The sequence below is a fragment of the Rattus norvegicus genome, chromosome 18, assembly GCF_036323735.1.
Source record: "Rattus norvegicus strain BN/NHsdMcwi chromosome 18, GRCr8, whole genome shotgun sequence".
NCBI lineage: Eukaryota > Metazoa > Chordata > Mammalia > Rodentia > Muridae > Rattus > Rattus norvegicus.
In genome coordinates this window covers 41,490,360-41,562,448 of record NC_086036.1, presented here as the reverse complement: position 1 = coordinate 41,562,448, position 72,089 = coordinate 41,490,360, and the positions used below count along the sequence as shown (strand labels likewise).

At 41.0% G+C, this 72,089-nt stretch overlaps 3 protein-coding genes across 5 annotated transcripts in view; 2 read left to right on the top strand and 1 right to left on the bottom strand.

Annotated features, from left to right (window-relative positions):
- Window positions 1-37,803: 37,803 nt before the first annotated feature.
- Window positions 37,804-50,151, bottom strand: Eif1a (eukaryotic translation initiation factor 1A). 3 transcript variants are annotated; one of them, NM_001008773.3, is made up of 3 exons: window positions 49,964-50,151; window positions 49,069-49,115; window positions 37,804-40,386 (listed from the first exon to the last, which is right to left on the bottom strand). In NM_001008773.3, exon 3 carries the CDS (start codon window positions 40,203-40,205, stop codon window positions 39,771-39,773), a length of 435 nt encoding a protein of 144 aa, NP_001008773.3. In that variant the 5' UTR covers window positions 40,206-40,386; window positions 49,069-49,115; window positions 49,964-50,151; the 3' UTR covers window positions 37,804-39,770. The 3 variants fall into 3 exon arrangements, with proteins under 3 accessions (NP_001008773.3, NP_001381920.1, NP_001381919.1); NM_001394991.1 differs by lacking the exon at window positions 49,964-50,151 and adding an exon at window positions 49,624-49,797; NM_001394990.1 differs by lacking the exon at window positions 49,069-49,115.
- A 54-nt stretch (window positions 50,152-50,205) lies between these two features.
- Tmed7 (transmembrane p24 trafficking protein 7) lies at window positions 50,206-57,282 on the top strand. Its single transcript, NM_001105758.1, has 3 exons — window positions 50,206-50,642; window positions 52,305-52,550; window positions 54,531-57,282. The coding sequence occupies exons 1-3, from the start codon at window positions 50,445-50,447 to the stop codon at window positions 54,765-54,767; spliced, it is 681 nt and encodes a 226-aa protein (NP_001099228.1). The 5' UTR covers window positions 50,206-50,444; the 3' UTR covers window positions 54,768-57,282.
- Window positions 57,283-64,383: 7,101 nt separating this feature from the next.
- Ticam2 (TIR domain containing adaptor molecule 2) overlaps window positions 64,384-72,089 on the top strand; it is a 17,009-nt gene continuing 9,303 nt past the window's right edge. Inside the window, exons 1-2 of the mRNA NM_001108890.1 lie at window positions 64,384-64,696; window positions 66,855-66,957. The gene's annotated coding sequence lies outside the window, so the exon portion shown is untranslated. The remainder of the gene's footprint in view (window positions 64,697-66,854; window positions 66,958-72,089) is intronic.

Here is a 72,089-nt window from a genome sequence, read left to right as displayed (position 1 = left end):
GATAAGAGGAGCAAGAGAAGCTCTTCCCGTGATGGTGAGGCAGCTGGTCACAGTTTATCTGCAGTCAGGAAGCAAAGAGATAGATGCTGGTCCTCATGTGGCTTCTTCCTTTCTTTCTTTAATTTAGCTCAAATCCTAGCCTAGAAGATGATACTCTCCACATTCAGGGTGGGTCTTTCCTCCTTCATTGACTCTCTCTAGAAGCACCTCACTAGACATACCAGAAGTATGTCTTCTAGGTGATTCCAACTCTAGTCATCTTAACATTAAACATTAATCGTCACAGCATTTTGGTCTTTTCTGTGTTGTTAAAGACCAAGTTATTTATAAATAAATTTTATTTTTTCACAGTTCTAGGGACTGATAAGTTCAATACCTAGGGATCCGGTGAGAACTTTTGTGTTACGCTATCACATGGTAGCAGGTAGAAGGGCAGAGAGCTTTACAGCAAAAGAGAGGCATAGGGTTAGGCTCATCCCTCAGAAAACCACTCCTGTGACAACTAGCCTACTCTTGTGATAACAATCTGTGAAGAAATACAGAGCACTCATGACCTAATTACCTCTTTAAAAAGCCCCTCCCCTACAGCATGGTGGCATTAGGGGTTTAAACTTCGATCTGGCTGTCCTAGAAGGAATTAAATTTGAATTTGAAATGAATTTGAAAGATTCACTAAAACTACACCAGGGATCCTTCCTAGATGAGAAGGGAGAAGGATGCATCTAGAGAGGAAACAGCAGAGCTTCAGGCAACACACACACACACACACACACACACACACACACACACACACACACACAGGACTTTATGAATTCAACTGAAGTAGGAGGAGATCTCAAAATTCCAAGGTATGAAGTGGTGTAGAATAGAGAAACTTGTGCTTGCTAGCAAAATCTAGACATCCATAAATGTTTTGTGGATGGTTGGCTCTAGAAACAGCAAAGGGAGAGAAGCTGTGAGGAATGTTTGGTGACTGTTGTTCTCCTAATACTAGAGATGTCATGGAACTCTTCAGACTTCATAGGTAGCTGTCAGCTCGGAGTTTCCTAAGTGCTTGCTTATACGGGAGGTAGTATGTCCACGGAAAGCAGGGGCTAGTTGGATTTTGGACCTGTTGTGGGGTATTCACAGAGAAGACTACTCGGACATAGGTTTATGCCAACAGAAAGTCTTTATTAGCCAGACAGAATCTTGATGTTCAGGATCTCAGTATACCCCAGAGCCTTTCTCAAAGTAATCATAGCCTGAGTTGACACACCTCAGTTAATAAGAACAGCTAGACAGAGCAGAACCACAGAAGCGAAAGTAACAATGTTAGTTCATTTAGAGACTTTCCCAGAACTTTCCCAGACTTTGATTTGCTTGATCAAATCTTTGTTTTCATTTTGGCAGGTGGTGCTGTCTGTGTGCTGGGAGTTGGTGTTGTTTTGGTTTAGGTTTTTGTTTTGGGTTGTGTTTTTATATTTTTGGTTGCTTTTTGTTTGTTTTTGAGGCAGTTCCTCTGTAAGTGCCCTGGCTGTCCTAGAACTCACTCTGTAAACTGACCTCAAACTCAGAGGTCCATCTGCCTCTGCCTCCTGAGTACTGGAACTAAAGGCATGTGCCATCACTGTCCACCCTATGTGCTGACTTTCATAGCCTGAATGGTATTTCCATCATGGAGTCTGCTGTGCTAAGATCTGGAAGCCTTGTTACAGAACCTGTCACAGTTCTGTTTTTTTTTTTGTTTTTGTTTTTGTTTTTTTGTTTTTTTTGTTTTTGTTTTTTTGACAGCTTTTCTTGACAGTCTTTAAAAGATTGCAATGACATTTCTGGAAAATCACCTGGGACTGTTGCCAACATTAACAAACTCAGACAAACAGAGATTGGCTGTAAGAGACACTCCTACCAAACTCTTAAAAGGCCCAAACCTTGAGCGCTGGCAAGATGGCTCAGCAGTTAAGGTCACTTGTAGCTAAGCAGCCAAGCCTGTCAACCTGAGATCTATTTCTGAAACCAAAGATGAGAACCAATTCCTACAAGTTGTTCTCTGACATACACACACACACACACTACATAACTACAACTCTAAAAAGATTTAAGTCTCATACCTTAAAATTATTGTAGCACAGAGTTCCTTTTTAAGATGAACCAGTAACACTGACATCAAGCCAGCAGATTTTGCTGTAGAAAAGTCTCAGTGATCTTAAGGAATTTGTCAATCTCCAGGGAGGTCAGGCATCTGCCTGTTTTGTTTAATTTTTCATTTTCTTAACTGAGAATGATGGTCCATAGTCTATCTCACTGTGGGTTTATTGGTTAAGTCTGACTTACTAAAACAATAGTTTCCATAGTTCCCCACCCATGTAGACTTATGTTCCAACATACTAGGTGGAAAGAAACTATGGGCATTGTAGACCCTGGTGTATACTGTGTGCTCTTCTTCTATGTACAGACAAGTGCTTAGGCCGTGAGGCTGTACCTTTGGTGGTTTGTAGTGTAACAGCCAGATTCGTTCTTATGGCAGACCCAGTCTCACATTAGGCCTTTGTCCTTTCCTCATTAAGAGAACAGAACTCACATTTTGCTCACAGGAAATACTTTATGCCTTCCATTTGTCACACCCAAGCTTTCAGTATCACCACTCTCACACTTCAGAGCCACTAAGTAAACCAAAGTTTGTCTAAACACGAGCACTGTGAAGGACAGTCCAAGTGATCTGCAGGCCAGGCTGGCTGCCCAGTGAGCCAGGCCTTGGGTACAACTGAGATCCTGGAGAGAAGACAGTGCAAGACTTAGCTCACTATGCAGCTTAATATACAGGTTAAAATGTGTGTTCTGTGCTTCACTTTTCTTTAAAAGGGGAACAAGAATACCCTTGGCAGGGAATAGAAAGGCAAAGATTAAAACAGAGACAGAAGGAACACCCATTCTGAGCCTGCCCCACATGTGGCCCATACATATACAGCCACCCAATTAGACAAGATGGATGAAGCAAAGAAGTGCAGGCAGACAGGAGCTGAATGTAGATCTCTCCTGAGAGACACAGCCAGAATACATCAAATACAGAGGTGAATGCCAGCAGCAAACCACTGAACTGAGAACAGGAGCCCCGTTGAAGGAATCAGAGAAATAACTGGAAGAGCTTGAAGGGGCTCGAGACCCCATATGTACAACAATGCCAAGCAACCAGAGCTTCCAGGGACTAAGCCACTACCTAAAGACTATACATGGACTGACCCTGGACTCTGACCTCATAGGTAGCAATGAATATACTAGTAAGAGCACCAGTGGAAGGGGAAGCCCTGGGTCCTGCTAAGACTGAACCCCCAGTGAACGTGATTGTTGGGGGGAGGGCGGCAATGGGGGGAGGGCGGCAATGGGGGGAGGGTGGCAATGGGGGGAGGGTGGCAATGGGGGGAGGATGGGGAGGGGAACATCCATAAAGAAGGGGAGGGGGAGGGGTTAGGGGGATGTTGGCCCGGAAACCGGGAAAGGGAATAACACTCGAAATGTAAATAAGAAATACTCAAGTTAATAAAAAAATAATAATAAAAAATGTGTGTTCTGTTTCCTTCTAGAACCTTTGATTTAATATTTTCTGGCTACTATAGACTATGCATAAACAAAACCATAGAAAGTAAACAAGAATTGAGACGTGACTATTGCATTCATATAAATCATATACCACCGAACTCTAAGCCAGTGCTATCCCTTCTTCCCATAGCTCAGGTATTCTTTCTGTCTTTCTGTCTTCCTGTCTGTCTTTCTGTCTTTCTTTCCTTCCTTCCTTCCTTCCTTCCTTCCTCCCTTCCTCCCTTCCTTCCTTCCTTTCTTTCTTTCTTCCTTTCTCTCTCTCTCTTTCTTTCTTTCTTCCTTTCTTTCTTTCTTTCTTTCTTTCTTTCTTTCTTTCTTTCTTTCTTTCTTTCTTCTGTAATCAGACCCATTATCCATTTTATTACTGACCTGTCCATCTTTCTTCCTTTTATAAAATTAAGCTTTATTTTAAGCTCTTATTTGCACGAGTATTCTGCCTGTAAGTATGTTAAGTTCCCTCATGTACATACTGCCCATAGTAACCAGAAGGAGGCATCAGATTCCCCTGGAACTGGGATAATAGATGGTTGTGAGGTACCATGTGGATGGTGGGAACAGAACCTAGATCCTCTACAAGAGTAGCAAGTGCTTGAAACCACTGGCCATTTCTCCAGCCCCTCCAGTGTTTTCTCTTAAGAGATCCCTTCAGTCACTCACAAAGCTGCTGCGGCATGATGAACAAGAGATGCTGTCTAATAGTTACAGATTCTCTGTGGCCATAAATGCTGGCAGGTGAACCCTGGCTTTGAAAATACCTAGTTTGGAGAGATCAAATAACACACAGAGATCACAGTGTCTCTATTACAGTGTATCCCACAGGCTTACTTGAAAATCAGATGAAATAGGATCAAGTTTCCTCAAATTATAATAGCTTGCAACTTGTGAGAACAGTGTTTGTCACATCCAAATGCCACCTAGCTTCTAGAATGGTAAGAAGAGAATGCATTTCTGCTATTAACTCACAGAGTCTGTGGTTCTCTTTACAGAACTCCTGGCAAGTTAATATAGAGTCAGCAAGCCCTAAATGAATAAAAGTAATGAAAGGAAGAACATTCACTTTCCATCTACAATGCCACTTAGAGTCACTTACAATTTAGTGTGTTTGAGAAAGCCAGTGTTGTCTAATTTCATAAAGATGGTGTCTACTCTCACATAAAGTCATAGAATCTTCATGTTCTTATGTTCTTGCCTATTTACTATCCCCAACCTTCTTTGTTATCCTCATGAAGGGGTTAAAAGATCCCACCTAAAATCTGCTCTTGTTAAAACACACACACACACACACACACACACACACACACACACACACACACTTCACCTTTCCTACCACTCTATACATTTCTAAGCACACTTCGAAGATCTGGGCTTCCACTCTCATCCATAGATATCCATGCATGTCTACTAAGTTCACAGTGTATCTTTTCTTCTGGTGATACAGCCAAAGAACTCAGCATAGCTGGAATCTGGGCTTCTCTATCGGGGAAGAGGGGAGACCACTCGTGTCTTCTCAACAGTTCTAGGCATTCTGACTCTCAATGACATGGTCTGTAATATATGTATTCATACACATGTGTTCATATATGTGTGTGTATATTCAAATACCTATTCTAAAATATTCATAATTTACATATATTGACCAGATATGGCAGATATGACCATATTATGTTCTGATGCATACATTCTGGTTAAACCTCAGCCTATACATGGCTCGTTTCTTTACATTGATGTTTGTGTGATAGAAGTTTGGAAAGTCTATTGAAGAGAGGACCAGAGACTCTTAAGTTCTGGCTTCTATTGTCCTCTTGGAGTACTGTGGTGGTAAGCTCAGTTTCTCTTTCTCATTAATGTGTTTCTTACAATAACACAGTTTATAGGAAGGAAATGTAGGCAAGTGACCCTTGAACATGGTTGGATTAACAACCAACATTTTCATTGCCAGACGTGCTGGTCACGTAGGTGTTTTATGCTCACGCAGTGTGCTGTTTCTCCTTGTTTTTAAGTCGATGACAAACTCATATTCTGAGACTCTCCTGTGCTCAAGTCCTTACGTACTTGATATTACCTGGTCCTATCCCATGGATCCAGGGTGGGGACAGTCACGTACACGGGACCCTGAGCAACATCTCCCTGTAGTGTTTGCGTGGCTCTTAATTCATTCTTTTGAAATGTTTATTTTATGTGTATAGGTGTTTAGCTTCCGTGTGTATCTGTGTACCACGTTTATGTCTGGTGTTGACACAGGCCAGAAGAGGATGTCAGATAACCCCTGGGACTGGAGGTTCACACAGTTGTGAGCCACTGTGAAGGTGCTGGGCATTGAACCTGAGTCATCTGGAAGGAAGCTGCTCTTGACAGCCGAGTCCTCTCTCCAGACTCTTTCTTGGCTCTTAGCAGTGGCTTCAGCATTGACATTCTTCCTTTCACCTTGCAACCTTTCTCCATTTGTTTTCTGTGTCTAGAGGTACCTCCTAGAGATCGAGATGATCCGAAGGCTTTATCTAAGGGAGGTCTACAAATTAGAAAGTACTATGAGAAAGAAAGGCACACACTCTCTTGTACACATCCTCACTGCTTTTCCAATGTCTCCGACTGAAGAACAGTTTTGCTGGGTGCCATGCACCTTCCCAGGAATGGAATAGGTTATCTGCTAGAAACGGGGCTCCAGAGAGAGTCCCTTTCCTTCTTTGTTTTCTGAACAAATTTGCTTTTGTTTCCTTTTCTTTGTTGTTGTAGCTATTTGGTTTTGTAAAGACAGGGTCTCACTATGTAGCCCTGCTTGGCCTGAAACTTACTGTAAACCAGGCTGGCCTCATACAAAGATTTTCCTGCCCCTGCCCCTCTCTCTAGTGTTGAGATTAGAGGTAGACACCACCATGCTTGCTCGCCTGAACAAATCTTCAAAACAACTTATTTGCTGATGAAAAAAAATTAGTCACCCAGGGATAAATAGTTGTAAAGAATCAATCTTCATGTATGAAAGTAATGGGAAGTTGGTTTTCCCAGCCCTGTTCCTGCCCATCTTTTATATTTACTACAAACATGAACAGAGAGTCACTTAACTCCTTCCTGGCAGACATTTCTGGAGGAGTCATTCTTTTAGGCAGGAATATCTCTACAAACAAGTCACCCACAGGAGTCAACATTCCTGTCTGCATGTCTAACTTGCTGGTGCTCCCTTTGAAGGGGTCCTGAGAGTCTCTAATACAGCCTCTGGTAATGTCATCTTCTGGCATGCGTTTCTTCCTCCTGAGGGTAGGCATGGGTGGTGGCTTACCCTAGCAGTGAAATTCAGTCAAGGTGATGGATTGCCACCTCTGTGATCATATTGCTGTTTGGATCCATCTTGTTGTTTGAGCCACTCTGGATCTATAGTTGACTGTGAACTAGCAAGTATCCATATAAGGTGCCCATGTGGCAAGCATCTAAGGGCAGGGGCTCTCAGTCCTACAATAACCTCTGTGAACCTGGATGCTGCCCCAGTTTAGCCTCTAGGTGGGAGTACAGTTTGGCTGGTATTTGGTTCAGAGTGATATGCTGATTTTATGGATATTCTTGGGGTAGAGAATGGATGCAGAGATTCTCTGGGCAAGGACAGTAGCTAGGCAGTATTCTGCAGGCTCTGCAGTTGGTTAGGCCCCCTGCCACCACCTAATAACCCCAACATACCACTTAGGATCCTTCCATGTGAAGCTCTAAGTTCTGTGCAGAACTCCCATTACCTGGGTGCCTTGGGGTTTCTATTACTGCACCAACATCATGACCAAGAAGCAAGTTGGGAGGAACAGGTTTATTCAGTTTACACTTCCACATTGCTATTCATCACCAAAGAAGTCAGGATTGGAACTCAAGCAGATTAGGAAGCAGGAGCTGATGCAGAGGCCATGGAGGGATGTTTCTTACTGGTTTGCTTCCCCTGGCTTGCTCAGCTTGCTCTCTTATAGAACCCAAGACTACCAAACCAGGGATGACTCTACCCACAAGGGGTCCTCCTCCCTTGATCACTAATTGAGGAAATGCCTTAGAGCTGGATCTCATGGAGGCATTTCCTCAACTGAGGCTCCTTTCTGTGATAACTCCAGCTTGTGTCTAGTCGACACACAAAGTGAACCTGTACACTGTGCTTGTACATTCAGCCTCTGTAACTCCTGGCACTCTGTAAGATCACAACAATATAGACAATTGTCAGAAACAAGGCCCAAACAAGGAGAGGTCCCTGAAGTGCTGTGCAAGTTCATCCAGCATGTGTCACTGGAGGGGCTGCAAAGACTTGTCTTCTCCTATTCCAATCCCATCCCATTTCCAAGAAACTTTCCCTTAGACTATCTACAGATTACAAGTTCTATTGTAGGACTTCTCTGATGTGAGGTATAGGTTCCCGCAGTCCACATAAATCATACTGTAGTTTCACATCCTCACATCTAGATTCCCCTATCTATGAAATTATAATGCCTATCTTATAGTATACATGAAATGAGTTAATGTATGTAGACTATGTAAATAGAATTTGCATATCAGTGTATGCAATTATCGTTGACTTTGGGCTTTGTAGTCTTATTTATTATTATGGCATAGACAATGAGCTGGCCTTCAGAAATACAGAGATGGCTATATAAAGATCCTTGGTCCACTTCTACTTACCTGGAAGTTACATTCCAAATGGAGAAATTAGGCCAGGAAGTGTGATTCGGGGCTAGCGAGCAGACATTCGAGAGCCACATGGAGAATGAAAAAGTATATTTTAGGTAAAGGCTAAAGGGGTGGGGATGTGGGGTCACAAAGAGAATGGGCCTGATAGCAGCCTCTGTCTCAGGAAGCCAACTGGCTTGAAAGAGAAGGGACACTCTACCTGTCACATGACAGTTAAAGGATTCTGCCAGCTACTGAAATGAAAGTAAACTGTATTTACAGTCACCAGAAGCAGCAAATGCATTCATAATGTTTATTTATGGCTTCAGGCAGACTGCAACTCATTGAGAAGTCAGCTCTGACGGCTCTTCTTTCAGGAGGCTGGTGGGAACTCTAAGGGACAAACGATCCTCCATGCTGGGTAGGAGCAGAGTGCTGTAAATACAGTCTGGTCCCTGCTCTCCTGGAACAGTGTTCCTTTTTGTGAACAGGACAGAGCAAAGATTTCTGGGAGCAAAACAAGAAATAGGATTTTCCTGCCCTGTATGGAGCAGTTGTTTAAAATTCTTGGAGAGCGGCCTAGACTTCCAAACAAAGATGCCATTCAGAATTAAAGTCTGGGAGTTTCTTCATTAAGATCTTGTTCAAGATAAAGGTGACATGAGCTTGGGGCTTCGCTTGTCTTGTGGTAGGGTGGGTGGTGATGTGTTTTATATGTGGTTCAACTCACAATTCCTTCTCACCTCTGAGAATGACGTCAGCAAATGACAAACTAGTCACCATGCCTTTGCTAATAATAAATCATTGAACAATAGTTCACAAAGTGAGGCAAGGAGTGGATAATTGTTCAGAGAGACAGCAGAATTCATCACACAGTGGCTTGTGTGGAAGGGACATCTGGATATCTGAAATAATGTGCTACCGACAGAATTCCAACTAAAAAGACCAAGAAATGCTCAAACACTGTGCCTAAAGCAATGACTAATTTATCCTCCAAGCCCTTTTTCTAGCTAATCTTATTTTTTGTTTCTCTGGCTTGAAAGGACACAGAATTCTCTCCCCTGCTTCAGCCGAGCTCCTTCTTCTGCTGAGTCTTATCAGCAAATGTTTTCCAAGTGATTGTGGAAGTGTTAAATTCCTGCCTAGGCCTAATCCAGTCTTTCTGTCATTGGTTGGTATTGTCCTTTAAGGTTTGAGACCTCTATGTGTGATGCATAAGCCTGAGTCAAGTTTCTCTTCAGTTCTTGGAATCATTTCTGAGGCATCACCATGGAGTAGGCAAGCCTTGTGGAAGCTGAGTCTCAGCATTTATTACTCTGAATAGGTTTGACTTTCCTCGAATTTAAATACTTAAAAGAACAATATCTCTTACCTCTAAAATAATACAAATATTTAATTAAGATAATGTGATTGCCTCATGTTGGTTTCTGTTCAGTTTGTAGTAAAGTATCCCATAGTTGTCAACTATTCATATCCTGATTTGATTGGAAGGCAGGCAAAGGGAGGGGCCGTTTCTACAAGAGGTGATAGCAGAGGGATGCAGACTGGTTTCTTTAACTCACACTCTCTCAAAGACTTAATATTGGCTGTTGACCAGTTATGCTAATGGCTTTTACAGAAACAATATATCTGTTCCTCCCTTCGATGTCTAGTATTCAGTGTTTCTAGGACACATTATAGAAGGCAGAACAGTGGCTCATCAATGAGGCAACTGCCCAAGTCTGCATAGCGTGTGAATATCTACTTTATGTGGAAAAAGGGACTTCAAAAATCTAAATATGATTCACTTTCCCTGGATTATTTGGCAAATCCCTGTTTAGCAGAATGGACCTTTAGTAGTGGAAGAAAGAGTCAGGGCAAGATAGGAAAGAGGAAAGATTCAGTATTCTAAAGAAACTGGGATTGACCATGAAGGCAGAGGGAAGTGGCCGTGAGCCAAAAAATGCTGGCAGCCTCTGTGGTCTGTGTAAGGCCCTCAGCCAGTAACTGACAGGGAACTGGGAACCTCAGCCTAACAGCTGCACGGATCTGGAACCTACCAACAAGCTGTGTGAGCAAGGACCGTGCTCCAGAATATGATCCACAGAAAACAAAGCCTTAATTTCATTCACTCACTTTCCAAATGTTCACGAAGCAACTATAATTAGGAAGGTTCCAATCCAAGGTCACGGACAACACCCACTTTGAGCTCTCAAAGTATTTATAGAAAGATGATGGGAGAATCGGGAAAAGGGTTCAGACTCTCAAAACAACGTGTTCTTCCTTAATTCTCTGAACTACTCAACCTCTCCTCTTGCCTACTATTTCAAAACAGTTAGTCACAGTGGAGGTGTGTAATGTTTTGCCAACTCATTGGCATGGATCTAGTGCAAGCAAACTAGAGAAAGACTGTTTTCCCATTCTTGGTCTCTGTGTAGAGAGAGCTCATGGCTCTGACTCCCTTCCTGTGGGGCTTTAGTCATTTCATAAGCAACCCCCCAATTGAGTCTGCTGCTCCCCAGTAACATAGTGACATCATTTTCCCTCAGAGGTGTGCCTCAGAATTTTCTGGAAGGCTTATTTAAAAACAGACTACTGGACTAATCTCAGAAGGTCTGATTTAGTCGATGTGGGTTGTAGACTGAGAGGGCATTTCTTACAAAATCCCAGATAATGCCTGCAGTCCACAGCATGCACTCTGAATGTATTTGGCATATTGTTTCTGAGTTATTGATAAATAAGGCTGGTGAAGCCACGACAGTTAGAAGGAGACAGAGCTCAGAGAAAATATGTCACATGCTTAAATAATTGGTATTACACTTTTGGATGTCTGAGCTCTGAGAGTCCTATCCTCAGATCCTGTCTATATTTAAAAAAATATTTTGGGGCTGGAGAGATGGCTCAGCAGTTAAGAGCACCGACTGCTCTTCCTGAGGTCCTGAGTTCAAATCCCAGCAACCACATGGTGGCTCACAACCATCTGTAATGAGATCTGATGCCCTCTTCTGGTGTGTCTGAAGACAGCTACAGTGTACTCATATAATAAATAAATAAATAAATAAATAAATAAATAAATAAATAAATAAATATTTTATGTGTTTAATTCTTTTTAATGTATGTATGTGTGTGTACCTTCATGAGTATTGGCACCAAGTGCATGTAGGAGCCCATTGAGGTCTGAAGAGGCCATCAGATCTCTTGGAACTAGTGTTACAAGTAGTTCCAAACTGTCGTGTGGGTCCTAGGAACTCTTAACCGATGAACCATCTCTCCAGCCACCACCTATGCCCGCCCCTAATGTCTTCCTTATATTCCTATGACAACCCTGAATGCCCTGCAACTTGCTACAAACGCAGGCCAGTGAGAAAGATGATATATATGGGGATTGAAAAGATGGCTCTATGATTAGAGCATTGGGTTCTCTTCCAGAAGACTTGAGTGGATTCCTAGCATCCACTTGGTGGTTCACAAATCACCTATACTCAAGCTCTAGGAGAATCAACACTCTCCTTTGGCCTCCTAAGCTCTAGACAGACACATGGTTCACAGGCAAGATACCTATATACATTAAAATAAATTTAAGAAAGAAGGAGAGAGAGGGAGAAACAGATAGACAGACAGGCAGGCAGGCAGGCAGGCAGACAGACAGACAGGATTTTGGGGCATAAGCGGTGCTTTCTCAGACTCGAAGTCCAGACAGAGTGGCCTGATGTCTTTGCCATAGCGTCCTCATAGCCAAAGCACATTTTCAAAGCACTGAAATTTCTCCTTATGCAACTTGGCAGGAGCACAGAGCATGTGTCCAGCTGAGGGACAAGCAAAGGCATTACACAATGTGCTCTAGGGACACTGGGAACCTCACATGATTTTACAGCCTCTCCCCACGCCCGGCCTCGGTCAATCTCCCTTCACCAAATTCTGTTGTCCTTTATTTCCCAGCTGCCATCCTGCTGAGGATTTAAGGTCACAAAGCGTTCTGGGATTTATTAACAGACAACTGCTAAGGACTCAGTGCCCAGTCTCCAGGCACTGTCCTTTCAAGGATCTCTGATTTGAGTGACAAAAGCCAGAATTCCACACGAGTAACCTTGAACTTCTACGCCGAGTCCTTGTGAATGTTTCGTCTGTGTGACTGACTATATTGACTTAAGTTTATAAGATTCAGAGAGGTAAAAATGTAATTTTGTCTATTGTTTGGAAAACTCCAGCTGAAATTCTAATGTGTTTTTCCTCCTCTGTCAGAGCTAAGGGTCCTAAGTGAAAACCCTGCTTACATCTACTTGCCAGCACATCTGTTAGAACCTACTTCTATAGAAGACCAGCTTAAACGACTTACATGTTCTGAGATTCAGTCCATTATCATCAAGACAGGAAGCATGGCAGCATCCAGGCAGGCATGGCACAGAGGGAGATGAGAGTTCTACATCTTGTTTCAAAGGCAAACAGGAAAAGACTGACTTCCAGGAAGCCTTCTTTTGAGGAAGGTCTCAAAGCCCACCCTAACAGTAACACATTTCCCGCAACAAGGCCACACCTATTCCAAGGCCACACCTCCTAATAGGGCCACTCCCTGTGACCATCATTCAAACACATGAGTCTATGAAGGTCATTCTTTTTCAAACCATCAAACTATGATTAATAAATATCTGAAAATAAGAACAGAAATATGTTAATAATATTTAATGTAATTAATTGAAAAGCAGACGTATCATTTTTATTCCCATGCTGCAAAATTGGCAATAAAATAACTCATCTGTTTAGTTGAGTTGCTAATTAAACTATGTATGTATGAATATACATACTCTGTTTTGACATATCATTTTAGCATCATTCCTTTTATAGAGCCTGTAGCAAATCTTTAGCATATTAGGGAAGCTTCCTGTGGAGCTCCACAAAGCAACATCATAATGATTTTATTATATAGTATTTGAAGCCTAGAGCTGAAAAAAAGAAGAGTCAAAAAGATAATTGACAAAGCTGTTTAGTAGCAATAATATTTAAATGTAAAACATTTATGTGTATAGACACAAAAGCAACTCAAGCCTCAACTATAAATAAATAACTATTATTTAAGTCCAGTAACAATAATTTACGAAGTTTGAATCTTCCAGAATTAAAATATTTTGCTCAAGAAAGAATGAAGAAATCAAGACAAAACTAGTGCAGGGGTCTCTGTAACCTTCAGAGGGATGATTTCCCAGGAGACAAGAAGGAAGTTCAGCTCAACACAGCTCAGGAGCCATCATGTTGGTTCAAACTTCTGGACTCTAACTCTGAGTGGTTTATTTTAGGCAGATTTAAGCACAGTACAATTTGCCAAAAACTATTTTGGTAACCACTCAGTCCTATTTGCACAACAAAGCATATATAAATCTCCTTGGGGGACAAAGTAAGCTAAATATGGATCAGACCTGACTACATAAAAAGTCTGTGTAAAGTCCATAAAGATGGGTTCTATAGATTGAGAGAAACAAATGTACCATAAAGGGCTAGGTCCAGTGCCAACAAAGCCTCTAGGCATGCAGCATAGGAATCAGTGTGCTCTAGCCTTCTGGCAGATAACAGGTATTCCATTTCTTTCCTTGAAGGTACAGCCCTGTATGTTTACCATGTCAGGTTCCTCCAATGCTTATCTAGGAACACAATGACCTCCGTTTGTGACCCCCACAACCTCAAAGACCTGGAAATCTCTCCAGAAACTATCTCTTGGAGCCAGGCATGATGGATGACACAGCTTACATGACTAATCCTGGCACTTGAGAGGCTGAGGCAGGAGGACTGCAGCAAGTTTGAAGTCAGCCTGTGTTATTTAAGACCAGAGAGGGCTGCCCAGAATGGACCTTGCCTCAGAAACTGAAAAAGGAAAAAGATAAAATGTGTTCTGTAAAAGTCTCCAATGACATCTTGGTTTCATTGTTTTTTAAAAGGAGGTAGATCATTCTAGCACTATTCCATTTTATATAACTTGAACATAACTATAAGCCCTTGGAGCTTTCACTAATTTTAAACCAATTTGTAATTAAACTTTAGTAATCTGAAGCCTTTGGTTACCTGGATACTTTCTAACAGGTGAAAAGTTACAATACTAGAAGCTCTTCTGTCAGCTTCTAGCTGTGAACTTCACTCATACCATGGACTCTGCGGAATGGTCACCAGCCATATTTGACCTGGAGATATACACAAATCCCTAGTACACAGTACACAGCCCCAGTCCACCTGTGTTTATGATGTCATCAAAACTACCCTAGTATAACATGAATGTCATAAAGCAAGCACAAAACAGCCAAGAGACATGTAGATGGTATTACCATCATGAGTGATATGTCTTTGCTGTCACACTTCAAATCCTCTGTTCAGTATGGTGTATATAGAAGCCATGGTGGTATGGACATGAAGTGTCTCCAGAGGCCATGTGCAGAGGGCATAGATGCCACTGATAGAAGCACTGGGAAATGGTAGAGGCTTTAGGAAGCAGGGCTGGTTGAAGGAAGTTGGTGTTTGGAAATGTGTTCTGGAAGGCTGTCTTGTTTCTGCCCCTCCCTCCGTCTGCTTTCTGGCTGTTGTAAGGCGAGCAGCTTTGAGCCTCAAATACTCTGCTTTGTTATAGGCCCTGAATCAGCAGAGTAAATTCACACCATGGACTAAAACCTCTGAAGCTGAGGCAGAAGAAATCTCTCTTCTTTTAAGTTGATTTTTTGGAGATTTTGTCACAGTAACAGAGACCTAACAAGGCAGTTGGTTTTGAGATTTGATTTTAATGGGACTTTTATCACAAAAGTAAAAAAATAAAAAAAGGATTGTCTTACTCCACACAACATATAAATTTTCATGAAAACACATCCATTTAGTCCCTAGAAGTCCATCCTCTCCCCTCATACAAAACACAATAATCCTATCCTAATAACCTCAATACACTACTGCGTCACCTCTAAGAACTAAAGTGCCAAGCTGCATGTAAGTGTCACCTAAGTAAAATTGGGTGGGCTCCATGGAAGCTTGGGGGTGACAGTGGTGGTGGTGGTGGTGGTGGTGGTGGCCACAACCAGTGTACACATTTAATCCTAGCACTTGGGAGGCAGAGGCAGAGCCAAGGGGTTGATTTTGAGGCCAACCTAGTATACTTAGTGAGTCCCAGGACAGCCAGTGCTGTTACACAGAGAAACCCTGTCTTGAAAAATCAAATAACCAAAAAGTCTCCATGTGAAACAAAATTCCTAACAATCTGTGACCAAGTGAAACCAAGCAAGTTACACACAGTAAGACAGTGGTGGGCCTGACCCAACTTGCCTGTTACATCCAGTAGTACAGTGTCTTAGTTGGTGCTTACATTGCTGTAAAGAGTCATCATGACCAAGACAACTCTAATAAAGGGCAACATTTTAATTGGGGCTGGCTTATAGGTTCAGAGGTTCAGCCTATTATCATAATGGGAAGCATGGAGGTATCCAGGCAAGTATAGTGCTGGAGGAGTTGAGAGTTCTACATCTTCATCCAAAGGAAGCCAGGAGCAGACTGTCTCCAGGCAGCTAGGAACAGGATCTCAAAGCCCACCCCCACAGTGACACACTTCTTCCAACAAGGCCACACCTACTCCAACAAGACCACACCTCCTAATACTTCTACTCCCTGGGCCAAGAATATTCAAACCACCACAGACAGTGACAACCTGACCTACCTTGCTTGTAATACTCCAGCTTCAAAGGCTGACATTCAAATATGGGAGCCATATGGGAGCCATTCTCACATTTGAACCACCACACTGGTGTTTACTATTCTAAACATTCTGTTTATAACTTTCAAGTATGTGAATTTGCAGTTTCAAAGTTAACTTTTTTGGCTTAAAGTATTGATGTTTGAATGTAGTGTTTTCTCAGCCTTTGCCTCTGTCTTAGGGTTTTATTTCTGTAACAGACTCCATGACCAAGCCAACTCTTATAAAAATAACATTTATTTGTGGCTGGCTTACAGGTTCAGAGGTTCAGTCCATTATCATCAAGGCAGGTACATGGTAGCTTCCAGGCAGACATGGTGCAGGAGGAGCTGAGAGTTCTACATCTCCATCTGAAGGCTGCTAGCAGAATACTGGCTTCCAGGCATCTAGGATGAGGATCTAAAAGCCCACACACACAGTGTCACACCTACTCCAACAGGGACACATCTTCTAATAGTGCTACTCCCTGGGCCGAGAATACACAAACCATCATAGCCTATCTCTGTTCTTTCTTGTACTTGCCCAAATCTGCTGGTGATGCTTTCCTCTGTTTCTAACTGATTGATTGATATGGTTGGTCATTTCCAGAATTTAGCTTGACTTTGTTGTTGGTCTCAAGTTCCTTGCTGAATTCTCTTTCTTTTTGTTGGCTTTTTTCATCAATATTATTGATTTTCTCATCCACTTTGTTGACGTCTCTACCTTCTTTGTCTGGGTCATGGATTGATTTCTTTACTTGGTTCATTCAGTTGCATTTATTTGACTTCACTGGTCATTTTTGCTAGTGAATTTCTCAGATCTTCAGCTGGTATTTTACCCATCTCAGTGTCTTTGAATTCTGTAACTGAGGGTTTGTGATCATTGGGACATCATTTCCGGTTTTGACAGGAAAGGTCCTCTCCATCTGGCTGGCTTACCTCACAAGAGTTTGAGAATGCAAACCCACATGGGGGAAGGCGAGAACTGATGTCTGTAGCTGGAATCATTCTTCCTGACTTTCTTCTGTTTTCATGCTTTGCCCTTCTGTTTCCCTGAACTTTTCAGGTGTCCTAGCATTCCTCTTGTGGCTATCCAAAGTCCTCTTGTCTTTCTCTCTATGCAATTGGATCTGCTTCTTCTTATCCTCACCACTTCTTCATCAGGTCACACAGAGGCAGCTTCAGATCCATCAGCTTACCCCAATATTTGCTTTCAGATGATTTTTTTTTTGGTGATGGAGCCTTTCTTTGTGGTTATACTAGGGTTCTCTAGAGAAACAAAGAGAACTGGTGGAGAAACACACACACACACACACACAAAATTTATTAGAGTGACTTACAGGCTGTGATCTGACTATTCCAACGATGGCTATCTCTCAACATAAGGAAGAATCCAGTCCAAAGCTGGATGTCTCAGTGGTCTTTAATATAAGCTGGAATCCCAAGGAAGTAGGCTCTAATGCCAGGGAAGAAATGTACCTGCCAGAGGAAACAAGAACTTCCTTCTTCCATACCCTTTATATAAGCTCCCGCCAGAAGTTGAGGCACAGATTTAAGGTGGGTCTTCACACCTCAAATGATCCAGTGAAGAAAAAGTCCTCACAGGTGTAGCCAGCAACTTCAGTTCTGGGTAATTTCAGATGTAGTCAAGTTGAGAACAAAGAGTAGCCATCACAGTGGCTAAGCCATTATCTAACTTGAAGCAACAGACTGTGTGTTTGTCCTTTTGGAAACATTTGCTGTGTTGGTACAGCATTGCCAGCTAATGTGTGCTCACCAATGAGGTCAGAACATTTGTGACCATTGCTGTTTGGTCCCGTGTTTATTTGCCATAACTCTTTCCAACCAACTTGCTTTGGAGCATGATGAAATTGAGCAGAAGAGCTTTTGAGGTCATATCTCATCCTTTCAACATGACCCATGTAATTGGGTTCTGCTCTAGGTGGCAATGCAATGGGACCTAGTGAGCACTGAAGCCAAGCTGTCCTGTGTTCTCCCTGTGTAGTCAAGGTTCTCCAAAGGGGGGAAAAATAGGAGTGTGTGTGAGAGAGCAGGGGAGGTGTTAAAGAATTGGCTCATGAGGCTGAGAGTTCTGCAAGTTCAAATTCTGCAGGGCAGGGCAAGACATATCTTCAAGGAAGAGTTCAGATTACGGTGTTGAGTTTAAGGGCAGTCTAGAGATAGAATGCCTCCGTTGCTGGTTCTTTTTTCTCTCTCTTAAAGCTTTGAGTTTGTTAAATGAGGCATACCTACATTATGTGGATAATTAGCCATTACACTCTCTTATTCCAGTGAGCCCTCCCTGCAGTTTTGAATGTTGTCTGAGCTGTCCAGGCACCACCTATGAGGTAAACCCAGGAGTGCCTGTGTTGGTAGTTTGATTGCACAGACCTATTCTGGTAGGGTTTCCATTGCTGTGAAGGGACACACCATAACCAGGCACCTCTTAAAAAGTACATTTGATTGGGGATGACTTTAAGGTTCTGAGGTTCAACCCATTGTCATCATGGTGGGAAGCATGGCATCATCCAGGCAGGCATGGTGCTGCAGGACCTGAGATTTCTACATCTTGATCTGTAGGCCTCTCGAGAAGACTGGCATTTTCATGCATCTAGGAGGAAGCTCTCTCAAAGCCCACTTACACAATGACACACTTCCTTCAACAAGGCCCCACCTACTCCAACAAAGGCCATACCTCCTAATGGTACCACTCCCTAGACCAAGCATATTGTTACCACACCCATGAACGGAGACATAATTCTTCTCTGAGCACTGATACTTTCCCCAAAGACTAGACAGATGTGAGACCTCACACAGCTTATGTTCCAGTAAGAGAGAGTTTAAAAGTCTACAGAACAAAATCAGCTATGTGCCACAGAAGAGGAAGAAATCACAAGGAAAGAGGGGAGCCATTAAGCCAGGCCTTTAAGAGCACACACATTATTGGCAAATTCTGACTTAATATATTTCTACTTTCAAAGAAATAATAAAAAATTCTTTTGCACTCAATTCTTAGAACAATTGTTATGATTTCACTCTTTCATTCAGAGACAGTCCTGTGCTGTCTTGATTTTTCTTATTTTTCACTTTTTAGCTTAGCTTAGCTTAGCTTAGCTTAGCTTAGCTTAGTGTGTGTGTGTGTGTGTGTGTGTGTGTGTGTGTGTGTGTGTGTGTATGTCAGAGAGGGCATTAGATCCCCTGAAACTGAAGTTACAGACAGTTGCAAGTTGGCACATGGGTACTGGGAAGCAAATCTGGGTCCTCCGAAAGAGCAGCAAACATTCTTAACTGCCTTGGCAGCTCTTCAGCCCCAATTATTTAATTATTTTCTTAAAAGATACCAACAAGAATTCTTGTATAAAATGTAGTTATATGCCCTGAATTTTAATGTATCTAACAGAAGAATATAAAATTGAAAAGTCCTAGAAAATGAGAATAAGTTATTACAACATTTTCTGGTCTTGAGTTGGAAGCACAAAATTATTTCATGAGTTAAAAAAACAGCAGCATTGATTCCATATGTGGGAGCTTATGGACATTAACTGGAAATATAACCAAAACAATTGGCAACAGGTCCTTTTTTTTGACACTTTGAGGTTGGTTTTAATGTATACATCATGATACATATTCACAAGGTTTATGTCATACCAAACTGGGACACTACACACACGAGGTGACAAGTACTTTAATAATCCCTTTTCCCTCTCTTACACTTTAAAGACATGCTTATTTCTAGCCACTCATAGCTCCAGTCACTCTGAACAAATAAATTCTCTGATTTTTTTTAAAGATTTATTTATTTTATTTATATGAGTACATTGTAGCAGTTTTCAGACACACCAGAAGAGGGCATCGAATCCCATTACAGATGGTTGTGAGCCACCCATGTGGTTGCTGGGATTTGAACTCAGGACCTCTGGAAGAGCAACTGGTGCTCTTAACCACTGAGCCATCTCTCCAGCCCCAAATACATTCTCTCATCAATGACTTCCCTTAGAAGAATCCCACTTTTGCCTTGAAAGCACTTATTCTCTATTAGCTTATAATTAACTTGGCTTCTTAAGGTTTCAAGCAGAAATTATCCGAGACAAATCAGATCTGATACAGCCAAGCCTGTAACCAGAGGCACAGTGAGTATGCAAACAAATGGCAGGTCTCAGCATGGGGAGCCCTGGACACTACGAGTTGGTAACATGGACAGTCCTGTGTGTGGCTCAGCATCTGGTTTGAGTTCTGTGGCACTTGGCTTTTAGTTAAAAATAGATGGAACACTGCCGAGTCTCTCCCTGAGAGACTAATGTGGAGAGAGTCACTCAGATGGAGGAAACAGCGAGCAGTCTTGACACAACACCTGTTTTATTTTATTGGCACATTTAAGCATGGTGTCTAGTACTGTGGGACCTGTTAGTAGCCAAACAATATAAAATACAAGGCTCCTTTTTCTTTTCATAGGACACTAACAACTCTCGTTCCATCCTGACTTTTTTATGAAAATGACATATATGTGTTGTTCTGTTTCTAAAACAAATACTGGTCAAGGTCATATAAAGCTACAGAGGAAGTTCCAATTGCCAAATGTGAGGTGGGAAAGGCTGAGTTGTGATGATGAGTTCACCCCCTTTTCTATAAGCTCGTCTGCACCCAAAAACTTAGTCTAGGATGGCAGGAACTAGAGCTTTGGTTCTTATTACTAGAACCCTTTACTGTAGGTGGGAAATTATCTTAGCTAATTTTCCATTGCTATGATGAAATGCCACGACTGAGACAATATATAGAAGAAACTGTTTACTGGGGGCTTGCTTCTATTTTCAGATGGTGGGACCATGACTGGCAAGGTAGGGAGACTTGCAGCAGGTAAGCAAACGTGGGAGTGGGGCAGTAGCTGAGAGCATTCTTATTGACACAACAACCAAAAGGTCAAGAGAGAGAGACAGAGCCAACTGGAATAGTGTTCTTTTCAAACCTCAAAATCCACTTCCAGAGACATTCCTCCTCCAACAAGGCCACACCTCCTAATCCTTCCCAAACAGTTCCACCAACTTGGGACCAAGCATTCAAATATATGAGCCCGTGGGGACCAATTCTCAACCAACCACCACAGTGGTCTTCCTTTTTATCATAACTTTCCCTCGTTTCACTATGGCCTACTTCCTTGGTAGAAGTTGCCAGGAGGCTTTAAATTCCACAATATTACACTACATGGATAGGGTCAACAGACTGATTTATTCTGGTGCTGCTGTGACAAGCAGTGTAACTCTTCATCTTTCTGAACTCTTATTTCACCCTCACTACCATCTTTAAACTGCTGTCACTTGGGTTGCTAAAGAGGTGAGGATTAGAGTCAAGCACAATAGAGATGTTGTAAGGGTTACTTTTGATGTCAGAATTACTAAGGAAGCTGTTAGAGATGGTGAAACACCCAAGGTCTTCCTGAAAGTACTCCTATAAAACTTTAACATTTGGATTGGTAAACAGAATAAAGAAGTTCTCTCCTCAGTGCGGATGGGCATCATCCAGTCTGTCAAGTGCCTGAATTTTCTCTCTGCTTATGTTAACCCATCATTTTCTCTTGCCCACCAGTACTGACATTCTTTTTTCTTTTCTCTTTTTTTTTAAGATTTATTTTTCACTTTATTTGTCACTTTCTTCAGACACACCAGAAGAGGGCATCAGATCCTGTCACAGATGGTTAGGAGCCACCATGTGGTTGCTGGAAAGTGAAGGTTCAGGACCTTTAGAAGAGCAGTCAGTGGTTTTAACTGCTGAGTCATCTCTCTAGCCATACTAACATTCTTGATTCATAGGTCTTAAGTCTTAGGGAGGAAATGTCAGTTCCTCTGTTTCTCAGGCCTTTGCCTCACACTAAGTTATCCTGCTATGGGTCTTCCTGAATCTCTAAACTGCAGCCTCCATAATCAGGTGAGCCAATCTCTGGATCAAACCCCACTCCCCTCCAAATCTGTGTGAGAGAGAGAGAGAGAGAGAGAGAGAGAGAGAGAGAGAGCGCGAGCGCATGAATATATCTTAATGGTCTTGTTTATCTAATACAGATTTCTTAAGCAGATAAAGGTAGCAGTCATTCTTTTTCTCTTTTCTTTTTTCCTCACCTACAATACAAACTAAATCCAAGAGGAAAAAAATCAGCAAGATGCTAGCAAGTGAAATGCCACAGTTTATCACAAGGATTATACACAATGACTAACATACATAACTCAGCAGAATTGTATGTGTATTTATACACATGATATACATGATATATATGTATATAATAATATTTATATATTTATATATAAAACAAGAATAGTTTGAAAATAGATCACAAGTTGGGGGAGGGGAGGAGCTGAGGAGGGTAAGTGTGGATCAGAATTAGGAACTACCATATTCACATATGAAATTCTCAAAAAAACAAACAAACCAGCAATAGAACCAGTGCTATAAATAAGATCATCTCAATAGATGAAAAAAATGATAAATATTCTCTAATGATTAAAAACCCTTAATATATCAGGACTAAGAGATTGCTTTGATATACTAAGGCTCACAAGAGAAACTACAAAAACATTCAGTGGTGTTAGACTGGCATCTTTTCCACTATTTACACTTCTGTTCAGGAGAGTACTAATTAGTCTAGGCAGACTAACTAGGCCAGAAAAACAAATAAAAGGCTCTAAATTAGGAAAGAGAAGCAGACAGTTCTTTGCACAAATGATGTGACCCTATAGATATAAGCATTAAAGATTTCCTGTAGCTAAAGTGATGATGAACTCCTTAAAGTCATAGGACACAAATAAAACCTACATAACTCAATCACATTCTGTCTGCTGACAGTGAGTAATCTGTGATGAAATTTACAGAACAATTTCATTCATGGTAGTGTCAAAAGGAATGAGGCCTGATGTAATGATACATCTGCTGTATCTTCCAGGGCTTGGGAGGCTGAGGAAGGAAGAGTCCAAGTTTGAGACCACTGTAAGCTGCATAAGATCCTGTCTCTTACGCACATGCACGTGCGCGCATGCACACACACACACACACACACACACACACACACACACACACACACACAATGTGCTACCACAGAGTTTAGTTGACAACTCAGGAGAAAAATTCGTCTTTACAGCAAATAGGGTAGAGAAAACTGGATGTCTCCATAAAACTGGGCCCTTACTAAACACAATACACAAATATAATTAACTTAAAATGGATCAAAGAAAGACCTAATTTGTAAACTATTAGAAGCATACACTGGATTGGATTTGGTGATGGTTTCTTACATGTGATAGAAAGGGCACAGGAAATTTTAAAAAATGGTAAAATTACACTTTTTATACATTTTAACATTTTATGCATCAAAAATGATACTGACCAGGTAGTTTTTTAAAAGAGAGAGAAAGTCACACAATAGCAGACACTTGCAAATCAGATATCTGATAGGAATTGATATTCAAAATATGTAGAGAATGCTTAGAACTCAACAACAGGAAAACAAAAGATCCAATAAAATTGGACAAAGGACTTGAACTATCAAAAGATGGACAAATAGGCAATAAAAATATAAAGATATGCTCGGTGGCTCAAAAAGTCATGTGGGGAATGTTACTTAAAATGCTAAGGTATATGTACCACACCATACCGGGTAAGGTGCCCACTATCAAAACGAACAACAACAAACTCAGCAAATGGCATGCATTGGTGAGGAGGAGAATACTTCCAAATGTAAAGAGGTACAGAACACAAAACAATAGGGCCACCATAACAGCAAGTAAGAGTATGACAGTTCCTAAAGACAACGTAGAATTACCGTATGCATTAGCAAGCTGCTTTTTGCTGTCAAAACAACTGAAGAAATTAACTTACAAGAGAAATGCTTCATTCAACATTTCTCATTATTCTGGAAGATCCAATCCAAGGTCAGGTGCTCACATTGCTTTGAGCCTCTGGTGGGTGTTTTCAATGGTGGAAAGCAAATTGTTTACCTCATAACCAGGAAATAACCAGGGAACAAAAAAGAAGAGGCAAGAGTCCCAATGGCCTAAAGATTCACCCAGGCCTTATCTCTGGAAGGACCCATCACCTACATGGTGGTTTGCATTCTTTGGCACTGAACACTTGGTTCCCAGTGGTGCTATTTGGGGAAACCTAAGGGGTTCAGTCTTGCTGAAAGAAGAATGTCACTGGGGTCAGGCTTTGAGGTTAAAAGTCTCTAACCATTTCCAGGTGACCCTTTCTGCTTTGTACCCGTGGTTTATGATGTGAGTTCGTAGCTTCCTGTCACCATGCCCTCTGCCTGCTGCCTGCTGCCTGGATTGTAGACTCCAATCCTCTAGAACCACAAGCCAAAATAAAGTTTCTGCTATAAGTTGCCTTGGTCATAGTGTTTTATCACAGCAGCAGCAAACTAATATACCCTCTGTGATGTCTATTCCCAGTTGTCAACTTGACTATCTGGAATGAATTATAATCCAGGGATGGAGGGCATACCTGTGACCCAGACCTTGAGGCCAGAAGACATGCACAGCCTTAATCCAGATCTTGAGGCACCTCTTCTGCTGGAGCCATACAGTCTGTGGAGGCCTTCATAAGGGCAATGGAAGAAGGGAGGGTTCTTCACCTCCTTGCATTACTTGCCAGGACATCTATTGGGAACTACTTCTTTAGGATTTCAGATTATACGGAAGACCAGATGAACCACCCAGGCTTGTGGGACTGGTAGACTTTTGGACTTTCCATTTACAACTGGCCATTGTTGGGTTAGTTGGACTGCAGCCTGTATATTCATTCCATAAGTTCTGTGACTCTAAATAAACCTGACAGGTAAAGAACCTCTCAATAGAACTACCTTCAGAAACAAGCCTTTAACTCATGGAACTGGGAAGAACAGTTATAGAAACCATAGCACCATGTCATCTAGGGAGTCCAATTCTGGATGTAATTGAAAGACTCAAAGAGGCTCACAAAGAGATGCTTTACTCTTGGGAGAACAACATCGCTATTCACAGTAGGTAATGGATTGACTATCCTAATCACCCATGTACAAATGACAAAACAAATCATGAAACAATCTGCAATGCAATATCATTTAGTATTAAAAGGGAAAGGTGTTCTGGTATGTTCTAAAACATATCTGAATATTGGGACATTACAAGCCAATCACAAATAGTCAAATCTGTATGATTCTGGTTATAGACAAGAGCTGAGATAGTTCACGCGAATCCCACAGTGGACTAGTAGCCTCTAGGATTTATAGTGTAAATAGACAACAACACTACTAGAACATGGAAAATAGACATAAAATAGACATTTCACTGGGAAGGAAGGATCTGCAAATGAAAACTAGCATGAAAAGGCATTCAGTATCACTAGCCATAATAAAAATAGAAGTTAAAATCACAGTGACGTGTCATTACATGCCTATCAGAATGGTTAGAATAAAGAATAGTAAAAAAAAATACTAAATGGATGTGGAAATTGGACCAGCTGTTGGCAGAAATATAAAATGATCCAACCACACTGAAAAATATTTTGATCATTTTCTAAAAATTTTAAATGTATGACCCAGCGGTTGGTTGTATTCTTGGGCCTTGATTCAGAAAGAATGGCAACATGTGCTTGCAAAAAATAAGCATGCATAACATTCTTTCTTCTCAAGAGCCAGGAAACTGGATGTGTGGCTAGTTAAATGAACTGTGGTGTATTTATACCAGGGAATTCTATGCATACACAAAACCACTTTGGATGATTCCATGAAATTACAGCATGAAGAAGGGCCAACCCCAAAACATCGTTCATCATGTACTTCCTTTTACATAACATTTTTAAATGACTGTGTTTTAGGAATGAAAGACAGATTAGTCATTGCCAAAGCCTGGGGATAGGAAGGGACTCAGGAGAGGAAAAATATTTTGGGGGAGGGGGAACAAAACCATCTTGTGCTTGGCTCAAGCTTTGCTCAGTACTGGGACTCCTGAAGACGTTGGGAGCTCTATGAGGTGCTGGGCAACCCCAGGGAAGCCAATGCTACCTTGGGATTAATTTCAGCACCTCCAGGGCAGAAAAGAGGTTGGGATTGTTGTTCTCTGCAGCATCTATCTTTAAAGGGTCTTTGAATTTCCAGATACTGCCAGGGAAAATGTCCGAGGCTATATTTAACAGCTCCTGTATGCAATTAGCATTCCAGTAATCACTAGCACTGGAAGGTGAGCAGAGCAACCAAATGTTCTCTACCTGATTATATCAGAAGTACCGCATGAGTTTCTCCAACAACCCAGGTCAATTCCTCAGACACCACTAAAGGCCAAGCAGAGGAAAAGCAGCTTTCTGACCATCCGCCCTTCAGTTTTCTTAAGAAGCCCAGACATGATCTTCATGAGTCTAAAGATTTGCAATCTTGGTTTCAGCCTCAACACAACTGTGTTCCATTTTCCACAGTTGCCACCACTTTGAGGGTCTCTGGAGGCCACTGCTGAGGATCTAGGAAATGCTCTTTCTGAAAAGCCACAGGCTACTTGATCCTGGACTTGTGAGTTTACAGAATCCCAAGTGTAGCTGTTAAAGCACATTGCTGCCCATTTATACATTGATGTTGTTTCATTTCTGCCCACATATATTTAACCTCTGTTCTCTTTGTAGAGAAGAAAGAATACACACACACACACACACACACACACACACACACACACACACACACACACACACATACACACACACCTTGGCTTTTTGAAATTTCAATTGTTCCCACAGAGATCACAGTGGGTAAAGGCAAAGTAACTCAGGCCCTCTCATTCCCACCCACCATCTGGGGCGAGTATACGTGAGTTCTCTTTCCTCTCTAATCTGGCTTTGACTGAAACTGATGAGTGGTTGCCAGGTAATAGGAATCCTCTGTGAAAATCAGAGGAGGGGGCAATCCATTATGCCCCTCCCTCTCCTTGATGAAAGATGCCCAGGGCTTAAGACATTAAAAAAATTTAAAGCCAAATTTAAAATTCTAAAATCAGTGTCATGCTGCTGTTCTGTTCAGTTCTATTTACTCATTTATTCATCCACCTTTTAAATTTTTAAGTCTTACTAAGTAACTCTGGCTGGCCTGTTTCTATGCAATCATTAAACACTTTGTTCATGGCTTTCTTTAAAAACAAGATGCCCTAGGATAATACCCACATTTACATATACATACCATTTTGCTTCATGGTTTTAGAGAGTCTCAGACCAGCTAAATTGACTCAGCCAACCTGGGCACGGTAGCTGCTTGTTAGAATTAAAGTATCGGGTGGTCAAGAGAATAAATAGTCAACTAAATATGGAAAAAAATAAGGAAGTTTCTGTCTCGGGCTCCAAATGTCCAGGCATAACAAAAGAAGATTTTAAAACATGGTATCCCGATGTAGAAGTAAAAGAGTAATTTCAGTTAAATACAGACTGAAATTTTTCAGAAAGTTAGAAGTCAGAAAGAGCCATATTCGAAATGCATGTAATGTGATCCCCGAGGAAAGGCACAGGCCCCACATGCTGCACGCTCACATGTATGCAATCGGGTTGCTGAGGAAAGGCACAGGGCCCAGACATGCTGTGTGCCCACAGCTGCTGCAGGAGGACCCAGAGGCAGCTAGCAAAGAGATTTTCCAGGGATGGGAAGAAGTGCAGCCAAGCTAGCATTGACTTCTAACTCTTTTCCCCACTGAAGTGGATAAGAGGTAAATAACAGTAGTGTTCCCAGACATAAGAAGAAAGTGGAGTCTTGGGCTGTATGATCTGCACAAGGAAAGCTGGTGATACCCTCAAGACAGAAATACTGTTTGGAGCACTACACCTCACTTCACAGGCAGTGAAGGAACGGGATTAGATGCTCTTAAAGGTACATAACCAAGGGTTTTCAAATGTCAAAAAATGTTAAAATCCAAGGGAATCCTAACAGCAGAATTATCCTCCAGAATCAATGTCATGGAGCAAAGTAGAACTTAGAATAACTATTATGATTTGGGAATAATATTCAACAAGTCCTCAGGGAAATTCAAAAGCAGAAGAAAAATAAAAACAAAAGTAAGTAGTTAGGAAAATATATTTTTGTAGACCAATAGAAACGAGTATTCTGAAAATATTCATAAGTGATAACCAAAGCAAAGGAAAAATTAAGCAGAAAACAAAGACCAAAATATAATATAATTCAAAGGAGAGAAAATTAATCTAATTGAATCAATTCTTACGCATCTCTTTCCCACCTCACTACTAAAGAGTTAATGGGAAATCAGCCTATTCCAGGTAAACTAGAGAACATCAGAGCCCACATTGGGCCTCAAGGAGTCTGAGCTGTCAGCAGTGGTCTATGAGTGATCACAGAGGGCTGTGAGAACAGACATGGCTCTAACCAAAAGTCACAAGCCAAAAACAAGCTACAAACTGATCTTAATTCTGTTCACCTCCAGTTATTTTTGTTAGGTCTTGCTTTTGTTTGTTGGTTGGTTTTGTTTGTTTGTTGTTGTTGGTTTTTTTTTTTTTGGTAGAAGAGTGAAAAGAATGAAAAGCCATAGTTAAAACTCCTCATCATTTATGGAGAGAGAGAGAGAGAGAGAGAGAGAGAGAGAGAGAGAGAGAGAGAGAGAGAGAGAGAGCATATTTTCCTAGAGATTCAGGCATCTCTCTAGCTGTTAAAGAGAGAACTTTTTAAATAATCACTATATTCCAAGCATGTGCTGGGAACTGCATTGCCCCATCAGGGATGGGCAGGGAATCAGGAGTTAAACTTTGTGCTTGATGTTATAGTGCTGGCAGACAGCAGAAATGCTCTGAAAACCTAGGTCTCCTGGACCCCAGGGTGTCACTTTTAACCTCTCTGCATTACTGTTTCAAGTTTATTGAATGCTGTGGCTCTGTGTCTACAGCAGGCAACCCTTCACACACCGCTTTGCCTTTCTGAGAAACAAGATGCTCAATGGGGAAAGCACAGGAAGATCTTTAAATGCATAGTTGTGGCTCCTTGTTCACTAACAGTTAAATAGTTTACCCCAGTAGATTTTAAAAAATCTGTAGGAGCTGGAGAGATGGCCCAGAAGTAAAAGCACTGATTGTTCTTCCAGAGGACCTGGACCAGCACCTACATGAATGCTCACAATCAGATGTCATTCAGGATCCAGGGTATCTGATGCCTTCTTCTGACCTCCATAGACACCAGGACACATATGGTATACATGCACACCACACATATAAACTAATAAATAGATCTAAATATTTTTAAATAAAACACACACACACACACACACACACACACACACACTATAGTGTGTAGGCTAAACAATTGCAACATGAAGAAACTAGACTAGAAACCAAAGGAGAGCGTGTCCACCATGAGATGGATGACTTAAGTGATAAAGAATGAGCTTAAGGAATAGTAACCTTTACCCTTAGCTCCCTTGAAATGGTCGCTAAGCCTTTGGAATGCCCCATGGCAGAAAGTCTTTGTTTACCTAGGTATCTTTGGTAGCAGTGGACAGCCATGTGGTTTCAGCTCAACTTCTGGAGGGACTGAAAATTAAAAGTCAGCCATGTAGGCCATCAACCATATCTCCACGATCAATTGACAACCACAGCTCTGGATTTGCAGGCTAAGGGCTTGCAGTGTTCAGTGCATGTTACCATACAGTTTCAGGACAGGTCAGCACAGCCTCCCCAGGGCAACTCACATTACATACAGCGCTTGGCTGTAATGAACACTAACCATGAGAATATGTGTCAGGATGTCTTGAGTCCCCTGAATCTCAGGGAAGTGTTTATTCTGAGTGTTTTTTCAAAGCTAATCTTACACTTGCTGTATGGTGATGCGGATTTCTCATTAAAATTCTCATAACTAATTCTGGAGAATATGACTCTTTTCAATTAATTCATAGGAAAACTGGGGACATAATCTAGCCCTCCCACAGGGCACAGCACACGGGATGATACTACAGTGACAATGTATTTGCCGGCACTCTTGTGATCCATATATCAATAGTCTTGTTATCCTTGCTTGCATGCTATCTGTCATTAGGCATTCCGGGGAAGTTGATTATTTGTAGAAGGTAACAATTCAGTCTTGGACACTACAGACATAGCTTTGATTTCCACGCCCAGCAATTACTGAAGCTTGGGGCAGGCTATTTAATCTCTATGTTTCATGAGCCTTATCTCTTTAATAATATTTAGGTTGCATGGTTGACATAAAAATTAAATAAGACTCCGTTTAACTCACCTTGCTATTGATTCGCTGTTGCTGTCATTGATCTTTCCTATCGGTCAACTGTGTAAGCATGAAGAGAGGGTCGGGCATATTTTTCTATAAAAATCAACATTTCATTATTTCTTTTCATTTTTACTGTGGTGGAATATTAAGTAGCTACCTATATTAATAAAGTATAACTTAAAAACCCTCCACCTGATTGCCTTTAATTATGGATAGGATGGTAAATGGTGGCATTTACCTTGTTTTGTCTCTATTTCAACACATATCAAATGGTCGGTTGGTATCTGTCTGATTAAATTATTCAGTTTTTTTAAAAGTCTGACTTTTTTTAAATATTTATTTATTATGTATACAACACAGTTTTCTGCCTGCATGTATGCATGTAGGCCAGAAGAGGGCACCAGACTCCATTATAGATGGTTGTGAGCCACCGGGTGGTTGCTGGGACTTGAACTCAGGACCCCTGGAAGAGCAGACAATGCTCTTAACCTCTGAGCCATCTCTCCAGACCAAAAGTCTGACTTTTAAATCTTTGATTTTTTAAAACATTTTTCTAGTTTTTGTGTGTGTGGGTGTCTTGCCTGCATGTCTGTGCTCCACATGTGTGTGTGCAGAGCTCAGAGAAGCCAGAAGAGGATGCTGGATCTCCCAGGAACTGGAGTTAAAAGTTGTCTGTCAGCCAAATTGTGGGTGCTAGGAGTTGAACCCAGGTCCTCCTGAAGAGCATTCAGTGCTCTTAACCACTGAGCTATCTCTCCAGGCCCAAACCCTTAAGTCTTATAAAAAGATTTAGTACCATTTTAATCTGGTTTACAATGTTTAGTGCTGTAGTTCTGGAGAGATTTTAGTGTTTTGTCTTTTTTTTTTAGATTTAAATAATGTATAATACTTTTATAAAATACAAAATAAGAGCTGGTGAGATGGCTCAGTGGGTAAAGGTGATTACTGACAAAATGGGTTGGATCAATGGAACCCAATGGAACACTTGATGGAAGGAGAGAACTGGTTCCTGACACCTCTGTCCTCAGATTTCCATGGGTACCTCCTTCATGAATAAAAACAAATTAAAAAGAAAATATGAAATATTTCACACTTTACAAAGAACTTATTAAAAATGTCACTCTTAATCCTAATAGTTGGTCAAGTGTTGCCAGTATTTTGGACCCCCTCAAAAACTTAAGATCAAAGGAGCCCTCTCCTGCTTGGCCTAGCTTTTTCCTTCTCCACCTTTCTCGATGAACAGGATACTTTCAGCTGAAAAGTGTTTCTGACCTGGAAAAGAGAAATGGGTGTGGGCCTAGAAGTAATGAACAGACATGGCCAGATCTGCTGGCCAGTGCAAACGTTGAGATGGTAATCCTGTGTTCAGGCAAAGTAACTGGGACCAGGTGACTCATCGGAGAAAACAGCCACAGTCCACAGTTACACTGAAATGCTTCCTGTGTAGACAAAGGTCACACTTACCACAGTGGAGTGGAGCGCAAGGATCTGTGTATATGTACATATCACACACGTATGTACGTATCACACATATATATGCACATATCACACACATATGTACACATCACACATATATGTGTATGCCTCTGAGAAAAAATGCATTCATTTCTGAGAGCCAGGATCACGTTATAGGTGGTGGAGCTGTGTTGGCAACAGAACATGGACTGATCGGACATTTTAGAGTCTTGGAGTACAGGGCTGGTGAGCAAACCCTGGACACCCCCAGGCTTTTCACAGGCAGCTAACAAAAACTATTCTCACCGAGCCCAGACTGAGGACTCTGCTTTAGGCTTTTTTTTTTTTTTTTTTTATAACCACCAATCAGAGGAGGGAGTCCTGTAAGTGGAAATCAAAGTATTGTACTGTGCCTTTGAGCTGTTCTCAAGTATGGGGGTTACAGAGTAAGTTTGGCCATATGTCAATAATTGTTGGACTGAGTGATAAAAATATTGTGGGGTCTCCCATGCATTCATTGTATGCCTGACAATTGTTTAATTAAAAGTGTTCCATTTGTTTGTAACAATTTTATCGACTCGTATGTAACTCAGGAGCTCTGGGCCTTTTTATCAGTCTTGATCAGCAGCTCATGTCCAGTGTCTAGAACAATCTCTCCCTGTTCCGTGACTATTTAATCCACCAGCTCGCTACATGTTTAAAGCCTTTCAACAGAGATTCTAGCTTCCTTCTGTCCAATGAACGCATGAGATTCAGTACTGAGCTCCGCTCTTGACCTAATATAGATTGTAAGGCAAAGTGCTTATGTTGTTTGTTTTCCACTCCTCGTGACAAACCTTAGTGTAACAGTGCCCATTGGCACAGCAGTGACAAAGGAAGACAGGGTCGAGGACACTGAGGAGGAGCAGAGCACAGTAAGTACGCTTGGTTCACCCTCCCTTGTCCTCTCTCCAACCTCCTCTTCCCAGACTGCCACCACAATGTTTTGTGCACAGATCACTACCTGTATTCTTCACAAAGTATCTTGAATTTTTAAAAGAATGTTATTTTCTGGCCAGAGCCGTCTAGAACATTTGTGGTTCTCATGGATTAGGGCCCAAGTACGGCACTGAAAAATTTTCTGGAATTCATAATTATCGTCTCAAGGGAGAAAAAAAATACTTCAATGCCTTCTATGCAGGTGTAAATAATATCCATTGTTCTTATTTGCTGTGTTTACTAATATGAAAAGCATGAGTATAAGGCATCTCACAGCAGTCTTGGGCTGGGACCTGTCAATGAATAGAATCAGTACCCTTAAAAGAGCCAGAAAGAGGACTCTTTTGGTATCTCAAGACATGGCTAAGCAGCCTGTCTGCAAATGAAAGGCTCTCAGGAAGAATGGGCATAGCTAACACAGTGGTCTTGGAATTGTAGCCTTGAGAGCCGTGAGAAATGAACTTCTGACTAACCCAGTTTGTCTCACTCTTAAGGACAGCCCAAACTGATGGAGAATAGGTAGAGATGGCTCAGGGGTTAAGAGCACTGACTGCTCTTCCAGAGGTCCTGAGTTCAATTCCCAGCAACCACATGGTGGCTCACAACCATCTGTAATGGGATCCGATGCCCTCTTCTGGTGTGTCTGAGAACAGCTACAATGTACTTATATACATGAAATAAATTAATCTTGAAAAAATAAGTTTAAAAAAATAAAATAAAGGGGTTGGTGGTGGTGGGAGGAGTCAGCCAGTGACTCAGGTTCCTATTGTGAGACAATTCCACATGGCCTCTTGCCTCATGACTCTGTTCTGAACTCTCTTCAAGAACATTTGTGATAAATGGCCTTGGGTGACAAAAATCATATTCTTCCTTAAATCAAAAGACAATTTATTCTCCAGTACACAAGATAATATCTCCATCTGGAACAAAGGCCAGATAGACCTACTTAGCCTTTTCAAAGATGTAGTTTCCCTAAACTTGGGGTTCTTTTCCTACAGCACTCTACTGCCACTCTGCAGGTATGGCTGGCTCTCTCTGTATTGTCTTACAGGAAATGAGGCTCAGAGAACTGAGATGAATATCCTCACGCCCCTGTGTGCTGTACATGATAAAGTTAATTGTCTCTAAGAGATCAGTAGATTGACAAACATCGCAGTTAGTCAACACAACTGACCAACACTGGACACAAGCTAGACCTACCACACTGAATGGCCCACCTAATAAGGCAACATATATTCTTAAACACCCATGAAGATTCCTCTACTAGAAGCCATGTTTGACACCACAGAACAAACTCCAATACAGTTTCTTAATCATGGTATAATGAACTTAGAAATTAGCAGCAAAGGAGCCAGTGGTGGTGCACACCCTTAATTCAAGCACTTGGGAGGCAGAGTTTGAGGCCAGTGGGTTAACCAAGGAAACCAAGTGAACTCTTCCATACGATTAAAACAGAAGAAGAACACATCCATGAAGGAGCCCTTTAAGGAGAATTTAGAGCTGTAAGTGCCTGTATTAAGAATGAAATCTAGGCAGGTATGGTGGCACACACCTTTAATCCTAGCACTAGGGAGGCAGAGACAGGTGGATCTCAGTAAGTTTGAGGCCAGCCCGGCCTACAGAGCAAGTCTAGAACACCCCACTCCCCGAAACGAAATCTCATTTACACAACCAAAACCTACCTCCCACCAATAGACTACTTCAAGAGATAGAAGAGAAAACTAAACCTACAACAGAAGAAATAGGAAAGGCAAGATTGGAAATGAATCAAGAGTGGAAAATCAACAGTTCTGATTCTTTGAAAAGATGCAGAAGAAAGTCTTTAATAGAAAGAGAAGGAGGGAGGAGGGAGGGAGGGAAAGAGGAGGAGAGGAAAAGAGAGGAGAGGAGGGGAGGGGAAGGGAGGGGAGGGCAGGGGAGGAGGCTCAAATGGCTAAAACCAAGAGTGAGTCAGTGGCCATCACCTCCTAACCCTAGAGAGCACAAGAAAGGAGCAATGGAATTAGGTTGTCAGCTTTTCCATAGTAAAACCAAACACAGCCTTCCATTAGAGCCTTCACTAGGCTCTCTGAAGGACGGACTGAAAAAGCTAACAAAGGCATTACTGAAATCCCTGCGCTTATTAGTCAGCTGCTCAACCTTCAGCTTGGAAACCCATCTACCCAAGCTGTTCCCATCTTCACAGGAGAAAATGGGTGCTAAGAGACTAGAGTCAGCATAAAAACAGTAACAATGCAGCAATTCTACACAACCCAGGCGCAAACATCTATAAAAGTGACATTATATTGATCAAAGTTAGCAGCAATTAAAACCATGACCCACTCGGGCTGGTGATGCCAACAGTGCTGAGAATTATGGAAATTCCTGCCGCCTGCACATAACATTTTGGGAATTTTGTAGCATTCAGCAGCAGATGTCCTTGTGTCAGACTTCAGTAAACTCCGGCAAGTGGCTAATTTTAGGGACCCTGAAGTATTTACTTAGGAAGACATGGCTATCTGATCGTACCTTAGGGACCTACAGAGGCCATTAACACTTGGCAAGTCTTATTTTAAAAGTCGCCTATGGCTCGTTTGTTTGCTTGGGTGTATAGCACTGTCAAGAGGACCTGCTTTCTTTTCTTTTATGAGGAATGATAAAAATCAACCTAAGTGTTATTTTTATGTCAACTGGACACGAAAACAGTTATCTGAAAGGAGGGAACATCAATCAAGAAAATGCCTCTATAAGATCTGGCTGTAGGGCATCTTAATTAGTGATTAATAGTGGAAGGCCCAGCCCACTGCAGGTGGTGCCAACCCTGGGTTGGTGGTCAGAGCACCCAATAGCATGTCATAACGAGCAAGCCAATGAGCAGCACCTCTCCACGGCCTTTGTATGAACTGCTGCCTCTGGGTTCCAGCTCTGCCTGAGTTTTTGTCCTACCTTCAATGATGGATTACAATGTGGAAGTGTAAGCCAAACAAAACCCTTTCTCCCCAATTTGCTTTTGGTCATGGTGCTTCCTCACAGCAATTCCCTGCTTTCTTCCCATGATGAGATCTTCAGACAGTGCAGATGTGACAATCTCCAGTCAGTCATGTGAAGACTTGTAAGAAGGCAAAGTGGTACCAAGTGACAGAACACTGGCATAAAGGCAATTCCTACTTGTACAATTCCTTTCTTCCCTCCTCCCCAGTCTTGGGTACTTAAACTTCTGCCCTAGTTCCAACTATGCTCCATCTTGTTGCTCTCTTGTGTGATTCTTATTCTGAGTGTCAGGTATCCTCACACCTGTTTGGAAAAACCACCCTTGTTGCAGGGGAAGAGCCTGAGCTCTCCTAAGACATGGTACCTGACACTCTCAGATCTGTGGGGCCCAGCCTTCAACTTATGCCATGTGATACAGGATTTTTGCCTTGAAAAACACCTGTGATTGTCATGTAGGATTTAATAAGAGATGATGCCGAGTCACCTGTCATCTTTCCAAGGACAGCTATTCCCAGAAGGTGCAGCGGATGCGATTTGCATTTTTAAAAAAGTTCATTAAATATTCACTACAGATAAACCAACAAAGAGCAAGTATGGGAAAGAGGATCTGAGTAAGGATCTCTAGGTAGGATAGTGGGGGAAAAGATAAAAACTTGAAAGTATGGGCTGGAGAGATGGCTCAATGGTTAAGAGCCCTGACTGCTCTTTGAGAGGTCCTGAGTTCAAATCCCAGCAACTACATAGTGGCTCACAACCATCTGTAATGAGATCTGATGCCCTCTTCTGGTGTCTAAAGACAGCTACAACGTACTTATAGATAATAAAAGAATAAATAAATCACTAAAAAACCCAAAACCTTGCAAGTGAAGAGAACAGCCCTTTTTAGGAGGAAAGACCGACGTCTCTTCCTGGGATAGAATGAAGTGTCAAAGGGACAGCTGAGATGCATATGTAAGTGATGGGGGGTGATGGTGGGGATGTGGGGGTGGGGTGGGGGTGGTGGTAAAGGGGTTTGCTTGTGCAGTGACTCCCATTTGCTCAGTAAAATCAGAAACATTGCTAACCAGGGGCAGAGTTAGTGTTGTGATTGAAGGCCTTTGTTACAGGGTTTCCAAATTGTATGCGATCTTGTCTACCACATCACTCACCTTTGATCAGACAATCAGGGTAGCACAGATTGTAGGCTGTGGCTTTGTGAACATACCAGAACAGAAAGACATGACAATTAAACAAATCCATTGTGGGAAGGGGTCACCAGGAGGATAAAGTGAAAGTTTAAAAAAATCGATTAAAAAAATGTATTTAAAAAAATCCAACTGATGTGTTAAGAGGGCAATAAGGGTGCCTGGGTATTCCACACCATAAGGACACATTTGTACTTTAGGCTGTAGGCAGTTATTACATGTTATTCAGAGCTAACATGTGCACACTGTAATGGGCTGTTCTTTCTGCACTGCTCGCTGTCCCCCCGAGTCAATGGTCTTGGAGGAGGACACATGATACTAGCCAAGACCAAACTGTTTCACCAAGCGTCTCAGCCTGGAGTCCAGACACTGAGGGGAAAGAACAGGAAAGGTGTGGAGGAAGGAGGCACCTTAAGGTCCTGGCTAATCACCTCATCAGAGATGCAGTCAGCTTTGAAATGATCAACTGCCTTATGTCAGCCCTCCCTGTAACATCTGCTGCCTTGGAGAAGAACTTGCAGTTCTTTTAAGGTCTTAACTCACACTTCCTTCTCCACACTGCCAGCTCTGAGTAAAATACAACTTTCAACAGTCAACTTTTAGTGTTTTCTACTGGTGTTTATGGTGATGATACAAGCCCTAGAATTTCTGTTTTAAACAGTGATAGAGCAATATGCCACCTAAAACAAAGTTATGAGAGAAAACTGGGAACTTCAAAGTGGCTCAGCTTTCCTCAGTTTCCCTAGCTGGCTACATGGGAATGTCAAATTCCTTGAAGATCACCAATCAGATACTCTAGCCTCAGGGTTCTTCACTCCAGTGCCAGTGTTTTTCATATTACTCTGCAAAAACAATTCATGTGGGTCATATCCTAGGATGTATTATAGTTTATATCATTTGTTTATCCCAGGCTATCCCTAAAGTAGCAGTGCTCCTAGCCTGCTCACATATTATGGTTTAAAGTTTATTTCTGAATGATAGCTTCAGTGTGCCCCTTAGTCAGCAATTTTTTATTCTTGTGTAATATTTTACTCCTGATACCTCAGATTTTATCCATATCCATTTTGAGGTGCAACCTCAGGAGGCTGGAATGTGGTATGACAGAGTTGTGGGAAAGAAAAAGAAACATTTAAATATTTCACTACAAGTCATTTTAATTCTAACACTTATGTCAACATTTACAGCATAAATCACTCATGTTATAAAAGAATCATTCCTTCATCTAGAATGTGATTGAAATTAGATATTGGTAAACAGGCAATGTAAATACCTCAGTGTTTGCCTCTGATAGTTTGCAATGACCAAGACATGATACTATAGCCTCATCAAGTGCAACTTTGTACATGTCTGATGCATATATGTTGTGTACATGTTGTGGACTGAGAGGACATCTTCAGGCACTGGTCCTCACCTCCTAACTTGAGATAATCTTGTTTGCTGTTGAATGCATCAAGCTAGCTGGCCCATGGTCAAATTTTCTTCCTGTACTAAAATGTACGGCAGCAATGGGATAAATCTTAGGTTAACAGTATATTCAGATGCACTGTGTATAGCAATAAAAAGCTCCAGTGATGTTCTCTTTCTAAAGACACACTGTCCTTCTGGGGAGGTGGGATCTGACTCTAATCTGGCACCATGTCTAGCTCATTTTACAAAATTAACCTTTACAAAGATCTACATCAGCATCTAGAAGAGTCACCAATCAATGATCAAGAAAACTGTTATTTGCTTTTCTTTCTTTTTGACTGGGTAATTTCCTTAAGCTACATTATTATGGGCTAACTGGAAAACAAAAAACAAAAGTGAAGGTGAATACTGTTGTTTTCATGCTCAGGCACCATTTGAAGGTATCTAGAACAAAGCCTGAGAAAGGAACTATTCTTTTAAAAGGCATCTGAGGACTAATAGCAAGGTTATACTTACTTCCTAAGCAGCAAGAGTTAAACTGCAGAACCCTGATACCAGCATTACTTAAATGGGAAAATAGTTGTTTATCTTAAATCCCAGTGTCTAATTAAAAAAAAAAAAAAAGCCTCTCATGATATACTAGAAATCATCCAGTCATTTATTTTTGTTATATACCAGAGATATAATGAACATATTAAAAAGAAAAAATGTTTTTATACCAACATGTTTTTATTGTTTGTTTCTAGACTCCTCCATTTAGAAAATAGGAACCACGGTTTCATTAAGCTGTGGCTCCTTTTCCTTTAACCTAAGCTTAGTTTAAGGAAAACTTCCCTCGTACAATTATGTAACTAACTTTAATCAATACATAGTAATTATGCAAGCCTCAATACAGTAGCTAACTTTTTGAAAATGACTTAACACAAAATATTAACAACTACCTTCTTTGAAAATTTCTCTATGCAAGTATCAGAACAGATTTACTTCTCTTTTAATTTTCATTTCCTATTTTTTGGGTATGCCTTAGAAAAGTAAAATTACATATAAACATTGTCAACTACTTTATTTGTAAAGTCAAGATAATGGATTATCTCCTCTAAGTATTTAATTTTTGCAATGACTAATTTTTAAAACTCAAAATTGCTACCCATAAAATTTAAAAATTGCACTGTAAGATTTTTTTTATGGATGACAACAACTTATAGGGTAAAATGAATGTATGGAACTTCACGTAGTAAGTATAAAATGGCATGGCTCCATAAATACAAAAATAGCCATATCCTGTCTAACTTTGAGACGTCTCAAATGCAGCCGGACAATTAGCGTCTAAAGCAGGTGTGCTGGACCAGGACTTACTCCAGCCTACGGTGGTCACCCGGCAGAACTGCTGACACAAAACACTCACGTGCCAGAAATGAAGCATCACAAATGGAAAGGCAGTCTCTTAACAGTGCACACTGCTGTGCCCTAAGTTCAATTACATCCAGAAGCACAAAGTGTTAACATGTCACTTAAGATAACTCAACATCTTTGGTTTTCAAAGAAATATAATACTTCAAAAAATAAAATTCATCAATTTGCATTAACAAGTCATACACATGCCAAATGAAGTTTTACTTAACAGCTGAACGTCAAGATCCCAATTGTGTAGAGCTATCTTCAGAGAACTTGAAATGTAACGTGCTTAGGTCAGGTTAGATATCATCAATGTCTTCATCATCATCTCCAATATCATCAAACTGGATTTCATCGTCATCCCCAGGACCAAATGTGTCCGTTTCATTGATTTTGGCATGTTCTGGAAGTTCTCCATATGCCTTCAGACTTCTTGCTTCGTCTGCATTGTACTTTAAGATTACGTCAGCCTTGTTGTCTTGGTAGTCTCGTAGACCAATCAGTATAATGTCTGAGGTGTTTATCCAAACCTTTTTTCTCAACTTCCCTCTTATGTGGCACAGCCTCCGCACACCGTCAAAGCACATTGCTTCCAACCGTCCGTTTCCCAGCATTTTGATCACCTGAGCATACTCTTGCCCATCCTCTTTAAACACTAACTCTCTCTTCTCAGATTCATTTTCATTTTTACCTCTGCGCCTGTTTTTGCCTCCTTTGCCTTTATTCTTTGGCATGATGAAGATGGCAACCACAGGGGTTGGGTGAGGAGTCCCTGCTGACAGTGACTGTGACTGCTAGGATGGGTGGCAGGAAGTCTCTTAATAGTGGCAGATCTGAAGTGACTGAATAGCGACACTGTAAGTATAGAAGATCCACAAGCAGCAAACAGTGTTCCAGAGTCCTGGCTTCTAACAGCTGAAAACATAAAAAGATTTTTAGTAAATATTAAGTGACTGTGGCGCATAAGCTGGGCCAGCTCTGGGTTACACTGTGTTGTTTAGAATATTGGCTTCAACGCTCTGCCTAGTCACAGATGGCTCTATCTACTGAAGCAACAGCCTTGACCTGAGCTACTCCATTTTCATCCTAAGTGCCAAGGAAGAATGGCTCCACATCTTATTTACAAAAGTAAACACCATTATCTGCTAGCATACCAGGAGACACAAACTGGTATTTTGTGCCAATAAATAATGAAGACTGAAGATATACTGAATCTTTTTTTTTTTTTTTCGGAGCTGGAGACCAAACCAGGGCCTTTCGCGCTCTACTGCTGAGCTAAATCCCCAACCCCAATATACTGAATCTTATGAAAATAAAAGACACATGAGCTTAGTAAGCACACAACGGAACCCCCCACCTGGGACTGTTAACAGAAGGTACACCCAGAGACCAAATGTAACAGCATACTGATTAACATACCAACTAATCTCTTGGTCACCTGTCACACGCTTGCCCAGGAACACTGACACATCACACAGCGCCAGGCCTCCAGCTCCAGTAGTTTGCCCTGGCTGACACTGTGCCACTTCAAACCGCCTCTTGACGGCCTGCCACCCAGAGCTGTATTTGATGTCGTTGCACTTGGGCAGCTGTGGTCTGCTGCCCTGCTCCTGTAGCAGCTCTCTGCCTTCAGGACGACTGCCCTTCTACATTCTTAACACAGCAGCCTCTTAACAAAGATTTTGCAACCCACTCATCAACAGTGATGTGCAGTGTGTGATCTGGAGTTAATATTAGTAATTAAGGAAGAAATAAAAGAACCTATAACTGCCAGTGATCAGCTTTCAAGCAAATCTGTATTTCTTGCCTCAAATATAACTAATGTGAACTTACTTATTGTACAATCTATGGTTCTGACAAAACATGCTCATCAGAAAAACTCATGACAGATTTTTTTTTTTTACTAAAAAACGGAAATATAACCCAGGCAGTGATAGCATACACCTTTAATCCCAGCACTCAGGAGGCAGAGGCAGGTGGACTTCTGTGAGTTCAAGATCAGCTTGGCCTATATAGCTAGTTCCAGGACAGAGAAATGCTATTGAGAAAAGCCCCCCCCCCACCCATAAATATATAAAAATATAAAATTTTCACACACACACACACACACACACACACACACATACCACACACACACACACACACTGAACTTTTGGTAAATGTACACCTTTGCTTCAAATTACTTGTGTGTTTGTGTGTAAGCAATACACGTAACACATGAAAATGTCCATGTGGAGGCCAGAGGTCAACACCAGGGATCTTCCTCAATCACTCCATGTTGTTTTGAGACAGGGTCTCTCACTGAACCTAAAGCTCATGGATTCAGCCAGAGCAGCTGGAGAGTCAGCCCCAGGGACCCCTTCCTGTCTTGGGCACTAGGCACCCTGGGTGGAGCCAGAGTGTTGGGCCCTTACGCTCGCAAAGCACTCTACCAACTACCCATCTCCCAGCCTCCTTCGTTCAGTTCTTTAGGGGACTCTACTGGTCTTTCTATGTAGCTGAGGCTTGCCTGGAACTGGTGATCCCCCTGACTCATCCTCTTTAGTACTAGCTTATAGGAATGAGTTCAAGTTTTATTTTACTCTCCATACTGATTTCAAACTGATCTAGCACAATTTATCCAAAAAGAACATTCGAAACATAACCCTAATAAACCACTGTGGTATTCTATTTTTAGTCTGTTTCTTGACTAGTCTGTCACCTTGTCATGATATTTGAATGCAGCTTTATGGTATACCTTGATCTATATAATCCATGTCCTCAGACTTTTTCTCCCACGTCTGCACCACTATGTGCATTTTAAAAGCAGCTTACGGATTTCCACAAACAGAAAATACACAGTAGAATACTGACTAGAATTATATACAATCCACAGGCCAATCTGATAGAATTAACATTCAATTGAGTCTTAAGATGTCATATTGATCCCTTTAAGTTGGTATATTTAAAATTTCTCATTGTGTTTTGTTTGCAGAATTTACTTCTGGATATCTGATTTTTTTTTTCTTTTTTTCGGAGCTAGGCAAGCGCTCTACCGCTGAGCTAAATCCCCAACCCTGATTTTTTTTTTTAACTACCAAAAAGTCATTTAAATCTCTTAGTATTCGGATACTGACATAGAGATACAGCTGGTATTTTTGCATACTGACCTTGCCCAGTGATTTTATGAATCTCAAAATTACTATCAGTAGTGGACTTTTGGGGGGGGGGGGGCAGTTTGGGTTTTATAAATATACATTTCCAAACAACTTTCTCACTGGCTTTTCAAAGTCTGAGCTTTATTTCTTCTTGCCATGCTGTCTTGGTAAATTTTCTGTCATTTGCTTTTAAAAATTCCAAGCAAGAGTGCTAAAGAGATGGCTCAGTGGTTAAGAGAACTGATTGTTCTTCCAAAGGTCCTGAATTCAATTCCCATCAACCATATGCTGACTCAAAAATCAAGTGTAATGGGGTCTGGTGCCCTCTTCTGGTGTGTCTGAAGACAGCGATAAATAAAAAAGAAATAAAAATTTCCAAACAAGTTTTTCTGTTTTCTTTTAATGGTTCACTATTATTATTTTTTTTTTTTTTTTGGATCTTTTTTTCGGAGCTGGTGACCGAACCCAGGGCCTTGCGCTTCCTAGGCAAGTGCTCTACCACTGAGCTAAATCCCCAACCCCGGTTCACTATTTTTTTTTTTTTTGGTTCTTTTTTTCGGAGCTGGGGATCGAACCCAGGGCCCTGCGCTTCCTAGGTAAGCGCTCTACCACTGAGCTAAATCCCCAGCCCCCACTATTTTTGAAGAACAAATTGTATATTACTAATTCCCTGAAATGTATTGTCTGAGTTTATGGCCTAGTACATACTATAGTGTGTAAATAGCCTCCTATAAGCATCTGTTCTTAGAATTATCTGGTCAGTAGCTACTTTTTAGCAATCCAACTGCTTGATGGAGATGGAACCCACGTACAACTAGTGAAATGTGTGTGTGATGCCACTGGTACCTTCTCTGCTACTCCAGTCAGTATCCCACTACTCCCTTCCTTCCTTGCAGTCTAGTTAGATACTAGGCACAGTACTCAGCAATGTCGTTCTGTTCTGTTCTACTGGCAATAAAATACATTTACAACCATGGTTGTTCACGTAAGTCTGCCCATTTCATGTCTCCTTTCCCCTACTTATGATTTCTAGAGTACCATCAGGAGAGAGAGTATTTTAAAAAGCATTATCATTGTGGCAATCACGTTCCGAAGCTACTTGATTTCCTAATACCTTGTCATTCCAGGTCATCAGCAATGACAGTTGAGCAACACTGCCCATTTCCCCCTGTATTCCTCAAATATTACACAACACAGTCTAGGGTCTGATGCTATTTCAAAGATTCTGCTTTGATTTCTCGGGCAAGTTACAGTATCAAATCACTGTGCCAATCAGGGGTTCACTGGGGGAAAGATGGTGCAGTCAAGTTGGGTAATACGGAGAGGGACTATTTATAAACATGAAATATCAAAGCCCACCGTAGAGAACAGTGCAATTCTCTAGGACTATACACAACAGTTTCATAGTGAAAGAGGGAACAAGAATAAGATGCTTAGACAAGAAATTCTGACACCCTTGTTGACACTTGTTTTTTTTTTTTTTTTTTTGGGCACAACTGCTGTATTATGAGGCCTCACTACCAGTCTCTCAGTCAGGGCTCCCCCTCCCCGCACTCCTTGCACACCCCTGCCCCCCCCAGATGTTTGAGGCCTTTGCATACCTATATGATTTTGCATATCATTATAGCCATTTACCATTCTACAAAGGTAACTAAATCTTGGTAGAAAATACATCTGATCCATAGCTAATGATTTAAACTTTTTCATATTTATATACACAATATGTAGCTCTCCAGGCCCTACAAATATGAGGCTAACACTATGTTATTCGTAGTTCACTGTGACTAAATGTCTTAGTATCATGTTGTTGGAAAGGGACTACAGTAGGAAAACAACTTGTTCTTTCCCTCGGGTTTTTTCATAGATCATGCTATCTTTAATAAAAATGTTTTGATGGTGTAGCATTTTCTTGTACATATTCTTTTCACTTAGCAAAAGCCATGTAAATTAGGAATGTGAACTTACTGTCTCTGTCATAGCACCCTGTATATTATTCCTACCATCACATGCCTGGATGCCTGCCTTTATGTTATGAAAACTTCTCTCTTCTCTTCTCTGTCAACTGTGTGTGTGTCTTGGGGCAGAAATGTTTGTTTCTTTTTTCTTTTTTTTTCGGAGCTGAGAACCCAACCCAGGGCCTTGCACTTATTAGGCAAGTGCTCTACCACTGAGCTAAATCCCCAACCCCGAAATGTTTGTTTCTTATGTCTCCATTTGGCAGTAGGAAGAACTCTGTGATAGTTGAATAGAGAACTGTGTTTTAACTTTGACCCTTAGTATTTGGAGCAATTGCTTGTATGTAATTTATTCCCCCAACTACTATGGAGGAACCTAAGGGACAAAGACCAGAGTCTTATTCAATTTTTGAAGCTGATAGCCCTAGCCATATTCTTCCTGGGCCCAAGAAGAGTCAAGCAAGCAAATCTTGAGAAAACAAGGGCATTATACTGTTCAGCAATATGGAGGGGTCAGTAAATAGGAAAAATGCCCAACCTAATTCTTGATCAAAGAGACACAAGTGTATAAAGATATTTCTTTCAACCTATACAATTAGCCTAAGTTAAGTCAGTAAGATCCAGTGTGAGTTGGGGAAACTGGTTTTTGATCATTTCTGCTGGAAAAGGAATTTGGTGGGTATGAAGAAGCAAAACGTGAACATACTTGATACTACAATTCTGCATTTGGTATACATCAAGTAATGTGAGATACAGTTTTCATGAACCTCTTGTCTTCCTCTTACATACAGATGTGCCAAGTCTGCAAGACCCTGACTGCCCTTTCCTGGGGCTTTGTTATTTTTTGAGCTGTTAAATTTGAAACTATGGTATCATCTTGCTTCAGACTGACAGCAGGCTTACTTCAAGCTTGTAATAAAAGCAGAGGGTTATGGAAAGTCAGTGGGCAACACACTTTAGTTGCAACACAAACCTACTCTGTGCACAGCAGCCATCTAAGCCACTTTGACCCCTCTTATGGGACTTGACGGCAAGAAAACTCAACAAAAATACGCGAGCCCAACGACCCTACTACGAAAGAACAAAAAAAAAAAAAAATTAAATTTCAACTTTCCACAAGCACTTAAGCTGGGTCTATTGAAATTAAATCGTTAAGTAGCACAGTATACAGGCACATGTCTAAAACTCCTGTACATGGGTATTACAGTAGTCCTTCAAAGATCACTCTTAACTGGGCTCTTCTGAATGGTAATGCATTATCTACTACATTTATCTTAGCTGTCCCTAACCCAGACCCCTTTTGAGGCTAAAAGACATTGCTTATTATTCACTCTTTCCATACCAATGTTATTGGATGAATAGGACATTTCATGCAAACCACCAGTTAAGGTCAAGAACTAAGATACTTTTCAGCTGCTTCCTACCCAGAATATATATTTACAACTATCTGCAGCTGTCAATGCAGGTTGCTTTCCAAGACAGAGCACTCTAAATAAATTTATACAATTATTATTCATTTTCTCTAACATTCCATGACATCTCTTTAATATTATGTGTCAAATACAGGAACACGAACAAAGTTCTCTATCTTATCGAAGTGTTAGAAAATGGAGGAAGGTACCACAGTAATAACATTTAGCATGGTGTCTAGAAAATAGAGGTGATTATAGAATGATACCTTACACTTCTCCAAGAAACTGCTTTCTGCTTTCTCCTAAAAGGATGCTGTACTCTCTTCTGTGTCCACAGCATCTTTCTGCCTCAGCTACCACTCCATTGTTCTCCTAAGCATCCCTACCTATACTCGTCACAGCTCTGCACTGACTCACCTCTCCCATGTCACCAGTCACCTTGCATCAGCAGACACACTGCCATCTGACACAGTAATTTTGCTGATGACCTTTTTTTTTTTTAACAGATTACTCTTACTCCCATATTCATATAGCTCTATCTAATCTTATTGCAGCCAGAATGTTCTTTTTAACAACAGAACTCTAATTAGGTCCTTTTGTGGTTCATTATCTTTGATGGTTCTCAACTGCCTTAGGAAAAAGCCTAAACACCCCAACACAACTCTCTAGAAGCAACTGTTAATGTTCTTTACCCATTACATAACCATACTTCATTCTCCCTTTTGTTATTCTAGTATCTTTAGCAAGTTTTGCTCCAATGTTTCAGCTGTGAAGTCTGCAGCTCTCAGAAGCAGAACAATGCAGCTTCTGTGCCTGGCTAGAACTCTGGTAAGTGAACAGCACCACCTAGTGGTCACAATGCTGTTGGGGCAATGAGGGTTTCTGAACTACAAAGGCAGCGTGTTTCTCACTACCTTAATTTCCATCTTGTTACACAAACCTTTCAAATGTGGATTTATATCAGGCTTATAACCCTAAATCTTAACTCTGCCATTCCGAGGAACTTCTACATAGATGAGCAATGTGGTCTGACTATTACACTCTCTGATGACTTAACATCTAGTTAAGTGACTGAATGCCTGGCTTCTAGAGATTTTTTCCATAGTTTCCATCTCAACCATTACTGGTAGCTTCTGAAAACCAGTGGCTTCTGATCTGCTTTCTTCTTGAGACAAATGTGATCTGTGCAACTGAGCAATGGCAGGGTTCCTTGTGGCTTTGTTCGCTACACTCAGTATCAGGTAGGTTGTCACACTCACACATCAAATTTTGAACTTCAAATTTATTGTAGGAAAACTATAACCTGTAAAAGTACTCAGAGACTTAGGAATTCAGACTCCAAGTGTCTGCCTGTCTAGCTCTTGAACTAGAAAGTATGAAAAAGGGCTGGGTTGATGGCTCAGCTGACATGCATGCTGCACAAGCATGAGGACCTGAGTTCGGCGCCCCAAAACTCACAAAGCCAAGGTAAGTGGCTTGTCCCTGCAATCTGAGAACTAGGGAAAGGCAGGAGGACCTGTAGGGCTTGCTAGCCAGCCTATCAAGTTGAATCTGTGAGGTCCTGGAAAACCTGTCTTAAAAAACCAAAGAGAAGAGCAATAGGAGAGGGCCCATCTATCAACTGCTATCCTCCATATTTCTGCATAGGTGATGAATATTGGGTCTATCTAACATTCACTTAAGTATGAGGTATCTGACAAATTCTTACTAAAGAACAATTCCTTAAATTCACGTAACGTGTTTATGTCATGTGTTTTATATCCTGTAACAACCGCCAACTCAGTGGCTCAAATAGAAAATGTATTCTGACAGCTGAAGTGAAGGCATTGGCTCACTCTGTCTGAGGCTCTGCAGAGCTTGTCCTAGCTCTTCATGACGATGGACAAGCTTTGGTTTTCCTTGGCTTCTTCACACATCTCTCTATTGCCTTTATGTTCTTCGGTGTGTCTCTAGTCTTCTCTTCTATCAAATATCTTCTATTCGTTGTATTTAGTGCCTCCTCTAAATTTAGGATAGTCTCTTCTAGAGATTAATTTAACTGCAACTGCAAAAATTCTTCCAAACTTATTAACAGGGATGGGAATGAGATCTTGGAACTGAGTCTGAAGGGATACAATCCACACCACTATAAATAGGCAAGACATTTTAAATATAAAGTGTACATTTTTCAAATAAAAATTCAATGACAGTAAAGACACTGCTTTGTATTTTTATAAATCTAGATTCATAGAACAACCTGAGTGCTCACCTCCTTCAGTCTGCTATGCTGTTTGGTTGGAATGCATCATAAAAATCCAGCCTTCAACAACTACAACCCCCTGAAAGATTTTTCAGATGACTCTGAGAATCACAGCTTCAAAGTAAATACTCTAAAGTGTATAGAGTATGGTATAAAATTGTCAAGGTGAAACTTCCAGGCCACATGTACTACATAATATACATATTACCTTCCTCTTTATTACGTTAAGCTTACCCCAAAGTGGAACATGCATGTCTAGCACTGCTGTACTTTGAAAATTTGCCTGTTTGGTGATATTTAATTGTAATATTAAAAGTGATACCGCAGGCTAGAGAGATGGCTCAGTGGTTAAGAGCACTGACTGCCCTTCCAAAGGTCCTGAGTTCAATTCCCAGCAACCACCTGGTGGCTCACAACCATCTGTCATGGGATCTGATGCCCTCTTCTGGTGTGTCTGAGAACAGCTACAGTGTACATATATATATATACATATATATATATATATATATATAAAGTAAACAATTCTTAAAAAATAAAGTGATACCACACTGATTCTTTTATTACTAGTTTTAGTTTTTTAATTTTTCCCTCCTCCCTTTCCTCCCTCCCAAACCTTCCACATTGCACTGAGATTTTAATCTTATTTCTTTATGGAGAAAGGGTGGTTCCCAAACCCCCACCCCCACCCTCCATACTCCCTTGTAGCTCTGGAGATTCAATCCTAGGACTTGGACAAGTTCTACTGGTGAGCTCCATTACCAGCTCCAAGATAAGAGCAAGATCACCCGTCCAAGATGAGTCAAAAAACAAAACCTCCATTTTTCACTGCCAAATTCAGTTTTATTTTCACTCACCTACAAAATTTCTGGCCTGGCTCTCAGGAAGGTCTAGTCTTCCCAGTCTGGAAGAAATTAAAAGAATGTGACCTTAAGCCTCCTTCCCATTTGCCCCAGCAGAAGCTTTAAGTGCCTCAAGGCAGCTGAGTGAACTTCCGGCTCTCGTTTTATCCGCCCCACCCAACCCTTACTCAGGGCCTTGCCTCACTCCTACCTGCCAGCTACTTCGTTCTCATAAAAACCTCTCTACTGATCCTCGGCAATCTAGAGCCCACCTTATCTCTTTCACTAAAAAACAAACCAAAAAGCTCCCAACACCCCCCCCAAAAAAAACAAAACAAAACCGGAACACCTGATTCCTGTTACGCACGTGGGAAGCGTAAAATGAATGCCTTACAAGAAACGCCATGTCGATCAGAAGCAAATTAGTTACTTTGCTACTGTTGGGTCCTTAACTCCCTAATCAGTAAAACAGACATACTATCACTTACTGTATGAAGAGTAGAAGGAGCTTGCTAAGAGGTACTCAATGGATGTTTGTTTTAGTCTAACCGAAACTTATCTTGTGCTTACCACGTGCCGGCCACTCTTCTAGACCCCTTTTCCAGATAAAGAACTCAGGAAATAATCCGTATTTATTTTAGGCAGTACTATTTAGAGTATAGCAGAGTTTTAGCATCCAGGCCGAGGTCAGCTGGCCGGAAGGTAAAGAGCAGGGATTAGAAATTCTAGTCTTCTACTCATCTCTGAGAACATGCGCTTTTTGCGTAAGCTGCCTCCTCCAAATACGACTGTACTCTGTGCGACAACCTCCTGTAAACTAGAAATCTCTCTACCACCGGGGATTAGCCCTCCATAGCCCTAAAACGAGCTCTTGGGAGTCCCTAGGAGATTCCCCAAACTTGGTACTCACAGTGACAAATGCAGCAGAACCCCTCTACCGTCTCAGCCCGGCGAGCAGCGAGACCACGCGCCCTTCCTAGGCAACGGCCGGCCACGCCCCTTCCCGTCGAGTTCCCGCACTGCCCCCTCCCCTCGCCCAAGGAGGGCCGCCCACGCAACGCCGAGGCCTCACGCTCTTCCACGTCCTCACTACAACGCCTCGCCCACCGGATTTCACATCCGGGTCACCGGGTCCTGTCCCGGTCCCGCCCCTTCCGTTAGATCTCGCCGTACTTCCGGTCAGCGAGGCCTCTTCCTCCGCTGGTTTGCCGGGTCTCCTACCACTGCCCCTCAGGTTTTCCTAGAGCGGCTCGGGTACCTCATTGCGTCTTTCCGGAAGCCTGCGCTGGTTCCTCGTCGCACGCTTCACTAAGGCTCGCGGGCCGGTAGGGGCTGGGCCTGCCGCGCGTGTTGAGGCCCCGCAGCTCCGTTGAGGCCGCCGCGCTGTCAGGATGCCGCGGCCGAGGTCGGCGACTTGCTGGGCGGCCGCCGCAGGCCGTTGGAGTTGCAGACTGCTTGCTCTACTGTTGCTACTGCTACTGCCGGGTCCGAGCGGCGGCTCCGAGATCACTTTTGAGCTGCCGGACAATGCCAAGCAGTGCTTCTACGAGGACATCACTCAGGGCACCAAGTGTACCCTAGAGTTCCAGGTACCACGGGCCCCAGCCACCGTGATCCGCTAACCCAAGAGTGACCTCAGTAGCCTATGCAGGACATTTAGCTTTTCTTTTCAGAGCTCAAAGAACTGAAATTTCAGAAATGCTTCCTGTGGCTGTCACATTCTCCAGTGCCACTCATTGAATGGAAGCCGCATTAAATAAATTAATTTAAGAAGTTCTTTTTAAAAAAGCTGTTTTCTGCGCACAAATACCCAGTATCAGCTCCCTATTCCTGTAATCCACAACTCCAATTTAATCGGTTTGACATAACACACGGTCGTTTCCGGTATTTTGTGGCGGTTGGGTTGGATTTAGGATTTTTGTTTTTGTTTAACACCAGGATTCTTTCCTTACTGCAGAGGTGATTGGAAATGCTCTGTTAAGAGGCTTTTTCTTTTTTAAAGACGGTCTGTCAAGGGTGTTGTAAAACATTATGATAAACAAGAGGCCCTTTCTTAGTTCGCAGACAATGTAAAATAGGAACTTTATTCTTTAGGAGCCTAAAGCAGTCTACCGGTTTGTTGTTGTTGTTAATAGTTTCATTTAACATTTCAGCAGCTCTTTAGTGCTAGGTCACCTGTAACTGGAGCTACAGGAGATTTAACACCTCTGACCTCTGCAGGCGCCTGCACCTACATGCACGTATCATCTCCCAGACACACCCATAAAACATAATTGAAAATAATAAAAATCGTTTCTTATTAGACACGACAATAGCTTAGTATTCATACTATACTTAGTATTGTACTCGGTTAGTATTTGTGGCGAAGGAGAAAAGCGAAAGGTAAAATCAACAAGGCTTGATAACAATTTGTATTGTGAGGAGAGAAATCTAAAGATCAAAAAAGGAATTAAGGATATATGTGTGTATCAATTCCCAATATATACAATTACAAAGGAATTATAAGCTGTAATCAGAATATTCTTTATTTAAATTTAATATATGTTTGTTGAATTTTTATATCTGTAGCTACAATACTTGGTGCTATAAAACATTTAAAATTTTTTAAAATATTTACATTGCATGTGCAAGGTCCTAGTCTTAATCCAAAGTACACATTCATTCATTCATTCATATTTGTACTTAATACATGTATGTAATCATATATGGAATAATACAGCTCTCTAAGTACAAAATTATATCTCATGTACTTATTAAAATGATCTTGTAATACAACTCTATTAGTCATCATCTCAAGTGACAAAAGGTCATATAAATCATAGAAATGTCTTTGAAGTCTGAGCTTTAATGTCTTCGTTTTATTGATGTACACTTTCAATACTGTGTTAGTCAAAATACTTAAAACTTGTACTGTCCACTGTCATAGTTTGGGTTGCCAAAACTATTTTCTCTCCCGATCTCCCCATCTTTTAAGTTCCAGGTTAAAGCTCAGGGCTATATCAAGCAGCACAGTGATCTGAACGGTCGATATAATGAAGTTTCCTCTCTCCTGTTAGGAGAGAACCTCTTCACTTTTTGTAAAGCTTTAGTTGAGCTGAAATCTTTATGTGTGTTTCATCCACTGGTGAAAATCAAGATCTGTGATATTGTGATAGGAAGACTTCTGAATATAGCTTTATTGTTGTTTTAGCAGTAACTGGGTTAAATTTTTCTGTGTTAGTTACTGTGATCTCTCTGTAAATCTTTTACAGGTGATTACTGGTGGTCACTACGATGTAGATTGTCGATTGGAAGATCCTGATGGTAAAGTGTTATACAAGGAGATGAAGAAACAGTATGATAGTTTCACCTTCACAGCCTCCAAAAATGGGACATACAAATTTTGCTTCAGCAATGAGTTTTCTACTTTCACACACAAAACGGTGTATTTCGATTTCCAAGTTGGAGAAGACCCACCTTTGTTTCCCAGTGAGAACCGAGTCAGTGCCCTTACCCAGGTAAACAAAAAAGAACAGAAGAACATTGGTTAAAGGAGGGAGGGGCACATAATTTAATGCAGTGTATTCAGTCCTAGATGAGCATTGAATTTTGATGCTATTTCTAAGAAATTTAAATTCTTCGAGATTAGGCATTTGGCAGAGAACTTGAGTCATAGGTTGGAAGTCATGGCTAGCTTTCCATGGCTGTGACAGAGACCTAAAGATGATCAACTTAGCAGGAGGAAATGTTTCAGAGGTTTCAGGCTCTGGTCAGGTAGCCTGTGGAGAAGTAGAACAGCCATGGCCAAGAATGCTCATTAAAGGAAGGTTGCTCATCTTCACACCAGCAAAGGGAGAAGAAGGGCCAGGGTCCTTCCTGGTATATCCTTAATGGCCATGCCCCCCTGCCGTAGGCATGGTCTGTAGCTATACTTCTTTGCCTATTTTATTGGATTTTTATATCTACCACACTTCTAACCCTATTCCTCCCTAATCCCTTCTAACTCCCTGACATAGGTAGGAGAGAAAGAAGGTTAGACAGGAAAGGGGACATAGACCTCTGTAGAGTACTTCCTGCTGATTAGGGGTGTTGAGTTCCTTGGAGCAAGGCTAATCTTAGTAGTTAGCAGTCCAGCAAACAGCAATAGCAAAAGCAGCAGCCACTCCAGGCCCTCTTGGGGCTCTCATGTTTATACCCCCTTAAGAGTCTCCAGAATTCTAAATGTAAATCTTCTTCAAGATGCAAAAATCTCACCCCTCCTAGTGCAGCAGACAACCATAGTGGCTGTGGATAAACTGAAGCAGCCCCATATCCCACACCTTGGATTAAAACAAAAACATTCATGTAATACAACTAGATTTTTAAAGAAACCAAAATTCTCAGCACATTTCCCCCTTTTAGTCCAAAAATGGCTTTTTCTCTAATATCAATCATCTATATACAGTAAGAACAATTATGAGAACTATCTAATAACAATTATATGTACAATGTCCAGTCCTTTGGTATTTCACAACTATGGAGAAAGTACTCTACTATCTATCCTGTCTAGGTGAGTCCAAAGTTCTGTACCTAAATCACTGTCTTATTATAACTTACATTTATCAACCTAAAAACATCTTTTTAGATCTTAAAACATTCCTTAGACCCTAAACAACTTAAGCTTTTATGTCTTTAATTTCTAATAAGAAAAACTGTTAAGACAGTAGTTAGCTAGTCTCCAACCCCATCAGAAACCTGAAAAGGATAAGTATTATCTAAGTAAACAGGAAGTACAGAGCAAGAAGCTTCCAAAACTAGAAATGACAGAGACTGCTGGCTACCAGGTCAGTCGCCCCAGGTTCCTCTGTATTGGTCGGATTACTAATCTTCAGCCAACAGGCCCAGAATATCTGACAGACTTATCTGTGAAGCAGGAATTTTGAAGGACTGTCCTCCCTTGTCTCTGCAAAGTTGAGCAGTTGACTTTCCAGTGTCCTGCTTGTCCACAATTTGGACAGCATATTGTCAAGCAGTTGAAGTAGGGGCAGCTTTTTACCCAGTGGCCACCTTTGCCACAATGAAGTAAACTCTGGGAGGAGGTTCTTCGGTGCCCATCAAGTTTTACACTTGTAGTTTTCAAGGACTCGGACTTTACATCAAATTTTTAAATGATTTGCATGCAGTACAATATCCTAACCAAGCTGGCACTAGGCATATATTTTTATGCTCACATGTATGTATGCAAAACACTCATGCATACATACATATAAAAAATTGAAGGATAGGGGCTGGAGAGATGGCTCAGCATTTAAGAACACTGACTGCTCTTCCAGAGGTCCTGAGTTCAATTCCCAGCAACCACATGGTGGCTCACAACCATCTGTAATCAAATTTGATGCCCTCTTTTGGTGTGTGTGAAGACAGCTATGGTGTACTCATACAATAAATAAATCTTTAAAAAAAAAAAAAAGCAGAAGACTATGAACAGCGTTAAACTAACTGAACATACTTCCTTTTAGATGGAATCTGCTTGTGTTTCCATTCATGAAGCTCTGAAGTCTGTCATTGACTATCAGACACATTTCCGACTACGGGAAGCTCAAGGCCGAAGCCGAGCAGAGGATCTAAATACAAGAGTGGCCTACTGGTCGGTGGGAGAAGCCCTCATTCTTCTTGTGGTTAGCATAGGGCAGGTGTTTCTCCTGAAAAGTTTTTTCTCAGATAAAAGAACCACCACAACTCGCGTTGGATCATAACTACACTTTGAGATGCACCATTGCCACCGTAATATTACTGTCCTCAATTTTAGGTACTGAAGAACTTAACATTGGCAACATTCTAAAACCCTGCTCATACTTGTTGAGAAAGCTGTACAGTGCATATCCCCATGGGGAGAGGACATCTTTTTTATTTGTAAAGGTGGAAAACTGGACCTTAATGCAGCTATTCATATGAAATATCTAACACCAATGATCTACTTTTTCTTGGTTTATATTTACTCTTCATACACTAAACTTTGGTATTCTGATTCCTTTTAACCATTTAAAAGTACTTTTCTTAATAGGTAGTTGATACTTAAAAAAAAATCTTAGATTTATTGTCTGTGTGTATTACAGAGGAAATAAACTGCCTTTTAATTGTTTATAGTGAATAAAGTTGTGTTTTTAAGAAACCAAATGTGATTAACTGTAGCCAAGCCCTATTCTGCACTGCTTAATTTTATGGTGGAAAGTAATCTACCATAGAACTTTCAGTTAATATTGATACACTTTTCATTGCTATATCATGATATAATTTATTTCTTGCTAGTTTGAAAAATGTACAGGTTTTGTTTTTTTTTCCCCCATTCTATGATTTATAACTAGCTACATTATCTGTTTAGAAGTGTTACCACATAGAAAATAGCATAATAGACTTAAAAATCAGACTGTTGTAACTGTTAGGATAAAGAATAATATGAGACACTGCGGTATGGTAAATGAAATAGAAATATTTTTAGTGAACATTTTGTCTGAAATTGCATTTTGGGGCTTTTATCAAGAAGAGAGGACCTGAGTCATGTGTGCATTCTGTTGAACTAGTTCTTGGTCCAGTCATTCCCAGCTTAGGTCAGCAGTTACAATCTAGTGTCACATAAGTGCCATATGTCTTCTCCTCATGATGTGATGCACTGAGGAGTTCATTTTTATCTGTCTTCATTTTGTCTTGTTTCTACAGTCTACACCTAAATTTAGAATACTGTGAATGTTTCCTATTTGGAGAGGTATAGAGTTGTTTTGTACTGTTTGTGTCTTGTACCTTCTGTGGATTAAGCTGATTAAAATGAGATTTTGATCTAAGTATTCAGAATACAGTACATGATGATGGAAATTTGTATAGGCAAGAAGGCTTTTTTAAAAGTTAAAAAACACAGCAGTTGCTTTTCAGCCATGCCTTTTAACCACAGGTGATGAGAACTAAATGAGTCAGTCTCCTGTTGTAGAGACTTTCCTATGACACTATAGGATAATGACTGACTAGCAATTTTAGTCACTTAACCATTACTGACTAGAACTTAACTAAGCCATCTTAAAATGCGCTTAGGTGCGTGCACACACTTCTGCATGCAAGAGCAAAATAAATTCAAGTTGTCTTGCTTACTAATTTCAGATGTCACAGTGTACGAGTGAACATGTTTTCAACCTTTTAGGATTCTTGAAGACCAGATCACCTACTCCTTAGACATTTACAGATTAAGAAGAGAAGTTTAAGATTTTTCAGACTATCCATTTGAGTTCTTGTATTGAAGTCCTATGGCTTTTTAAATGTTCCATCTACTTAGTCCGTCATGAATGTTTTAGCACCAATGTTAATGTGATTGCTAAGCACAGGCATATGTAAAATGCCATGTCTGCTTGCTAGTGGACTCTTTGGATACTTACACTGTAATTAAATGGAGTCAGGTATAGATTTTGCCAGGCTTGGCATAAATGATGCCCACATTTAATCTGTGCCTCTCAAAATGTCATGATAGTAAACTCTTACTATATATCATTTTTAATGAGACTATAGATTCAAACTTGAAATCACCAGTTACCCAGTGTCAGAAGTAATATGAATTTAGTTTCGTCTCTCAGTAGCTGGCTAAATTTTGACAGCTATCTGTCCAACTGGTATGATTATATAAGAAAATAGATACCCATATATAAATGTTATATGATATTTTTCTTCCTCCTATGACATAATTCATAGCTTGTCTTTTTTTCTGTAATTCTTACATAAGTTGTTGCAGGAGTTTGAATTTCCCAAATATTTTTGTTTGGTCATATGACTCAATACATATTTGAATATCATAATTGTATATATTTTTAAAGTAGAATAAATAATGGAAAGCAACTTGATACATGAATTTATACTAAAATTCCACCTGGATAAAGATATGTTTTACAATATTGCTTTGCTAATAATCTAAACATTCTTTTATCTATCAAACATGGTTTGTGGCTTACAACTTTTCCTCTGGGCTCGATAATCGCCTTTGAAAATACAGTAGACTGAAGTGATTTATTGAAAGGTTTCATTTATATCTCTGAACTATCCATTTTTTTGTTTGAATTTCTAAATGTAAAATTTATGTTTAAATAGGATAAAGTTGACTGTGACTTTTGTTTTCAAAAATTAGGCAAATTAATATATAAATAATTCAAAGGGTCTTTGTTTACTTTGACAAAGAATTTTTCTCTGAATTAAAGATGGTTTCACAGGATTGCACCAATCAGTTCCATGTAAAATAAAAAAAAAGAAAAACTTCAGCAAACTGACTTCTCTTGTTTCTATCAGGATTTAATTCTTTCTTAAATTCCTTTAAAAAACACAACTCATCCTACTGTTTTAGGGTTATCCCTGTTAATAACGTGTTAAAATACTTTGTGGGTATGATGGGGAGACTGAGGAGACAATGTTTTGGAGTTGGTATATAGAAACTAGCCAGGTATGTTAGCATACGCCTTTAATCCTAGCACTGGAGGCAGGAGCAAGCAGATCTCTGTGACACCATTAGGAAGAAAAGTGGAGAGGGTATGAGAGAAAAAGAGGAGGGAAGGAAGGAAAGAAAGAGAAAGGCACAGCTCAGTACTATTTTTCATTTCATAAAGATGTATGAGAAGGAACTCACCAAAACAGATTGTAAACGGTCAAACCACTGTCTCCATTTCTGTCTTTACAGTTTTTAGTGAAAATGTTAATGGAAGACAGTGATGGATAAGTTGCTCCAAAAGATTGCTAGTCAATTAACTTAGGTTTAAAGCTTCGTAGTGTTGACTCGCCTCCAGCCCTTCATGGAGTAATAAGAAGAGACAGTCTGATTCCTGGGTAGAACTCAACAAAATGGGAAATAGCACTATGTACGGACTGGCATTTATTGAATACTTACACTGAACTGGGCTGGACTGAAAGTATTATGTGTTGACAAGTATCCTCTACAATTGCCCTATGAACTAAGCATTTTATTTCTATTTTTAAATAAGACAGTGTAATTTAAATAAAAAATGACCCTTGTAGGGAATGGTACTATTATGAGGTATGCCCTTGTTGAAGTAGACATGGCCTTGGAATAAATGTGTCATTTTTAGGTTTCAGATGCTCAAGCCATGCCCAGTGTGGCATTTTCTTTCTGCCATGTACTGATTTTGATGTAAAACTTCAGCTCCTTCTCTAGCACCATTTCTTCCTGTATGCTGCCATGCTCCCCACAATGATGATAATAAACCAAGCCCTGAAACTAAGCCAGCCCCAATTAAATGTTTTCCTTTATAAGAATTGCTGTGATCATAGTCTTTTTATACCAATAGAAACCCTAACTAAGGCACAGAGGCTAGGAAATGAACTCATTTCTCACAGTAATTAGACTTTGAATGTGACCCTTGGAGGGCAGACTCCAAAGTTCTGATGTGAGTATAGGATCAGTGGTTTGGCTTTGGAATCCTTGAGTTAATCAAGATTATGTGACCTTACATAAGTGGTTTTATTATGTACTGATTGCATCGGTATTTATTCCCTCCCAAAGCAGTAATATTTAATGTTGCTATTTATGGCCAGGTGTGGTCACACACCTTTAATCTCAGGCAGAGGCAGGCAAGTTTGAGACCAGCCTGGTCTTCAATGTGAGTTTCAGAAGAGCCAGGGCTACCTTAGAAAGACACTGTCTCAACACATTTTTTATTTATCAAGTGTCTCATATGTTCTTTTTATCCACCCCAGTTCTGGTCTCTTGGTTCTGTTTCTAAAGTTTTTATTGTGGCATGAATAGAGTCTGACTCTGATATAGTATGAGACATGAAAGTCTGTGAATGTCATCAACATCATTACCTAAAAACGTTTGAAGAATTCAGATAGTCTGACTTCCAAGAACAACACCACTGAAGCGGTGAGCTCACAGAGGTGCTACAGAACGAAGAGTGCACAGGGCAAATGTTTACTCCTTAAGGAGTTGGACTTCGTTTCCCCATAGTGGATGCCCACGGTCTATGACTTTGCCAATAACTAAGTGGTTGGTTTCATTTCTTGTTCAGCGATATATGGGGTGTACCAGCCCTTGTTACTACAAAACTCAAACTTGTCTTTTTTTAGTTTTGCTGAAAATAAAAACAATATTCGATCTCCTGGGTGACTTCATTTTGGAGTACACAATTTTGGGAAGAAAATACAGATAGGTGTTTTCCCTGAATAAGTATGCAAACAAGACCTCATAGTTTAATTTGCATTTTTTTCTGATATGAAGCTCTTTTGAGTTTAGCCTTTGGTGGGGGGTAGAGGGAAGGAAAGAAGATTGCCCATTTTTTAATTGAATTTTTAGGGGGTGCCATTTTCAGGTAAATGCAGATTTTTTCTTCCTATTTATGGGCTGACATTTCTTTCTCTTGAGTGTGTCCTTGGCTGAAGAAACATTTCAGTCTGGTTTCCTTTACTTATTCTTATTAAAGATTTATTTATTTATTATATATAAGTACACTGTAGCTGTCTTCAGATACACCAGAAGAGGGCATCAGAACTCTTTACAGATGGTTGTGAGCCACCATGTGGTTGCTGGGAATTGAACTCAGCACCTCTAGAAGAGCAGTCGGGTGATCTTAACCACTGAGCCATCTCTCCAGCCCCTCCTTTACTTATTCTTACTTTAACTGCTTGTACTTGTGTACACTCAGTGCTTGTTAGGAAAAAAGAAAAGGTTCAGCAACCTTAATTTCCAACTAAATAAACCAAGGGAGGGAAAGTTAGATATAAAGCAGAAATGAATCAGCTAGAAAACAAAAACTGTAAAATCCAATAAAATTAAAACGTGGTTTTAGTGAAAAAGTTGACAAATTTTCAGGCAAGTAAATCAGGAAGAAACAAAATGGATATATATTACCCGGCTGGAGAGATGGCTCTGCGGTTAAGAGCACTGACTGCTCTTCCAGGGATCCTGAGTTCAATTCCCAGCAACTACATGGTGACTCACAACCATCTGTAATTGGATCCGATGCCCTCTTCTGGTGTGTCTGAAGATAGCAACAGTGTACTCATTACTAAAATAAATCTTTAAATAAATTACCAGAAAGGGAAGTCATGTGACTTCTATTACACTTCTACTCATATAAAGCTATTGAGGAATTAGTAAGAAAGTAAACTTGTGACAGTAAGTTAATATAAAGGAAATAGAATTTTAATTATTTGTACTTATTTTCAGAGATATTAATAAGTCCTAATTTAACTCCATGGTAGTAAAATAAATGAATTGTTTAGCTTTCTCAAGGGTTATGTTATGGCCAAAAGAGTCCGTTTTGGTAAATTTATTACCCGTGGTGGTTGTTAGGCAGAATGTTTTATAAATAACCAAATGAAACTGGCAGGGAGTGGTCAAGTTCACTATTCCTGCTGAGTTTTTACTTATTTCTTTGACTATTGAATGAAAAGTATTCAGATTGCCTTCTGTAGTCATTGCGGCTTGTATATCCCTCTGTGAAGTCTATCAAGTTTTGCTTCATTTATTTTGAAGCTCTGTTTGATGAACACATTTCAGGCTGTTGACTGACTGACTTCTTTATTCTGACATACCCTTTATCTGTGATATTAACAGAGTCAGTCCAGTGTTGTCTGGCTAGTCTTAGCATGGCATATAAAAAACCTTTATTGAATTTTAACAGATCAAGTTTAATCAAAGCATGTTTTACATTTACTTAACTTTATTTTAACTAATAATAAAAATTACATTTATGATATACGTATCTTGTTTCCAAAGTCAATTTTTTTGGAAGCTATTTAAAAAGTTTCTCTTCTGTCTAACTGAAGTTAAGATTTCAGTATTGATTCCTTTGTAAAGGTCTAGGCTTCTGTCTGCTGTCACTCTCCTTTTTTGTCTGAATCACTCCCTTAAATACAATCCTAGGCCCTTCATATACATCATGCTTCTCTTGTTTACTTTCCTGGCTTTAGTCTTTGAATTTGATCCTGGATTTGGTAATGTTTGCACTATTTTGATTCATCTGCCCCTCCCTCTAATTCGTGTGTGTGCATGTGTGTGTGTGTGTGTGTATGTGTGTGTGTGTGTGTGTGTGTGTGCGTGTGTGTGTTTTATAAATGTTCCTGGCTTCCCAGGGCTCAGTACTCTGCCAGCATAGCTTAGCGGTCAGCCAGTGATAGGTCAAAAGGTGTGTTTAAATACTTCAGACTTGCAAAAACTACTCTGGTGGATATGTGTATGGGCTAAGAAACTCATCCACACCTCAGACCGTTTAAACCCTCTCTTTGCCCTCCGTTAGTCTAGATCTCGTCTTTCCATATGTAGTGGCCTTCCATTCAGCCAGTGATCAAGGGAGGACTTGAACACTCAGATCTCTTCTACATAAACATAAACTGTTGTCTGGCCAGGAATGTAGTGAGACCTTGAGTTCTCTTGTGTTGTGTGTGTGTGTGTGTGTGTGTGTGTGTGTGTGTGTGTGTGTGTGCAGGCTTCCTTCCTGTTGTGAAGAAATATGGGAGTTTACTGAGATCTTCAGTGGCTCTCATTTCCAACATCTCCCTATTAAGTCCTCTACCAATTAAAGCATTGATCTGATGCTTGCCTTGTGTCAAATGAGTCTAGATTGACATAGCCTTGGGTTGTCCTCATTTCTTCTTATGTTTATAACTTTTTAACTGACAGTTACCACTATGTACTGCTATCCATATCAGGTTAGCTTGGCTTCCAACAGAATACTTCCTGATTTTTATTGGCAGCCCACACTAGTGATGCTAGAGTGTTGAAGAACAATTTTGATCAGTTTTCTGTATGATGGTATCTTAACTGTGCCATCACTAAACGTCGAATTTACTTGTGGCATTTGTTCTTAATCTTAACACTAATAAATTAGCCAATTTCACAGATGCTGGCAAAAGACACAGAAGTCTTGGATCTGAGACAAAAGGCTTTATTTCATGGGAAAGCAAGCAGCGTCATCACTCATTACCTGAATTCTCACTACTGGTTCTCTTGCTCACAAAGTCCTCATAAGTGATAGGAGAGCCAGTGGATGCCATACCTGCAGTGAGCCAGAGGAACCTACCAATCTCCTTACAGCAAGCACTAAGCTAGTTTTTGTTTGTCCTGGAGGGAAATATTCACATCCTATCTCAAGGGTACTCACAGAAATGTTACCTCAAGAAAATAGCAGCCAGGGTCTGATATGTTGACAGCCCAGGTGAGACATGTGGAGTGCCAAAGGCCCAAAGAGGACCATGTTTCTCTTGAATAACTTATTGGGATTAAGCTCCCATCCTCCACATTTTATAGATGTCCTGTGATTGGCACTGATAGGTCTTCTCATATCCAATATTGTTTGTGTCTTCTCGTCTCTTATGCCCACTGGTCCTTTATTAATCTTATCCATCTTTTTCCAAGTAACTGGAGTTTGCTCTTAGTGAGCCTATTTGTTTTTTTTCTCCTTTAAGTTCTGGTTTTATTTACATTTTTGTTCCTTAATTGAATCCATGCCCCAATTATTTTCATGGTGTGAGGGATTAGGAAGTTAGTTCTCAGACTCAGTTTTCCTTTTTTACTCCTTTTAAAAAGGATGTGCATATGACCAATTTATCATTTTCTTGGAGCAACACACACTTGTGTTGTGAAGACCATGCAACATTTGAAGCAAATTTAAAAGAGTGAGAAAGTTTGAGTCAGTTTATCCTGGACATTGATGACTTCCAGCTCATCGGGACACTTGATATAAGTGTCGAATAGGCAAATAGATAGTTGTTAAATCTGTCAGTAGTTCTCACTGATTTGAATATTTTGGAGGAGTGGCAAGTGAAGCAAGACTCATTGATACAGAGGGAAATTTTATGGTCGATAGAGTGGTAAACCTTGCAACTGCCTACATTCAGCACCCCTGTCTCAGCAAGAGCTTGTGGAAGTTGGTGCAGTTAGTGACAAAGGATGGCATTGCCTTTCTCTTTCATAATGGCTCCAATGATCCATCCCTGCTTGATGATGGCCTAGCCCAACAAACAGTCAGACCCACAAATGCAGACTGGCTGTTATTCGAAATAATCAAATGACAACAAAGATTGATAAAAGTGCTTGTTCCTGCATTAGGGGAAAAGCTGGGGACATGCAACTCCAATAAGGCTGGCTCTCCATTGGAAACAAAAGCAAAGGTTTGCAACAGGTCACCACTATACAATTTCAGATCACTCCTCAGGGTTTAGAGATGACGTTCCTACTGGTACATCATCACAAGCATGTTTCTTTGAATTTCCAAAATGGCCAGGAGAACCAGAATACTGACCCAAACTAATCTCAGTTTGTATAGTTAGATTGATGGGATAATTATTGTATACAAGTAGTACACATACGTAGTTTACATTTTTTCTATGGCATAAGTGGAGAAAGGGAGACAGGCACGAATGCATGCACACACTGATTTGCAGAACTGACAGAGGAAGAAGACGAAGGCAAGAAGAGTCCTAGGCAGCCACAGGTCAAGATGAGATCAGCCACTACAACACAGCAGTATGAGTTGTGACTACCTACAAGATCCCACTGTGAGTGGTCCATTGGCTGCATGCAGAAGAAAGTACCTTGGAGCTCTGAGACCAGCAGACTTCCAAGCCCAGTTTGGTATCTGTTGTTCCCTGGATATGGTCAAATTCCTTTCCTTGTCAGCAAGCAAAAATTTGTCAGAATTAGCTGGGTGTGGTGACACATACCTAGAGCTAAGGGGGTCTCTGTAAATTGGAGGCCAGCTTGGTCTAAGTGTCAAATAAGCACGTGGCTGAGGTGTCTAACATATCAAAGTGGACCTGGCTGCTGGTTCTCCCAGCATTTCTCAGTACCTACCTGTAAACAGGGTATGGTTGGCATACCCCACCCTCTACCTGGAATACTCTAGTCCAGGGGTTTGGCTGCTTTTGCTCTGTAGGCTCTTCCCTATATAGTCTACTCATTTTGTTTACCCCCCCCCTTTTTTTTACCATTTGCCCTCTTGACTGCTACACCTGACCCCCCCCCCAATTAAATTAATTCTTTAATTTCAGAATTAAAAGGGAGAGGAGAGAAGATGCAACTAGACTTTTGAAGTATGATTTGCATTGGAGCCTGAGGTAAAAAATCAAGTTGGGGGCTCTGGAAGCTTCATATTTTTACTTGATTTTTGCTGGTGGTTGTTTTAGTTGGTTTTTGTTGGTGTTTGGACTGTAAGGAACAGACAGAAGCAGAATTCCTTTCCTGGTTTCTCCTTGTCTGGAATTTGAGACGAATTTCCAAGGGGGAAAAAAAAGCAGAAATTTCAAAGGAAGAAAACAAAAACCAGGGAGCCTAGCCAGCATTTGCCTGGGTGGCAGTTCCCCACGGCGTTTCCCCTCCTCCGCCCTTGGCCATCTGCTTCCTCCTGGGGACAGTACACCCCATCCTGTAGCTGGTGGCCCAGTCTGGCGAGACCCGTGGACCCGCAGAGCACGCAGAGCACGACTTCCGAAGGCGAAGTCCACCGCCCTGAGGGCTCCATGGCCAGTCCTGGACTCTGCAGGCTCAGTGGGCGTGGCGTGCGGAGCCACACTGCCTTTGGGACACGATCTACGACAGTAACATCCTAACTTTCAAAGTTCTGTGGCAAGCCGCTTGTCAACAAGGGCTCGCTCAGTGGGAGAGCAAGACCAAAGAGCCTCGTGGCCGCGCAGCACCGCTTCCCAGGTAAGTTGCCGGCGGGCTGGGGAGAAGCGTGCAGCCCTGGTCTGCCCGCAGTGTCCGCGGTGTCTGCCAGGCACGCATGGTGCCTCTCCATACCAGCAATGCCTCCTTCTGAAGGGAAAAACCCAAGCACCTGTTTGCCAATAGTGTGTTTCATTTTGACTAGCAAACTTGATATGGGGGTTGGGGGAGGAGGAAGAGGAGGAGGAGGGGGGAGGAGGAGGAGGAGAAGGAGGAGAAGGAGGGGGGCGATAGAGAGAGAGTCAAGTCTAGCTTCCACCACTATATAGCTCAGTCAGGCCTCAAACTTCAGAATGCTGGGAACATAATTTTGAAAGACCCCCCCCCAGAACCATGAGCAAATAGGATTTTTTAAAGAGTTCTCTGCCGGCTTCAGCCAGACTCACAGAGGCAGTACAGGAAGTTTTGTGGATTTTATTTCTTCTTTCTGCTTTTCCCGGGCTAATCTGAATGGAAGTCATTTGGGCCAGTAGTTGTGAGCTGGTTTCAGTACTGCATTACTTAGGACCACTAAAATTTTCTAGAGCAGTAAACTTTTTAAAAGCATTTAGAAAGTATAATCCTAATTCAACATTTTTGTCAGGCGATAATGGTGCAAGCCTTTAATCCCAGCACTCAGGAGGTCAAAGCAGGTGGATCTTTGAGTTCTAGGCAAGCCTGATCTACAGAGTTCCAGGATAGCCAGGGCTACCCAGTGAAACTCTGTCTCGAAAGAAAACAAACAACAATAACAACAAAAAAGCCCTCACCTAACACCTTAAGGAGTGTGATGGACATAACTAAAATTAACTCCATTTTATGCCATTTATATATCAAATATATTTGTATTCTTCTATATAATATAATTGTAAATTAGAATATTTAATATATAATACATAAATATCAAATAGAATGATGAGTTGTAGCTGAGGCAAAATCAGTGTTTCTGTGTGGGGACTTAATGTACAAACCATGTTTATATTATTGTTCAATAGCATTGCATGTGCTCCTCATTTGGTGGATTTTTTATTCATTCATTTAACAACTTTGTAATGTTAAATGCCACCTTTAAGTAATACCTGCAGGACAAACGTCCCCATTTCTCCTTTTTAAATGTTGTAATTTTAGTTATGTACAGAAAACTTAGTGTACATTTAACCCAGTTTAGTGGCGAGTTCTTTAGCCTTTGCCTTTTCCAGCTTGGCAATGCGAGCCACAGACTTAGGACCCAGAACGTTGCTTCCCCAGCGGGTCTCATCATATCTGTCATTATAATTGGTCCTAATAGCGTCCACCCACTTAGCCAGAGCACCCTTGTCTTCCAAGTTAGCCTGTGTGAAGATAACAGTGGTGCATGTCTTCGTGTGGACCAGGCGCCCCAGCCTAGCCTTTCCCTTGATGATGCAGTAGGGCACCTCCATCTTTCCACAAAGGGCAGGCAGCTCAATGGGGTCTACACCACCAGCTGAGCCTTCTTGTTCTCCACCGAGGTGGTGACTGTATTGACCCCTGCTCAGAGGACAGGTGGTCTCTTAGTTGGGACGTCCCCTTTGCCAGCAGCTTTCTTCTCAGCGCGGGCCAGCAGCCTTTGCTTCTTCTGCTTTGTCTCTGGCCTGTACTTGTGGGCGAGCTTAAGCAGCAGAGTCGCTGTTTGCCTGCCAGCCTCTGGGGAAACTGGTTAATGGCAGGAGGTACTGTGAGCTGCTTATAGAGGATGGCTCTTTGCCACTGAAGCCTGATGTAGTGGGGCCATTTGACAAAGCCCGTGAGATCTCTTTTGGGCTGGATGTCCTGCACAATGCCGAAGTTCTTGGGCCTTTCAGTTTTGGCCACCTTTTTAGCCTCTTGTTTCTTGACGGCGGCTGGGGCCGGGGCCACCTTCTTCCCCTTGGCATCCTGCCCTCCTTTGGGCATCTTGCTGGGCGGGAGGAGAGAAAGCATGTCCCCATTTCTTGGCTCCTTGTATTAAATCAACTCTTTGGAAGACTTGCCTCTGGGCCTCCCTTCCTACTTCTCCTATTTTTTTCTCCCCCTTCCTTTCCCCTTGTTTGCTCTGGGTGTCAGCAGGGGCAGTCTTATGAAATCTGGTGTCTGTCCACAGTTCTCAGTTCTCATCCTTCCTGGCCAGCCAGTAACTCTTTCTTCTTCATTTGATTTACAGCTGACTGCTTTCTCCTGTGCTCCTACCCACTGCTGACTTAGGCTTCTCAACCACTGAATGGTAAGGTGTCACAGAGCCCGGTATAAGATGAGTTCTTTTTAATGTAAGTATTATCAGTGAATTCATCTGGTAACTGCATTTCTTTATCATTGTTAGTCCCAATAACCACACAGAGAAACCAAGATTTATTTCAAGTTGCACCTCAATATCTGTGCAGTATTGATTTATATTAACCACCTAAGCTAATCTGGCTACCTCTCAGCCATGATACTTGCATATTATTATTGATCTTTGGGCTTCAGAATTTTTTTCCTATGGTGATTTCTCAGACCCCTTCCTTTTCATGGCCCATCTGAATCAATCAATCTCTCTCTCTCTCTCTCTCTCTCTCTCTCTCTCTCTCTCTCTCTCTCTCTCTGTGTCTGTCTGTCTCTGTTTGTCTCTGTGTGTATGTGTCTGCTGTCTCTGTGTGTGTATATGTCTGTCTCTGTCTGTTTGTCTCTGTGTGTATGTGTCTGTCTGTCTGTCTCTGTGTGTGTGTCTGTCCTTCTCTGTCTGTCTCTGTTTTTCTCTCTCTTCTTCCCCTGGCTGGTGAAAATTTCTACCCTATTCTTTCTTCTCCCCAACCACTAGGTGTTCATTTTTATTGATAAGACAGAGAATAAGTGTTAAGAACTGTCTATACAAACTTGAGACAGGAGATTCTAGACATAAGCTTTACACTGCCATGTCTGATTGAAACAAGATGTGAAGGCAGATAAACTAGTATTTGAATAACACAAGGATGATCTTTACACAGTGCACAAAAACATGAAGCCCATAGCCCAGGTCTTGGTCATCTTTGTTTGCTAGAGATACTTTCTCCCAAGAGGATTTCTACCTGGAGTCATTGGTACCTGAGATGACAGCTTCTGAACTGTAATCTCCAGTTTTACTTCTTTTTAGGTTTGCAAGCATGCATTCAGGTCTTTTGACATATCCAACTAGCAAGCTGATGGATATTTTAATTTACCATGTGCAAACAGAACTATTGATATTACTGACAACACAGTCAGTCCTCCTCTCCCTTTCTGCTTTCTTTTAATAACTGTCCACATCTCAGTAAAAATTGCTGCCACTCATGTGAAGTCACAATCCAGGAACTGTTTTTTTCTGCTAGTACTGGGGATGGAGCCTTCTGTATGTAACCCACCTCCAGGCCACGTTTCCAGCCCTAGGAATTATTCTTGCCTTGAGTTTTTTGGTTGGGTTGTTGTCGTTGTTGTTGTTGCTGCTGCTGCTGCTGCTGCTACGGCTGCTGCTCTTGCTTGAGACTGGGACTGTCCTGGAATTCACTGTGTAGACCAAGCTGGCCTCAAACTCACAAAGATTCATCCTCTGTCTCCTGAGTGTTGGGGTTAAACATAAGCACCACCACACCAGGCTTAACTTCTTTTAAGCTGAGTCCCCACACTTAAGCCAAAAAAAAAAAAAAAAAAAAGGACTGTATCTGATTGCCTTCCTCTCAAGCTAAACTGCGGGAGATTATATAGTCTCTGTCTCCAACCTGGCTTCTCTGCAGCCCTCATCCAGAGAGCAGTGATCCCCTCCAGAGAGCAGAGGTTTTTCTTTTTTGTTTTAAAGATTTACTTATCTATGTTATGTGTGGGAGTACACTGTCTCTGTTTTCAGACACACCAGAAGAGGGCATCTGATCCCATTACAGATGGTTGTGAGCCACTGTGTGGTTGCTGGGAATTGAACTCAGGACTGCTGGAAGAGCACTCAGTGCTCTTAACCTCTGAGCCATCTCTCCAGCCCTATTTTTTTAACATGTCAGAACTTTTACTCTCTTCAAAACCATCTGGTAACTTCTCATTAGAATGATAAAAATAAAAAAATGTTTAATGCCCTAGAATGTGGACCCTGCTCTCTCTTCTCTTTGCCTTCCCTCTCTGCTACAATGACAGTTACTCCTGCAGACTCCACTCCTCCACTCCACCACTCCCCGATTTTCCTTCTTATATGCAGTTGAAGGGAGTACTGTCCTGTTATAACAAGAGCCCTTTGCCACTGCCCTGTGAGGTACTGAAGCTACCCTAGTACAGCAGCCCTCCTCTGATGCACTAGATCATTCCAATGGGTTCCTGAAAGAGTGGGGACTCTTAAACCATATGAAAATAAGAATTTCTTCATATTTACCAATTAAGCATAGTAAGAAATTAATAACTGATAAAATAGAACCACAGTACCAACATAGTATCATAAAATTGCAAAAATAAGGGTTTCCTGAATACATGCACCACACTTTTCTGACAGTTACCTGATATTCTACATAATGACTGCTGGGCAAGTAGCATATACAGTGTGGATACATCAGACAGAAGAGTGACTCAGGCCCAGGTGGGACACTGCTCAGAGCAGCAAGAAACTACAAACAAGAATTATACATCCCTGGCTTTTTCCATTTAATAACTTCAGATTGTGGTTAACCCAAGTAACTGAAACTGAAAGAAAACAGCCATGAATAAGCATGTTCCTTGAAACAGTGATATCTTTGTGGGGGAGGGGGAGCTGAGGGTTTGAGACCTGAGAGGTCTCTGTATGGCCCAGGCTGCTTGTAGACCAGGCTGGCCTTAAACTCATAGATCGACCTGCCTCTGCCTCCCAAGTCCTGGGATTAAAGTTGTGCACCACCACCACCTGGTTAAATTTGTGATACCTTTAAAACATCTGTTGCTGATGTTAATGTTAAAGATGTATAGTTATCTTTACCTTGCCTTAAAATTCTATTTTTTAAAATAAAGCATCTTCCTTGTTTTGAGTTTTTTTTTAATACAAGTCTTCTAAATATAGAAAATGAAAGAAAAGAGCTAGAAATGATATCACATGCCCATAACTCCCTAACTTTCAATTTGGTAGAATAGGCCATGATTTGGCAGGGAGTGGAAGGGAGTCTGCGAGATTCCCAAGATAAAAAAGTATATGCCCAGATGAAAAGCAACTTTGCATTTCTGTTCTTGTTCTCTGACAGAGGCAGTTTTTCAAGTCATTGAGCATTTACTCTCTCTGAGACCTTTTCTTTATGCTGTGACAATGCTTATGTTTGGGTGACAGAGAAGTGTTTATAGTTGTAGGGGGGACTAGAGAAGCTCTGGGAGCTCAATTTGTTGTGCCATTAGTAAATCCATGCCGTTGTAAAATTGGCTTATATGTAAAAGGAAGATAAAATATAGTGAAATATGGATGGGCATTGAATTAATGTGACCTGCATTTTAAAAGACAAAACCTAGAAAATATTTTCATATATTAAACCCCCTTTCTTCATATAGCATATAAAATACACATAATTATGTGTTTATATATGTGAAGAGTTTTTATGTGTGTTCATATATGTGTGTGTGTCTGTGTGTGTCCTTCTATACATAGCATCCACAAATAATGCTAACTTTTCAGTTTAGTTCTTTCCTGTCCATTTTATCTGTATTTTGTATTTCAAAGCTGGGGTCATCCTATATATGCTATTTTACATCAACTAACTGTTTACAAGAGTATTTTGTCCTGTAACTAAATTTATTATAAACATTGTTAATGCTTTGATAGGATTCTGTCATAGGAATATATAGCATTTCCACTGCAATTTTCCAGAGTTGGAGTCTTTTTCTTTCTTCAGTGTTAAGGACTGGGTCCCAAGTTTTGCATGTGCTAGACAAGCACTCTGTCACTTACCTGTTCCCCTAGCCCTGTTTTAACATTTGAGATAGAGTATTGATTCTTTGCCCAAGTTATGATGTTACTCTGCAGAGCAGGCAGCCTTGAACCTATGATATTCCTCCCAAGTAGCCTGGGTTGTAGCTGTGACCCATCATGACCAATCTGTGGCATGTTAGTCATTTGCTTCTATATTAATTACTTTACCAAATACCTGACAAAAAGCAACTTAAGGAAAGAATGTTTATTTTGGCTCACAGTTCAGAGGACTTCAGTTCATCATGGTCAGGAAGGCATAGAGTCAAGAGCCTGAGGTAGTGGGTCACATTTGGCCTACAGTCAGAAAGCCTGGAGAGATGATGCTCAGCTTTCTTTCTTCATTTTCTCTTTTTCTTTTCTCTTTTTCATTCAGAGTGCCAAGTCACCCATTCAGGATGGTTCTTCCCTCCTCGGTTACACCTCTCTGGAAACTCCCTATATGCCCAGAGGTGTGTTTCCTCAGTGAATCCAAACCCTGTGGGCAGTGAAAATTAATCATGATCTCTAATAGAATATTGGCTGGCCAATGTACAAGATCTCTCATACCGAGGAAATGTACTCACATTATTCATACTGCAAACAGCCAATAAAAATGTCTTCATAGGTCTTGAAATTAAGAAAGAACTAAGCCAGCCATATAAGTGAATGGGGCCCATGAAGACACACAGGCTGAAGTACTGAAAGAATAAGGGAAAGAGATACGAGATGATGGTGGAGCACTAGGAGTCACATTGGGCATTATTTGTCACATTAATAAGTTTGGACTCTAAGTACAATGGGCTGCTTCAGGGTTGCAGGTTGGATTAACCTGACGAGGCGCATGTGTTTCGTTCAGTCTGGCTGCTGGTTGGAGTCCTAAATATTAGGACAGAGTGAAACATACATGCTAACGGAGAGATGTGCATCCAAAATGAAAATAAGGTAGAGAAAGTGTCATGATTTGGGAGGTTTTGTGAAGGTTGAAGAGCCAGCGTTTGGTGGTAGAAAGGCAAGGCAGAAGAGGAATCTGGAGGGTGAATTCACCCAGTGATGACTTAGAAGCAACACAGGAAAAGAGGAGATGTTAAGGATACTTCAAGTCTAAATGATGGTATTGTTTACAGTGATGGAGAAGTCTGGGAAAATGGGGTAGGAGCTACTTCCCAAGTCAGCACAGATGACAAGAATGCTGAGATGACAGCAAGACACTATAGGGACAGAGGAGTATTACTCAACTCAACCTGGAAGTGGTATATTTTATGACAACATAACCCCTAAACAGTATCTTGAAATATAAAAGATTATCTCTGCTGATAATGGGAATATATATTCTAAACAGACAAAATACAGAGTTAAGACCCATCATGGTGTGCTGGTTAGATTTAACTGTCACCTTAAGAAATTGTGTACATTGGGTTAACTCATTGACATGTTGGCATGTCTACATGGGATTGTCTTGATCATTAATTAATATAGGGAGACCCAGCCATTGTGAGTGGCACCATTTCTAGGCTTTTGGCCCTGGGT

What these genes read in the sequence shown, in the direction of transcription:
- Eif1a (NM_001008773.3), bottom strand. Translation starts at nt 40,205, where the DNA reads ATGCCAAAGAATAAAGGCAAAGGAGGCAAAAACAGGCGCAGAGGTAAA.
- Tmed7 (NM_001105758.1), top strand. Translation starts at nt 50,445, where the DNA reads ATGCCGCGGCCGAGGTCGGCGACTTGCTGGGCGGCCGCCGCAGGCCGT. An exon ending in AGTGTACCCTAGAGTTCCAG is followed by an intron (nt 50,643 to 52,304) that starts GTACCACGGGCC and finishes AATCTTTTACAG; the next exon opens with GTGATTACTGGTGGTCACTA. An exon ending in GAGTCAGTGCCCTTACCCAG is followed by an intron (nt 52,551 to 54,530) that starts GTAAACAAAAAA and finishes ACTTCCTTTTAG; the next exon opens with ATGGAATCTGCTTGTGTTTC.